The sequence below is a fragment of the Carica papaya genome, chromosome 7 (assembly GCF_054855325.1).
Source record: "Carica papaya isolate Zhongbai chromosome 7, ASM5485532v1, whole genome shotgun sequence".
NCBI lineage: Eukaryota > Viridiplantae > Streptophyta > Magnoliopsida > Brassicales > Caricaceae > Carica > Carica papaya.
Genome location: NC_142315.1, coordinates 16560426 through 16624877, shown reverse-complemented (window position 1 = coordinate 16624877; position 64452 = coordinate 16560426). Strand labels below are relative to the sequence as shown.

General features: G+C 38.5%; 2 protein-coding genes across 4 annotated transcripts; one reads left to right on the top strand and one right to left on the bottom strand.

The window, feature by feature from the left end:
- The first annotated feature begins 11080 nt into the window (after positions 1–11080).
- LOC110815702 (tetraspanin-2) lies at positions 11081–12549 on the top strand. Its single transcript, XM_022043624.2, has 2 exons — positions 11081–11684; positions 12149–12549. Exons 1-2 carry the CDS (start codon positions 11187–11189, stop codon positions 12458–12460), a joined length of 810 nt encoding a protein of 269 aa, XP_021899316.1. The 5' UTR covers positions 11081–11186; the 3' UTR covers positions 12461–12549.
- A 193-nt stretch (positions 12550–12742) lies between these two features.
- Positions 12743–22425, bottom strand: LOC110815695 (S-adenosyl-L-methionine-dependent methyltransferases superfamily protein). Of its 3 annotated transcripts, XM_022043610.2 has the most exons (8): positions 21963–22423; positions 21416–21483; positions 21008–21155; positions 20849–20929; positions 20604–20690; positions 19204–19289; positions 13295–13415; positions 12743–13061 (listed from the first exon to the last, which is right to left on the bottom strand). In XM_022043610.2, exons 1-8 carry the CDS (start codon positions 22236–22238, stop codon positions 12984–12986), a joined length of 945 nt encoding a protein of 314 aa, XP_021899302.2. In that variant the 5' UTR covers positions 22239–22423; the 3' UTR covers positions 12743–12983. The 3 variants fall into 3 exon arrangements, 1 of the variants encoding a protein (XP_021899302.2); XR_015813078.1 differs by lacking the exon at positions 12743–13061 and having other exon boundaries at positions 13352–13415; positions 19204–19482; positions 21963–22425; XR_015813079.1 differs by lacking the exons at positions 12743–13061; positions 13295–13415 and having other exon boundaries at positions 19272–19289; positions 20406–20690; positions 21963–22424.
- Between the last annotated feature and the right edge of the window lie 42027 nt (positions 22426–64452).

The window sequence follows — 64452 nt, the reverse complement described above, 5'->3', positions numbered from 1 at the left end:
ATCGAATACAATGGATGAGGGAACTCTATGAAGTTGAACAATCTCATCCACATATAGGCAGGCTAACTTACTGGTGGAGTCCATGATTCGAATAGGCAGGAAATGGGCAGTCTTGGTAAGCCTATCTATAATGATCCAAATGGCATTTCGATCAGAATAGGTCTTGGGCAATCCGGTGAAAAAATCCATAGTCACATACTCTCATTTTCATTCAAAAATCGAAAGACCTTATAGCAATTCATCGGGTCTATGATGTTATGTTTTTATTCGTTGATAAGTAAGGCATCGGGAGACGTAGTCGACTATATCCTTCTTCATTCCTACCCACCAATATTGTCGCTTCAAGTCCCAGTATATCTTGGTACTCCTTTGATGGATGGATAACTTGGAAGCATGGACGATTTTGAGTAAATTTGTGCGTACATCGGGAACCCAAATTCAGTTCCAGAATCTGAACAATCCATCATTAAAGATCTAAAATTAGGAGATTCATCCGAAGTGAACTTATCCAAGCTCTTGATGAGTTCTGGGTTCGTGGCCTGTACTTCCCAATTTTTCATAAAAAGATCCAATAAGGCTCAAATCTAGGCAAGATAGGTGCCCATTATAACTAAGGTGGAGCAATTGCACAGTTTCCATCATCTTCTTACTGGAGGCCATGGTTTGGGCTAGCACAGCAGGCTCTCGTCGACTTAGGGCATTGACAACTATATTCCCTTTTTCGGGGTGATAAATGATCTGACAATCATAATCCTTCAGAAGATCCATCAACGTCTCTGTCTTATGTTTAACTCCGATTGCAAAAAGATATATTTGAGATTCTTATGGTCAGTGTAGATTTTGAATGTCTAGCCATACAGGTAATGCCGCCATAACTTCAGGGCGAAAATAATGGTTGCCAACTCCAGGTCGTGGGTAGGGTATTTCTACTCGTGGACCTTGAGCTATCGGAATCAAAAGGAGACTACTCTACCATGCTACATCAGGAAAGACCCTAAACCGATATGAGATGCATCATAGTAAACTTAAAATCTCTCCTCATTGTCCAAGAGGATCCACATAGGGACAAAAGTGAGACGACGTTTCAGCTCCATATGCATGCATAATTCCAAATAGAGGGTACACCCTTTCTGATGAGTTGAGTCATGGGGATAGCGATCTTGGTGAATCCGTTAATGAATTGTCAGTAGTAGCCTGCCAAGCCAAAGAAACTACGTACCTCGACCATATTAGTGGGTGGGCTCCAGCTGATCACTGATTCAATCTTAGACGTGTCTACAAAAACGCATTCACTTGAGATTATATGATCGAAAAAAGAAACACTTGCTTAGTTTCACATACAGTTGATTTTGGCGGAGAGTCTCTAGCACTTCAGCCAAATGTATAATATGTTCCCCATGGCTTTTGGAATACACCAGAATTCATCAATAAAGACGATGACGTATTGATCTCGTGCGTGCCAGAAAACTCAGTTCATTAGGTCCATGAAAGCTGCTAGGGCATTGGTCAATCCAAACGACATCACCCTGAACTCATACAATTCGTATCTATACCGAAAGGCAATTTTTAGAATATCTTCTTCCTTCACTCTCAACTGGTGGTACTTGATTCTGAAATTGATCTTAGAGAAGACCGTGGATCCTTATAATTGATCAAAGAGATCATTGATCCTAGGTAAGGGGTACTTACTTTTGACGGTCACTCAGTTGAGTTCCCTATGGTCCGCGCAGAGTCCGAGGATACCATTTTTTTTCTTTATGAATAACACCAGAACACCCCAAGGAGAATGGATAGGGTGAATAAATTTCTAGGTGATAAGATCATAAAGTTGATGTTCCAGTTCAGTTAGTTCAGTGCAACTCATGCGATACGCGAGCTTCGAGAGTGGTTAGGTTTTGGGCAATAATTCATTCAGGAACTCTACCTCACGTGAGGGAGGTAGACTAAGGAGTTCAATGGGAAAGCATCAGGAAAATTCTAAATAATGGGTATGGAACACACAGCAGGATCAGCGTCCATATTACTATTCAATTGTTAGAAAAGTGATAACAACTTTTATTTTGGGGATCGTAATATTACAAATTTATTTTCACAGTCTATTATAGCTCTATACTTTTCCAACCAATCCATTCCTAATATTACATCAAATCCTACAAAATCTAATAATATTAAGTTTACACATACTTCTATCTTTGAAGTCTTTATCTTACAGTCCTTATATACGTAATGAGCCTCTAGTAGTCGCTTAGAAGGAGTTTCCACTGCAAGGGTTTTTTTCCCTAAAGCTTCTAGTTTTAATTCTAGGTTACCAGCAAGTGCACAGGAAATAAAAGAGTGAGTTACGCAATTATTGATTAAAGTCTTGACAAAGTATTATGAATAGAAAGCATACCCTGGATGAGAACAGGAGCAGGAAGGACTTTAGTTACATCTAAATGGTACACTCGACCTTGTGTTATGGGTCTAGCTATAACCTTCGGTCATTGAGGGCAGTCTTTTATAAGGTGTTGGATGTTTCTACACTAATAACAGACATGATTGATACACCAACGAGGCAGGTCACTATGCGAGCGACCACAATGTTGACAAGGTAGGTTAGTTCAGGCAGGAGGGGCTGTAGGTGGGGGCAAGGAAGGATAAAGGGCAATTCTGATTTGTTTATCTACCTACTGGGTTAGGAAATCTTCGATCAATTGGGCATGTTCAAGAACCTCTATATACGAGCTGGGTCTTAGCATCGCGATTCAGTCATAAATGTCGGCACGAAGGCCCTTTAGAAACTTTCTAACCTTCTGACTTTCAGGGGTGACCATTAAAGGGACAAACCTGGACAACAAAACAAATTGGGCTATATATTGGGCTACAGAAAAGCTTCCTTGGTGAAGGTCCTAGAATTCCTCCTCTTTCTTTTTTCGAACATAAGTAGGAAAGAAATTATCAAAGAAAGCATCCATGAAAACTTCTCAGGTAGTAGGGGCAGATAATACTTCTTTCTTAAGTCGCCACTAATGTTCGGCTTCACCGTTTAACATAAGGGCTGCAAGATGGACCTTTTGTTCTTTAGTTAGGTCTAGTACAAAGAAGAGCTTTTCTATTTGTAGGAGCCAGGCTTTGGCTACTAAAGAATCAGGGCAATCTTCAAAGTATGGGGGGTTAAGTTTCCTAAACTTCGCTATATTATGGGAGACAGACTGATCTAGTTTTCAAAATTCAGGGGCAAGGGGTGGACAAGGGTTGGCCTAGTTTTGTCCTACGTCTTTAGTTAATTCTTGAACAGCTCAAAAAGGTTTTGCAAATTCAGCCCCGGTTGGATGATCAAGGGCTTGAGGTCGTCAGTACGCTCTACATATGGTTTTCTTCGCGTCATTCCTATAAAAGAAAAGAAGACATGAGTTGGAGGTTTAATCTTTGAAAGAAGGACATTTAGCATTCCTAGATACTCTAAATGGTTTATCTATCCTAGGCCACAGTGTAAGGGATTTGTTCTACGATATTCTGCTCTAATACCACCTGTGACATCTCATGTACCAATTAAAGCAATTAGGTGTCAAATACAGATTCAAAATAATGAGTGCATGATAAAAATATTTATGCAGGGGAATTAAGACCTTAACAAATTCTTTACAGATACATATATATAGTTGCAAATACATACATCACTAAGGCTAGAAGTGTCTACAAAATACAAAACATAAGGGCCACTTCTTTCATTATGCTACTGGAATTCATCAGAGTACGGGAACAGATATGCATTAAAACTTGTGGATCCGGGGGATTCTCATAGACTTCCAAGGGTAGGTCTGCCTATGGTTCCTCATTTTTTTCCTCATCTGGAGGAGAAATAGAAAGAGTGAGTTTCATATGCTCAGTAAAGAAAATAGTATTAAATTAACATCGTAAGATTTCAAAAGTTTATTATTTTATCTTATCAATTAGCTTTCTCGTTTAGCTAACTCATCATTAGAAGAAAAAAAATATTTATTTAAATATCAAAATAGTACGTTAGCACATAATATTAAATATACATATATCATGCTAAATAATAAAGAAAATCTAATAAATCATAAAATACTCAGATTTTTCATGTCATACTTCACGAAATCGTTACAAACTTCCATCTCCGATGGCAGATACAAATATAGATTTTCAATTACTCAAGTGGAATGACCAGATTAGATACAGATATGGTAATTTGCTCAGGCCCACTTCCGATTGGCTAAACCATAGTACGACCTATGACCACAGTCGTACCAACCATAATGGTCTTATCAGATAGTGTATAGTCACGACATTACTTAACTCCTACAGATAGTGCAAGACCACTCTCGTCAGAAGGCACTTCGTCATCCATTGAGAGCAGTTCTCTTACGTCTTTCCAGACCAGATAGATGAGGGAAAAACAAATACCCCGAAGGACAAGGAGAACATATACCCCTTAGAGATAAAAAGTCTAACGAGACATTTGATGCAATATGCATATCAATATAGATACATTTCGGACTATACAAGCTTTATTCAACTTTTTTTTTATTTTTTTATTTTACTTTTATCATCATGAACTGTATATTACATTTATTACATGCAAATTCACCAAGTGTCAGTAAATCACACAGCATGCTTAAAAATCAAACAATTCTACTCATTTGAATACAGAGTCACACAAAACAGACAAAATAAATATCATATTAAATTTACTTATCTAAAAATACTCCTTAGGACATTGAAAGTAATAGTAGATTTTTTACCCCAATCTCGATGCTTTCTCCTTCATTATTTTCCTTTCTTTTTTCTTCTACTCTCATTATTTTACTATCTATCTCTCTCTAAATCTTTGAAAAATGGAAGAAATGAAAGTGTGGAGAGGAACGAAAAGGAAATGGCAATTTATAGATTTTCAAAACCGTTGGATTCACTCCAAGTGGAACAATTTAGTGAAGAGAAAAGGAGGAAAAGATTTTTGGCACGAAAAATGAGGGAAAAAAATTTCCTCCATCAGCAGTGGTTGAGCTCTGCCCGAGTTGGCAGAGCCGGCCAGTGTGCTGTAAGCTAGCTTGTAGGCACACAGCCCTGCTGCCACACGCAGCAGGGCTGTAGCGTATTGGGCATCATGTGTGCAGGCCTACTGTGTGCAAGCCCCAGGCGCACAAGACCTGTCAGCGCAGGCCTACAGTGCGGACGGCGTGTGCGCAATGTGCAGCACCAGTCGACGCACAGATGGGTCACCTGTGCGCAACAGGACGTGCGCATAGGTCCTGACCCCGTGCCGCGTGTGTGGATGGGACGTGCGCGTTGTGTGCATGTCCCATACGTGCGTGCGTGCAGAGGGGACTTGTGCGTTGTGCGCACATCCCATGCGTGCTGGTGTGCGAATGGGTTGTGCTTGCTGTGCGCACGCCCTGCGGCCATTGTGCGTGCATGCACGAGCGCACAGTGCCCAACACCCGCATGGGCAAACCTGTTTTCCCATGGGATTTTTCCCCGTGAGCCGGTATTCTCCCGCTTTGCCGTTTTTCGATTTTTTTCTAATTTTTCCTTTTGAAATAAAATAAAATAATGTAAAATAAATAAAAATAAAAATAATGGTAAAATTAATAAAATAAATAAAAATAAAAATAAAAATAGATTAAAATCATGGATCTTGAAAATGACATAAATTTATTTAAATTTAGAGTCGCCAAAAGCCCGAATAAATAAAATTTTCAAATCATTTTAGCATAGTAATGGAGGGTGTTACATATATATCCACTAGAAAAATGGTTGTTGATCCTTTAACTAAGCCTATACCTAGAGATTTTTTTGGGGTCATATGAAGAGTCTAGGTTTGTGTAGGTTTTAATTTTCGAGTGGGATTTGATACGTAATGGACATATATTTTTTTCTATTGATCATTCATAAAATAAAACTTGTTATTTTTTTATGAAATGTTCATGAACATAATTGCATGATTGGGCACGTAATTATGTCATCAGGTTTTATGATCAACCTTATCACACAAGTGATCTCTTTAACGCTTGAGTAGCGGATAGGATAAGACTAAATCATATTGCCGTTAAGTATGTTCAATATGAACTATCTTTATACTTGTATTGTATTAATGACAAAATATTAAAATTTTATAGTCGTCTTAGTATGTTTAAGATGAGACTTTAAAGAGTTGAGTATGAAATATACCTGATTTTAACTAAAGCCTTAAAGTTGAATATGGAGTGTTATATCATACATTAAGTATGTTGATCAAGTGGTTAAAGTTAGATACTTGAGTAGTATCTAGACTTATGATTCACATGACATAAAAGAGTGATATGCCCAACTTAGTGGGAGCTATGTTGTGACATACATATCATACTGTATGTGCTATATGACGACCATTATAGGGAGTGTCAAAATAATTCTCTACTTTGTCACTGTGTGAAACCTATGGACTCTTGTGTCCTCGTTGTATGATACTCTTCGACTTGAAGCTATCACATGAAGTCAAGATTTGATGTTGTTACTTCAATATATTTCCAAGGGCCACGACCGATACAGTCCAGCGGAGCATGTTAGAAAAGCAATCAAGCATGTTAGAATCTTTCTGACATCATCACACAAGCCCAGACATATTTTGTGTATAACCAAATAATAGAATTATAGCACAGAGGGACAGTGTATGTTAAAGTTGATGTTCAAATGATCTGGGGTATTATAAATATGCAAATATTATATTAGTTATATGGTAACTTACTATAACACTACTTATTGCCTTTTGATTGCACACCCCATATCCTATATGAAGCATGAAAGACATATTGATGTGGTAGTATATTGTGGTTAGTGTGACTTTTGTGGCTGAGTCGGAGATGTTGTATAAAAAGAAACGTCCACAACACCCATTGTAAAAAGATATGACTCTTGATAAGTATATAAAGGAGAAAAAAATTATTTTTGTTCACTTAAGAAAATAGAGAACATTAAAAAAATATATATTATCATTTTTTCTCTCACATTAAGTTAAACCATAAGCAGACTTAGATTTTAAGGTGCGAAAATTATCCAAAACTCTAGTAGCATCCGAGAGAAAACAAAATGTATTAACAATTGTTCTCTGTGGGCAAAAAAACAAGCATCTTATCCTATTGTTTCTGCATCAAGGTTAGTCATAAAATTTTCTAACAAGAATGATATATGAGAAATGAGATGATAAATATAAAAGTCAAGCTCTCTTAATACATTCATCATTCCTGCAGTTGGATAGTTCATAGGAAGAGACTAGACTATGATCATAGCTTCTAAATTTTCAATAATTTTATCATCAACTTTAATATTATTTAATTCATCACTTTGAAATGTAGATGGTCATATACTATGGTTGTCATAACATAATTGGGTTACAATTCACTATTAAATTTGTGCTTGAAGTTTGGCTTCATGATCTCCATTATTAGTCATGGGTTCTTTGATGTAGATCACTACGTTTAACAATAAAAATATTTGGTATATTTTTAAAAGATTAAAGACTGCTGATCTTATTATGTAAAATATGTTTTTACGTTTCTTTTGACTCTGTTATTTAGTTTTAACGTGATTTAGAGTTGAACGTGAGCAATGCTTTTTCCCTTTTTTTTTTTACTTGAACATTGAAATGGTCATCGAAGTGAAAGCGGCTGAAATCTGAAGGTGAATGGCATAACCTAATTATCACTGCTTTCTAGATAGCAGATAGACCAAAAATACGAATTATAATGGGGTTTAACGTATATGAACTAATACAAATGCTTTTGAAAGTAGATGCAATTAAAAAAAGAAAAAATTAGTATGTGGAGTAATTCAAATATTTTAAAATAAAACAAAATTCAATTTAGTATAAATAATATATTTATGCATATAATCTGAATTGGGTCATATTAATTTTAAATAGAAATTAGATGGGACTTGAAATGATTTTATTGTCAATTGCGCGAAGCTTTTGGGTTTTAACATTCAAAACCATGTTGATCAGGATTTTGCAAAATGGGTTCCAAATATGATATATTGATATCTTTAATTTGTGTTTTTTTTTTTTTCAAGAAATTGGTAATATGAAAATTAATTTTAAGAATATAACCTCCTATGAACATAATCAAAGCTCAAATAAAACCTAATTTGACATGTAATTATAGCCTCCAAGTATAAAAAGAAAACTCTTTAGTACATCAGAAACATGGTGTCTCTAACATATGAGATACAATCTAAAAATTAATTTTATTAGTGTTTGCTTTTGAATGATTATTTCTTAAGTTTTAGACTCAAATTAATAGTTTAATAATTAAGTTTTGAGTACAAGAAATAAGCTTTAGACTCAAATTTGACATGCATGATTTTTCAAAGAACCAAAGGGATTCAGTTTTGTAGTTTTCTTTATTCTAGTTTACAGTAGAGATCAAATTTTTGTGTTGAATGTAACGGCCCCGGAAATTTAAATGGAATATATGTATCCAAAATCTCAAATGCGGAAGCGTAATAAAAATTTTGATTAACATCCCTTACACAATAACCAAAGCGTACTCAAAACATGAAAAAAAAAACAAACTAACTAAAAGAGATACTCGAAATAAGAACTATAAATATAACTATGGAGTCTTTAGGCGTCCCCTTCGCCGTCTTCCTGCGGAACGGGCTCGGGAATTACGTCTTCCTGATTTCAAATGGTTAAATAAGGGATGAGCTACACTAGCCCAGTAAAGACATCACACTATCTCACCGTCACGGAAGGAAAGGTGGGTAGAAAACACAAAAATGACCAATGGAGCATAATTTATAACAAACTTGTTTATTAACATAAAAACCTTTACTGTCCACTTACCTCGGTGAGATCCATGAAAACAACATATGAAAGCGATAACATTATTATCATCATGAAATCATATAGACATTATAACATAACACTTACCACGCCTTTGCATTTCAATCATTAAATAACATATTTTCCTCATTTACCAGCCTACTAGTATCCATGGGGATCCATAGGGGGTCCCCGCTTCCTGTGAACTATTAACATTACAACCTGATTTCAGGGCGGTCCCCATACCCCGTCCGGTATGGGCGCCAAAACCATGAACCTCAATACCCCGTCCGGTATGAGGGAGAAACGGGTCGTCCCCATACTCCGTCCGGTATGGGCGCCAAAACCATGAACCTCAATACCCCGTTCGGTATGAGGGTGAAACGGGCCGTCCCCATACCCCGTCCGGTATGGGCGCCAAAACACATAAGGTCTCCATACCCAGTCCGGTATGAGAGACCACGTTCCCCGTAGGGTTCCCTACGGACCCGGTCCGTCCACCATCTCCCAAGATATCTAGTCAAGCTGTCCACATTATCCATTTATCAATTCACATAAAAACTTTTTCCTTTATCTCAATCATTCAATCGTACACAACATGTAAACCAGTAATTGACACCAAACAAGACAACACAGTATCGGGTTCACCATAATACAAACCATAATAGAAAAAATCATGATTCATGCATACGAGACCATAACATAATTACATCAAACATCATGCTGCATTTAATACTGAAAATTAAATCAAACAATAGCAGACCAACACTGTATCAGACTCGGGCTCCATTGGCAACCTTAATCAATTATACATCTATAAAGTCACACAGTACAGTTTAATTATTTATTTGGCTTTAATACCGTGATAGGAAATAGGGTGAGGGGTCCTTACCTGTTTCGGAGTCTGAATTCGACTCTACAGCGCCTACAGGCTGTCCCTAATTTTCCTGAATTTTTTCTAGAAAACTGAAACGCACTACCGGTACCTGCACGTGTCCCAAAAAATTCCAAATCAGACCTAGGGCCCATTTTGGCCAATATCGCAATTCCAGCACAGCGGCTCCGCCATGCTCCGGCGACGGCACCGCCGCTTGCGGCGGTGATTCGCCTTGAGTTGGCCGTTTTCGGCCACACTTGCATCGGTTCCTACGATAAAACAACCCTAGGGCCCTTGGTGGGCTAAAAAATCACGAAAAATCGAAACTTACCGGCGACGGTGCTCTCGGATCGGCGGCTCCTCCAGCGTGAGTCGCGTTTTGATGTTTGGCTCTGATCAACCTGTAGAGAAAAGAACTGTGATCACAGTGGTATAAAATTTGCATCGAACGGAGGCCGGGAAGAGCCTCATCGGAGGCAAAAACTGAGGAGGGACGCGGCAGCGCCGCTGGGCTTCGGCTGGATTTTTCGACTGTTTGACTGGTGGTTTGGCTCCGGTTTGGCCATAGGCGAACTCAGCATCGAAAAACGAGTAAGGAGGAGAAAATTTACCTCGATCGGCGGTCGAAAACTTCCCCGGTGCAGCGGCGGGTGGCGGCGGCCGGCTCCTTCGGCGTCTGGTTTTTCTTCTTCGACGAGGCACTGGCGGCTAGGGTTTTTGTGGTCAGGTATGAGTAGGGTTATTTATACCCTTTGCCTTTTAATCACAGCCGTCCAGTCCATCAAGATTAAATCTGGACCGTTCGATCGCGATTTAATTGGAATTAAATCTGGGCCGTCCGTGCCTGATTGAATCTGGGCCGTCCGTGTGCGTGAATCTGGGCCGTCCATGCGCGCGGGAACGGATCTGGGCCGTCTGATCACGCGCTCGCGAATCGCTCACGTGGCTCGTTCCCTGGTCAGCGTTGCCTTGCCACGCGGCGGGTTCGGGTTGGCCGGGGCTGCTGACCGGGCCGCTGACGTGACTGCTGAGGTGGGTGCTAATATGGCACAATTTTTCTAAATTACGTTTTGATCCCCAGTTTCTGATTTTCTTTTCAAAAACACCTCATAATCCAAATTTTCACCATTTTTTCCCAAAATCAATTTCAATTAAATTCAAATAATATTTTAACCCAATTTTATCATTATTATTATTTTTATTTTTATTAAATTAAATAAAAAATTAAATAAATAAAAAATAAAAATAATAAAATAAAATTTCATTTTACTTGGGTGTTACATTGAATATATTTCTTTCTCTATTTTTTACGTATTTACTAAAAAAAAAAAAAAAATTAGTCAGCCATGTTCCACAGAGTCTGGTATTCCGTGTTTGCGCCATCTCATACATACAAAACTCCAAAAACCCCAATCTTGAGACACCCAACACCACAGCCATCAACTCTCTCTCTCTCTCTCTCTCTCTCTCTCTCTCTCTCTCTCTCACTTTCCACTCCAACCGCCATCAATGGCCGTCGCCAACAACCTAACAGCAGTTCTCAACTTCATAGCCTTTCTCTGCTCCATACCCGTCATCGCCTCCGGCATCTGGCTAGCCTCCAAGCCCGACAATGAATGCATCAAGCTTATACGCTGGCCCCTCGTCTTGCTCGGTCTCCTCATCCTCCTCGTCTCTCTCGCTGGCTTTGTCGGTGCTTACTGGTACAAAGAGACTCTTCTCGCTTTCTACCTATGCTGCATGGCCATCCTCATCGGCCTCTTCCTTATCCTTCTCGTCTTCGCCTTCATCGTCACTCGACCCGACGGCAGCTACGATGTTCCCGGCAGAGGTTTCAAGGAGTACAGGCTCGATGGGTTCTCCGCCTGGTTGAGAGATCACGTGGTTAACTCAAAGAATTGGGAGAAGATCAGCGCCTGTCTTTCTGATACTCAAGTTTGCCCTAAGCTAACCCAGCAATATATCACTGTTGATCAGTTCTTCATGGCTCACATCTCTCCTCTTCAGGTTCTTCTTTTACTTCTTCAGCTTTACTATTTTTCTTCTCACCCAGAAGTTTTTGATGAACGTTTTCAGCATTCTTTATCCAATTAATTTTATTCTTATCTTGAATCTGCATCATAGATTAAATCAGCAAGAGTGGAGAATGGAAAAAGTTTGCAGAACATAGGCAGATGGATCTATCTAATTCACTGTAGAAGAAACTTTGATTTATTATTTTCCTAATTATAATTGTTGGTATAGACCATAAAAGTCTATGTGGATAGTGAACCAACCAACTCAATTATTATGAGAAATTATGCAACTTTTTGATTAAATTATTTTAAATGAATAACTTTTGTCTTTATTTCACAAGATAAAGAGTGAATTTTCTTATGCTTGACAGCTTTGGCGAGTGCCAAATACTTTAGTGGCATTACCAGTTCTTAATTGAAATCTTTAGATATGTATATATTATATTTGTGATGCAGTCAGGATGTTGCAAGCCTCCAACAGCTTGTGGGTATAATTATGTGAGCCCAACATTGTGGTTGAACCCGGTGAACCCGACGGCCGACCCGGACTGCTACTTGTGGAGCAATGATCAGAACCAGCTCTGCTACAACTGCAATTCTTGCAAGGCTGGTCTGTTGGGGAACCTGAGAAGAGAATGGAGGAAAGCTAATATAATTCTGATAGTGACAGTGGTGGTGCTTATATGGGTGTATATAATTGCATGCAGTGCTTTCAAGAATGCCCAAACAGAGGACCTTTTCCGCCGTTACAAACAGGGTTGGGTTTAATACTATTTTCCTTTCTTATCTGTACATATATATACGTAGTATATATTCCTTTATTCTGGTTTATCTACAGTCTGGTTTATCTTTTCAAATTCGTACTTTACTTTCACTTGCTATCTCTGAAAATGAGAATAGAATCTTCTTCTTTTTTTTTTTTTTTTTCACTTACCAGTTTTTTTCAAAAGCATATGCTTTTATTTCTCTTCCTTCAATGCTTCGAAGTCCATGTAACGCGTTGAAAATAGTATAATAATGAAAGAATAAAAAAAGGAGACAAGGACCCAGTACCATAAAATGATTATACATGTTTCAAGATCCGAAATTGTCTCAAGATCTACAAATATGTATTTTTTTTTTTATTTGGTACAACCAAAAATATTGACCCTGATTTCATTTTTCAAATAAATTGATAGGATCGCAACAAGAAGTCAGGTATATTCATATCATAGGCCAACAAGAACGAAGATTGAGAACTCATTACCGAAATAACAAGAAAAAGAAAGATAACTAAATACATCTTTGTCTCTCAAGCGGCAGATAGCTTTCTAGAGTAGACAATGTACATAGGATCTGAGCGTCCTGGGTTGGGAGATATATCTACAGCCTGCAAACAATGCTATCAGTTGATAAGGCTCCTGTTAAAAATAAATTGCTGCTCTGCATCATTCATCGTTCATTACTCGTCTTAGAAAAATGGACTCTGGGTGCCCATGAAAACAGATTCTTCCAGTCAATGACTCATTGAGCTATCTAAATGAGTCTTTAACTAATCGTGCATTGAGCTAAGTTAATAGAAAAAAGCATATCGAAAAATGACTGATTAAAATTGGTTCATACCTGAGGAGGTTCAAATCCTCCAGCATAATGAAAATATGATCCAACAATTAATGCATGATCAGCATCCCCAGTTGATGTCCATATGGAGATTGCTTTAGTCCAAAAGCAACGGTTGGAAAAGCTGATACAGAAACACACTCCTTGGAGTTACAGAACGTTCAGAAAGTAAAAGATGTGCAGAATTAAGAGGAACATAGGCTATCTTGGCCTCTGCTTTAGTGCAAGCTCGGTCTAAATTCTTTAGGGAAAGATTAATCAAGAATAAAGTGATATATGACCAAGATATTTTGCGATTAATAGGCTGCATATATTGCTAATAGTTCCAGATATTTTGCAATTAATACGCTGTATATATTGCTAAGAGTTCCAGATATTTTGCACTTAATAGGCTGCATATATTGCTAAGAGTTCCACAGAACATTAACTGAAGAAATCCTCGACTTTCTTCCCTTAGAAAATGATAACGTCTTAAGCTAATAAAGGAAAATGATAAAAGTAATAATGCTTGCTTTGTAAAGAATAATGATTTTGGAAAGGATAAATTATTTTCTATATCGGGTATACAGTGATATGGTATCAAATTCCACGAATAACATGGTAAAAATTCTAATCAATAAAATTATATTGGTCAATTCAGATTTCTACTTAGAATTAGAAATAGAATACAATATCAACGTTTAATTATTAAATAGAATAATTTTTTTTTTGGGAGGAAGATGGGAAATTCAAAATGTCCTCACCAGCATCCAACCTTTCCAATTATGAAGTGAGGCCACATGCCAATATTTTTCCTTTTTCCTATTACTACTTTCCATAAATTGGAAGGATGAAAGCTGTAATCAAACCTAGAGGTCAATGGTTGAAATATTTGTGCACTTCACAATTTTTTTATCACGATATATATTTACTTCTATTTCCTTCAAATCAAATCTTTGGATTTTCATGCCGTTAGATCGGATGAGTTACAGCTTCAAAAGAAGCTGAAATGATGAGCAAATTTAGAGAGAGAGTCGAGGAGAGAGAGAGGATAGCAAAAACAGGGTATAAGGCTACAAAAGCCTCTGTTTTTCAGATTGCAGAAAGATGATGATTTTTGGAGAGGAAAAAAAATAATTTTCATTGATTTGCACGATTACATTTATAAGTACAGAGTTGTGCTTGATTACAACCAAAAAATAAATGATAAGATTAAACTCAAAAATCCATGCATACACGCTGCATAGCAGCTACGTAGGCTGCAGTGAAACATTTTCTTCACAGCTTTATTTGAATTTGAATTTGAATAAGTAAATGGATAAAATCATTAAAATCAACACTCTTCCTTAATGATTTTATCACCAATTTCAATTTTTATTCGCAAGTCCTCGAACTTAGCCTTAGACAATGACTTTGTAAAGATGTCTGCAAGCTGCTCATCAGTTGAGCAGTGTAGAAGGCTAATTTCTTGGTTTTTTGCAGCATCTCGAATGGCATGGAACTTGACTTTGATATGCTTGGTTCGTCCATGCATGACTGGGTTTTTGGTGATACCAATTGCAGACTTGTTATCTACCCGTATCACAGTTGGTCTGTGTAATGCATGCCACAAGTCTGCCATTACTGGCCTCAACCAGATGGCCTGATTTGAAGCCACAGCAGATGCAATGTATTCTACTTCAGCTGTTGATTGTGCAACTACCTCTTGCTTCTTTAAAGCTTATGAGAAAGCTCATGAGCCAAAAGAAAATACATAACCAAAAGTAATCTTTGCATCATCCATACAGCCAACCCAATCACTATCTGTATATTCTTGCAGCTCACCCACTTTGGCATCATACCATATTCTAAAATTACAGGTCCCCCGCAGGTATCTCAGCACATGCTTAGCTGCTGCCATGTGCATCTGTTTGGGAGCTGCCATAAATCTTGACAGAAGGCTCACTGCGTATAGCATGTCTGGCCTTGAGACAGTGAGATAGAGAAGACTACCAACCAAACTTCGATAGGTACCCTCATCAACCTCACTTATACCTTCATCCTTTGACAGCTTTAGGTTAGGCTTTAATAGAGTCCCTACAGCTTTACACCTCTCCATTTTAAATTTACTCAAGATTTTCCGAGCGTATTTGGACTGACTTAGGAAGATCCCTCCCTTTATTTGATTGATCTCCAGTCCAAGAAAATAAGCAACTCCCCTAGACTTGACATCTCAAATTGATCTTCTAACTGCTTCTTAAATCCATCTATCTCTGCTTCATTGCTTCCCATAACCAATATGTCATCCACATACACAGCAGTGAAAATCTTTAATTCTCCTTCAATTTTGGCGTACAATGTAGTTTCAGTTTTGCTTCTTATGAAGCCACACTATAGGAGATAATCATTCAATTTCTCATACCAGGCTCGAGGTGCCTGCTTCAATCCATATAAAGCCTTATGCAAGACATACACGTGATCTTCTTTTCCTGCAACTATAAATCTCTTCGGCTGCTCCACAAATATTTCTTCCTTCAGATCACCATTTAAGAAGGCAGCCTTGACATCCAAGTCCATTACTCGCCATTGAAACTGAGCTGCAAGTGCCAAAATGAGACGTATGACTTCATGTCTTGCTATTGGTGCGAACATTTCAGCAAAATCAACACCAGGTACTTGCGCAAAGCCCTTTACAACCAACCGGGCCTTATATTTGTTGATTTTACTTTCAGGATTTTGTTTTAGCCTGAATACCCACTTCACTCTGATTGGTTTCTTGTTTGCAGGTCTTGGAACCAGGGTCCAGGTTCCATTGTTCTCAATTACACGCATTTCCTCTTCCATTGCTTGAACCCACTGAATTTGTTTTGTAGCTGCTTCAAAGGTTACAGGTTCATCCGCAGCAAGGCTACAGCGTTCATAAATATCAGCAAGGCTTTTCATTTTAGTTGGTCTTGTGTTTTCCTCATCAACTGTCACCATCTTCCTCTGTTGCATCAATTGAGGTAGATGTTAGAGTTGGACTAGGTTTGGTTGCAGCTTCAATAGTTAAACAATCTGTTTCTATCTTCTTTTTCTCCCAGTTCCAGTAGCTTGTTTCATCTACCAACACATCTCTTCGGATCATGAGCTTATTGGTTTTCAAGCTCAAAACCCAATATGCCTTTGCTTCTGCACTATAACCCATAAACAAACCCAACTCAGCCTTCTCGTCAAGCTTTGTTCTTCTGTCATCTGAGACATGACAGTAGCAAATCGACACAAACACTTTTAGATGCTGAGTTGACAGTTTGATGCCGCTCCAGGCCTCCACGGGTGTCATTCCTTCCACTGCCTTCGTGGGCAGCATGTTGAGCAGAAACACAGCAGTGTTTACTGCCTTAGCCCAAAGCACTTTTGGTAAATGCTTGTCAGCAAGCATGCTTCTTGCCATTTCCATGATGGTTCTGTTCTTCCTCTTCGAGACACCATTCTGGTGTGGAGAATATGGTGTTGTGAGCTGTCGTTTGATCCCATTTTTGGAGCAAAAATCCTTGAATTCACCGGAATTGAACTCAAGTTCGTTGTCTGTTCTTAGGCACTTCAACACACAGCCACATTCCTTCTCTGCCATGGCTTTAAATCTCTTGAATTCATCAAATATCTGAGCTTTGTTCTGCAAAAAGCACACCCAAGTTATCTTAGTGAAATCATCAATAAATAAACCAAAATACTTGTTTCTATTTATTGAATTTTCACTCATCGGACCACATATGTCCGAGTGAATTAGTGCAAGCTTTTGATCTGCCCTCCAATCTGTCTGAGTAAGGAATGCCTGTCGAGCCATTTTTCCCAACTGACAAACACCACAAGGCTTCTCGGTAGCTCCTATGTTTGGAAGATCCTTGGTTAGGTCTCCCTTCTGCAACTGAAGTAACCTAGCAGCATGATAATGGCCAAAACGTCTATGCCACAGCTTCCCTTTAGGCATTGTGACAACGTTTGCCTTTTCAACTATTTCTTTGAGCTTCAAGGAGTACGCCTGGTTCCTTTTTGGAATGAGAGCAATCAATTTGCCTTCGGGATCATGGATTCTACAGTATTGGTTCTTAAATGAAACTGAGTATCCATGATTAGTCATTTGATATACACTAAGCAGATTTTGAGAGAGTGGGAATGAAATTCACATCGGTGATAAGTTTTCTACCTTCCCTAATTTCTATAGCAACATTACCTTTGCTTTTTATGGATTCCAGCATACCATTTCCAAGTCTCACTTGGCCTGTTGCTGATTTGTCAAGCGTCATGAACATGGCTTCATTCTTGCACATGTGAGAAATGCATCTACTATCAACGACCCAGAAGCTATCATCTTCCACTGTCAATTCACTTGAAGCAACGAGGATTGCATTACGTTGCTCGCTGAATACCTCAGTGACATTCACATGCTGCAGCTCCTGCTTAAATTGTGTTGCTTCCTGCTTTTGTTTTTGCCTACAGAACTTTTTCTTGTGGTCAAGTCTTTTGCAGAAATTGCACCGGACAGCTTTCTTGCCCTTGTACTAGAATTCACTCTTAGGAAGATTTGTGAGGGAGCAGATGTTGCAAGGAGGATACTTCTTCTGCTTACTGGAATTTTGGTTTCCAGTTTGATTTCTTCCATTCCTTTTGCCTTGATTCTGATTTGAGGGGGTAGCTTTGGTTTGAGACGAGAATAAGGCTCCCTCAGTAGGTACACGAGCATGCATGTTCACCCGTTGCTCCTGTGATTGCAGCTTATTGATTAGTTCAGCTGAAGAGATCGTATCAATGTCTGCAAGTTCCTCCAAGACTGAGATTTTAGATTCAAATTTAGGGGGTAAGCTTATAAGAATGTTGCTCTACCACCCTTGATTCAAGAAAGTCCTCCCCCAACAATCTCATTTTATTCACAATATCCAAGAGTTTGGAGGCATAGTTACTAACAGACTCATTTTCTTGCATTATGAGTAATGCAAACTCGCTTTTCAGCCTCAGTAGTTTGATCTTCCTACTTCTGTCTCCTCCATCAAACTCTTCCTTCAGTTTCTCCCACGCTTCCTTGGGTGATTCATAGTTCATAATCCTAGAGAAGACCCTGTCCGAAATAGCCGAGAAGAGGCAGGCAATTGCTTTTGGTTTCTTGGCCTTCTCTTCCTCGTGTTTTTTAATCTGGTTCAAGGTGGCAGTGTCTCGTAGTGGGGTTGGGTCACTTTCATCTATGATAACATCCCACAAACCTAGAGCTTTGATGTGAGCTCGCATCTTTATTGCCCACACATGATAATTTTCTCTGTTGAATTGCGGAGCAGGAGTAGTTCCTGAGGTAGCCATCGAGTTTGAGGAGTTTTTTGATTCACAGGTCACATAGGAGAACCTGGCTCTGATACCAGTTGTTACATCGGATGAGTTACAGCTTTAAAGGAAGCTAAAATGATGAGCAAATTTAGAGAGAGAGTCAAGGAGAGAGAGAGGACAGCAAAAACAGGGTATAAGGCTGCAAAAGCCTCTGTTTTTTCAGATTGCAGAAAGATGATGATTTTTGGCGAGGAAAAAGGATAATTTTCATTGATTTGCACGATTACATTTATAAGCACAGAGTTGTGCTTGATTACAACCAAAAAATAAATGATAAGATTAAACTCAGAAATCCATGCATACATGCTGCATGGCAGCTACGTAGGCTGCGGTGAAACATTTTCTTCACAGCTTTATTTGACTTTGAATTTGAATAAGTAAATGGATAAAATCATTAAAATCAACACATGCAATAGAAAGTCACTGTTGACTTCTACATGCACATATGTATAGTTGTTTTTGAAAAAAAAAAAAAAACCTTTAACAAGTTTAAAATCCCCACAACCTTCTTAGAAATGGGAATCACTTCAAGAAAATGGTGATGATCTTTATAGGTAACCCAAATATAATGCTTATAAATTTGCAAATCAAATTATCACCTCATTAGAGCCAGTCCACCTGGCTTAAGGATTCGGCACATCTCCTTGAAAACATCAATTGGCTTTGTCAGGTAATCAACACTGACCTGCAAGATATATTAAACAATCCAAATATTCTAACATGCGAGAGCTAATAGAATGCTTACTAACAATTATTGATATAATTTTCTCTTCAAAACTCAAAAAGAGTTGCTGCAAACTTCGTGTTTCTTTTACTTCTCCAGTTTGAATGATATTTAAGAGAAGTTCATTCAGATATTTGACTGAAAGTGCCCCCACCTTTTGATTATAAAATGAAGTAATAAAGCATCAGTCCTTAGCCTTCATGACTTTCCCAAACTAATATGGAATGAAAATTAGAAATAAGGTAGGATTAGAATTAAAATTGAATCAAGGATGATCTTAGCATTTTATAGAATATTCTTAAAATAAAACTCATGTCAGACTTTATATTCTTTAATAAAGCTCCTAAATCATAGTAAATCATAGTATAAGGTACTTTTCGGTCCAAATTTTTATTAAGACATTTTGCAGTATTTATCATGGTAAGCAATTCAATAACTAACCATTTAAAGCTTTTATGTTTCAAGAAAGCTTTGAAGAGTCAAGACGCCTTTAAGGTCATCAAATGCATATTTTTAAAAAAATAAAAAGTGTAAAAATATGATATTCATAAGGTACCAATGAGGTACCACCCATTTATAAAAAATTTACAATTGTGTTAAAATATCAATGACTTTCCTAAAATCTTCTATCCTACAAACATCATACCTCAAAATCGAAGACCCAAAAAATGAAACCATCTATCTCTGATCTTAAATATCTCACCCTCAATACCCTCAAATAAAACAAAATCTAAGTGTTTATGTGAAAGTAAACAATAGAAACTGTATCGTGCAGACTAATCTTCATAATGGAAACTTTTTAAGTTGATAGACTGAAAGGTGTTATGAATGTTGGGTATTTTACTATTAATAAATTTTTACTAGCGATGTTCGATTTCTGTTGGTTATTGCTGGATATTACAAAGTAAACAAGATTAAAAGATGAGATGTAATGCATAAGCCAAGTCAGTCAGTCAGCTAGTTTGCTTGTTTGATCATATATCTAGGACCGTACATACCATTTTTAATTCAAGCATTAATAAAACAACGGAAATTGTCAAAAAATGTCTATCTATTTCATATTGCTTCTTTCCCTACCATGTGTGCTAACTTTTCTGCAATTGCTTCTTTCCTTTCCCTTCTAAATCTGCTAATCCTCTTCCTTCAACTTCTACAAAGGAATTCTCTACGTCGAGCTTATGACCATGGATCATGATAATGATGTGTTTGCACAGTTGCACTCGTTATAGCATTAAAAACCAATATATAATAAAGGATGGAAGAAGTTGCACATACCACATTAGTGATAACGTCGAAGGAGTTATCCTCAAATGGGAGTTTGGGGTTCAGGTTTAAATCTTGCACAACATACTCTGTGAGAACCTAACAAAGCAACAGTATAAATTCATATACTTTTGTTTCAGTAACAAAGTTAACAAGCAATAAACTTAGCTGCAAAGACCTCAGCTTCGTAGATTATGCATCCTAATCGATATTATACACATATAACACAATCAAAGAATTATATGGATGAATCTCACTGGATTTCGCTTGAGCTCATCTTCGTTCATTCCTAAGCCCACTACCCTTTCCTGCTTGTATCCAGCTGGAAAATGGCTGACCTACATAGGATAAGAATGGGGTCAAAAAAGTGTACTATATGCACAAGGAAGTTAGAATAAAGATTAGCATTGTCCTACCCAACTGCTGCACATATCAAGGATGCTTACTCCTGGAGTATTAGTTGGAGGAAAAACCTTTGAATAATACTTAGTTAGTGCAACAATAGCAAGATCATCTATATGCGTCACAAATCTTGGAGCCTCATAGAACAATGAATCTGGTGACCTGAGAATGCAAATCATATGATTGTAGATATTCAATGCTATCATTGTTATGCATATTCATTATTTTCTCAGCCAATTTGAAGAAACTAAAACGAGTATAAATATAAGTCAAAACAAGAATCAGATTAATAAAACAATGGACATGGCACAACTAAGCAGAATCACATTAATAAAACAGCAAAAATATGCATAAAAAAGGAAAAAAAAAAATTCATTGAGAATCAAAACACAAGAAAGCAAATTGGGTTTAGAGCCTCATACTCATCAAACCGCTGGAAATCCTCTTCCTTGAAGGGAAACTGCTCCGGCCAGTCAACATTGGTCAATGCCTGTCGTTGATTGGAGATATCCGTCAGGAGTAATTGAAGCCCAAGTTCAAACAAGGAGAATATATAACTGAGGAAATTGTAAATTTGTAAGTTAATAATGGCTTTAGAAAAAGATCAGCAATAGCTGGAATTAAAAAGAAAAATTGCATTTAACAGGAATAAATTATTGGTAACTGTAAATTGGGTTTCCCTGTTCCAATTTCCAGAAAAAATAAAGCAAATCCAAGGCTTTAAGCAAGGATAATGAACAGCAAGATAATGAAATAATTGGTAAATGCCACAGGTCGTTTATCCTCTAAATGATTCTGTATTCCAAACAGAAACTAAGATGTAGCAAGAAAGACCAGTAATCGAGCAAATTCATGCCCTAGCATTCACGGCGTTTTCCAAACTAAAGACAGAGAAAAAATTAATCAAACAACTTGAAAGTTCCAACTCCAACCCCGGCCGAAATGAGTCTAATGTATAGGGCAAATGACCTGCTCAACAGAGGAAGGATTCTTCTGTCTAGCAGAGGCGATGAAAGATGTGCTGTGTAAAGCACCGTCCATGCTAATAAACTGGAACCCTAATGAAACCCCCAGGCCTAGTACCATCCGACGAGGTGCTGTATGGCACTTGTACAACCCTTTCGTCAACGTTCTTGAAAGGTTGAAAGTGGAATTAAGTGCAGAGAAAGTAGAAGATAAAGCAGGATAAAAACAGGAAACAGCTGGTAATTGCTGTTGCAGCTTGATAGCGATAAGATTGGCCATTGTTTGACATTGTATGTATACTTAGGTGATGTTTATAGCATAAGAAGAAATGGCGGATATGGGTGAGTGGCAACCGTAGGATGAAGAAACTTGTTTGTTTCTATAGAAGTTGGACAATCAATCTAAACTCTCGTCTAGAATTTTCACAACATTAATGATCTTCAAATCCAAAGTACCGGTTTTAAATCGTCCATTTTCTGATTTTAAATCCCTATGAAGCGAAGTCGTTGTGACCAATTAGGATTCTTTGCTAAACGGCGTCGTAATTGCTACATTCTGTAATGGTGGCTCTCCTTTAAAACGGCACCGTTCGATCTTCCGAGGAGCTGGGTTTAGGCCCGAGTCAGGCCCGTTTCAGGCTTTTTTGTGAAATGGGCGATTCCAATACTATATTCGGGCTTCCATTGTTAATCAAGGCCATAGCCCAAATCCCTTTCTTTCATTTTCCTTTTTCTTCCTCTTGTTTTTTTAACCCTTTCTTTTCTTTCTGTCTTCCCTTCATATTTTTCTTTTTTCATTTTTTTTTTCACTATCTTTTTCCATGTTTCCTATTTTTCTTCTCTTTTTTTAACTTTCCTTTTCAGATTAAATTTTCCGAACAAATTCGACGTGGTCATCATCATCATCGTCATCAATATCAATATTATTATTATTATTATATCATCATCACATCATTATCATCATCATCATCATCATCATCATTACCATTATTAGCTATTTTTATTATTATCTCATTTTTACCTAACTAATTGTTTTATTTTGACTAAACTAAATTGGGGTACGTTACTTGTATGTTCTTTTGAGTCATTTTTTCTTTTCCCTATTATGTTCTTGAAATACTTAAGCCATATATATGTTACTTTCATATGCAATGACTTAAATGGATTGAGAATAAAATAACAATTAGCCCTTGAATATACGCAACTTACGTAGTTGATTGGTTTGATAAAATTAATATGTTTTAAGATTCTCCACATATATTATGCATATTGTCATTATTGTGAAATGATATAAAAATTTTATAAAAATATAAAATTTATAATATTTTAAAATTGTCATAATTTCTATTGAAAGAGAGATCGAATATTATCGGTTTAATTCTAGAGATTCTAATATAAAAAATATATATTTTTCAAATTGTTATGTCAAGTTTTAATTCTAAAATATCTTAAAAGCTTATTCAAAATTAAATGTAAAAATAATATCTAAAAGCTAGAGAAATTTTTAAATATTATATCAAGAATCTTTTAGTTAAGATTAGATAGTAAGTTGGAGGTAAGAAAATTTAAAATTTTGAGATTAAGAGAAATTTGAGAGCTTTATTTCTTCCAATATTCAAAATTAGCTCTTAAAAGTTATCAAAAAATAAGGTAAGTAAAGTTGCTCTATAATAATAAGGTCAAACTAGTTGTTAGACAAAAAAAAAATAATTTTGGCATTAAATACGTGAAAAACGCATAAAAACACATATTTATATTGTGCAAGTAATAAAAAATGTGATGGTCACATTTTGGGAGCACATCGTCAGATGTCTCCTTATAGTGAATATCAAATGCTTCATTATATAACATAAAGTCTTGTTTTTAAAAAAAAAAATGAAAGCATTTATTATATTTTCCACTTACATATTCACTTTTCTTCTCTTCCAAAATATCCATTTAATCTTAAAGTATCACAATGTAAAAGCCCAAAACTTTAAAGAAATAAATATATATTAAAATAAGAGAAGTAAATAATAATTTAGAGTTTTATGTTTCTTATACAGTAAATTAGAGTGTCCAATAGGGTTGCAGAAATGTTCTTTTTAAAGAAGTTAAAATAACAGAAATAGTAATAAAACTAAAATTCTATAGGATTAACCTCCACTAGCAACTTTGATGGGGTCTGGGAGGTAATATTTACTCACAACTCTCTTTTTGTTCAGAATCTGAATTTTGGTCTTTTTGATTTAAAATAGTTACATAGAGGGATGAGGTACATTAGTATAGTAAGAATATCACACTAATCACTGACACAGAAAATTAAAAATTAATAAAAATTATAAAACAATTAATGGAGTCATTGATTTAGGTAAATTTATTTAATATAAAATCGTTTATTCCGTACTCACTGTTATAGATTCCCAAAAATTGACGTATGAAGATAATAACTCAGATAACAACTTACCTTTTCACCTATTTACAGGTACCTCTAGGGGTCCATAGGGATATCCCCCTACGCTTGAACCTAATATCCAAATTTGTTAATCAATCAGTCGTCCTTATATCCCGTCTGGTAATGGATGCCAAACATATCATCGCCTCGATACCCCATCGGATATGAGGGTGAATCATATCTCTCAAATTCTTCCGATATGGGACTTTTCAGCTCTATTCGACTAAGATAACATTTACAGTAGAGTTTTTCATATGTACCGAGTTCGTCCACCCTTTGCAAGGTACCCCGTAAGCTTCCCATACATAGATTCACATTATCAATCAATTCTCAATTATATATCAATATCTCATATTTACCAATCAACAATAAGTCATGCAAAAAGATGGTACGTAAATCAAGACAACATAATTGATATATTTATTGCAAAACGAACCACAAATGAGGTTATGCAGTTAGGTAAACTAAATAACCGAGAAAATAATTAAAACTAGTAATTTAATGCACACAATTTAATAAACAGTATATGAGAAAATAAACAGTAAACTAGGACAAATATGTACTGACCGGTTCTGGCTCCACTAGTTATCTATAATTAATTTTAGAGTTTTTTAATTTTTACAACACACAGCATTATTGATTATTTAGCTTTAATTTTCCATAACAGGAAAAAAAGTGAGGGATTCTTACCGCGGGTTAGTGTTCGAAATATTGTACTTTCTACTGCGCCTTCTGATGGTCCCTGGGTTTCCTGAATTTTTCTGCATAAACTAAAACACCCATCATGTATCCAAAAATACCTTGAAATGGCAAAATAGGTGTTTTAAAACTTTCTGCCGCCATGCTTCTGCGTCGGCTCCACCGCCCGTGATGGCAGTTTACCTCCAACTGGCTGGTTTCAGCTGGTTTTGCGCATAGAGCTATAAAAAGTTAAGAGGCCTCAATTGGTCGAAAAAGACAAAAAAATTAAAATCCTACCCACGGAAGGTCTTTCGGTACGGCAGCTCTGTTGGTCCTCTTTCACGGCTGAAGTTCCCCTTTGGCTAACCTACACTAGAAAAGGACAGAGAACACGACAGGAAGGGGGTCATCGAAAAGGATTTTAGGTTTTGGTCGCGGTGGCTTGGCCGAGTTTTGCTCGTGATGTTTGGCTCACCCGTCGACCTTTTGGCTCCGTTATAGACATAAGGAAACTCAAGATTAAATTCTAAGTGGAACGGGGAAAATTTTACCTCTCTCGGCGGTCAGCAATGGCTTTGGTGCGACGATGGCTCTGGTGTGGCAGCGGTGGCGTTCTTCCAGCAATTGGTCTTCCCTTCGGCTGCCTCCTTATTCTTTTTCTCCGACTGGGTGTCGGCTACGGTTTCAAGGTCGACTAAAGAGATGTTTAAATACCTCTCTTCTCTCTGATCATGGCCGTCCATCTGCGTCAAAGTAGAGCGAGAAGAGTCGTTTGATCGTTGCCTGTTTAGGCCAATTGCGTGGGCGAATTTAGGTGTCAATCGTGATCAATCTCATCCATCCGATCACATCTAAAGAGAGAATGTATCTGTGTCATTAGTGCGCACGGGATGCGATCTGAATCATTGGATCACTTAGGCATGCGGATCGCCCGCATGGCTTCCTGTGTGGAGCTGATGTCAGCGTGTCTACCAAGTGGTGCATTCTTACTCATCATGGTTGCTAACCAAGTCATCCCACGTGACTAAACTTTCCTTTTTTGCGACTTTACTCTCTATTTTTTAATTTTTTGTACAAAACACCCCTTATTCATATTTTTACCCATTTGTTTCATAATTATTTTCAATTTCGTTCATAATTTATTTTTTCTCAAATTTAAAAAAATTTAAATTAAAATAAAAATTTAATTTTTTATATATATTTTATAAATTTGAAAAATCATCCCATGCTAAATTTTTGGGGCCGATTGTTACGACTCTCCCCCTTTTAAGAGGAAATTTGGTCCCTTAAATTTGTTACCCTCTTGCTAGTCGAACAGTTAGGGGTATTGGGCTCTGAATTTCGATTCTAGCTCTCAAGTGGCCTCTTCTTTTGCATGATTCCTCTATAAGACCTTGATGAAGGGAATTTCTCTATTGTGAAGTAATATGCTCTTTTGGTCCACAATACCTACCGGTACCTCATTATATGATAGATCTTTCTAGAGTAAAAGTGGCTCGTAAGATAAGATATGCAGGGTTTCTGAGTTGTACTTACATAGTATAGACACATGAAACACGTTATAAACTCTAGATAACTCTGGAGGTAGTGTTAGTTTGTAGGCAGATGTATCAATCCTTTCCAAGATTTCAAACGGTCTAATGAACCGAGGATTTAATTTTCTCCTCTTACTAAATCTGCTGATCTCCTTGAAAGGGGTGACCTCAAGAAATACCTTATCACATTTCTCAAATTCCAAATCTCTCCTCCGGATGTTCGCATAACTCTTCTATCTATTCTGAGTTGTCTGGATGTTCTTTCTTATTTTAATTATCTTTGTTGTGGTCTCCTTTATAAAATTTAGGCCAAATAATTTTCTATCACCCATCTGTTCCCAACAGATTAACGACCTACAGGGTTGTCTATACAATGCCTTCTAAGGGGTCATGCCAATACTTGCTCGGTAGCTATTATTATAAGTGAACTCTATCAAGGGTAGGTGATCATCCCAATGGCTTATGAAGTCTAGAACACAAGCTCGAGCATATCTTCTAGTGTGCGAATTGTCTATTCTGATTATCCATCGCTTTGAGGGTGGAATGCGATGATAAGAGATAGTGTCGTTTCCATTGCTTGTTGAAAATTAGACCAAAATCGAGAGGTGAATCTGGGGTCTCTGCCAGATACCACTATCGCTAGAACTCAATGTAACCTGACTATCTCCCAGATGTAAATTCTTGCTAGCTTGTCTAAAAAGTCAGTCATTTTGATAGCCAAGAAGTTAGAGGACTTGGTTAGCCGGTCAATAATCAACTAGATACCATCATGTCCCGAGCGTGCCTTAGGTAACCCTGTTACAAAATTCATGGTGATATGTTTTCATTTCCACTCCAGTATCGGTAATAACTGAAGTAGCTCGCCTAGGCGTTAATCCTCTGCCTTAACTTTTTGACATACAAGGCACTTAGAGACAAAATTGGCGATTTCTCTTTTTATCCCGCTCCACCAAAAACAAGGTCGCATACTTTGATACATCTTAGTACTTCCAGGATGCATAATGAACTTTAAGCTATGGGCCTCTGTCATGATATCCCTTTTTAGTTCACTGTCATCTGGAATACACACCCTGTCATAGAACCTGAGTAACCCATCGGTAGAGACTTGGAATTCTAGATTTACTCATTGTTCTGTATCCTTTCTGAGAGCTATTAGGGTGGAATCGGTTAATTCAGTTTCTTTTATTCTCTTAATCAGTTTGGATTAGGCAGTTAAATGGGCCAGACATGTGACATTTTTCAAGTCCTGATGTCATATCTGTTATGTAGCCCCTATTACCCTGCGTTCAGAAACTATTAGATGAGCCAACATACTTGCACTTTTCTGCTGAGCACGTCGGCTACCACATTGCCCTTGCCTAAGTGATACAAAATCTTATAATCGTAATTTTTGAGGAGCTCTGCCCAACGTCTCTAAAACATGTTGAGATCCTTCTGAGTGAATAAATGCTTCAAGCTTTTATGGTCTGTATAAATCTCAAAAGTCTCCCCATACAAGTAGTGGCACTAGGTCTTTAAAGCATGAATAATAGCGACAAGTTCTAAGTCGTGGGTGGGGTAATTCTTTTTATGGCTATTCAACTGCCTAGATCCATAGGCTATAACTTTTCCATGCTGCATCTAAACACACTCTAATCCCATATATGAGACATCACTATACACTGTGTATCCACCCTCCCACTCAGTAGAGCCAAAATGGGTGTGGTGGTTAACCGCTTCTTGAGTTTTATAAAGCTCCTTTCACACTCTTCGTTCCACTCAAACTTGATGTTCTTCTTTATAAGTCGAATCAAAGGAGCGACTAAGCTAGAAAATTCTTCCACAAACCTGTGATAATAACCTATCATTTCTAGAAAGATACGAATCTCATTAACCGTAGTCAATTTATTTCAATCGAGTATTGCCTCAACTTTCTCAAAATTTACTGACACTCTATCTTTTGATATTATGTACCCTAGAAAGGTAGTCTGCTTGAGTCAGAACCCACATTTGCTCAATTTTGCATACAACTTTTTTTCCTGAGAACCTATAAAACCTGAGTCAGGTGATGAGTGTGTTCCTCTCTGCTCCTTGAATAGATTAGGATATCATCAATAAATATAATGATGAACTGATTCAGGAATTGCCTAAAAATCTTGTTCATTAAATCCATAAAAATGGTCGTCGCATTAGTTAGCCAAAAAGGCATGACCAAGAACTCATAATGTTCATACCTGGTTTCTAAAGGCTGTCTTGGAAGTATCCTCTGCTTTAATCTTTACTTGATGGTAACCCAAACACAAGTCTATCTTGGAGAAAACCTGAGTACCATGTAACTGATCGAAAAGATCATGAATCCTAGAGCGAGGGTACTTGTTCTTGATTGTGACTTTGTTCAATCCCTTGTAGTCAATACATAACCTCAGGGACCCATCCATTTTTCTTGCAAACATGACTCTAGCACCCCAAATAGATGCACTGTGTCGGATGAACCCATTATCCTATAATTTGTTGATATATTTTCTCAACTCTTCTATCTCTACACGACTCATGCGGTAATGGGCAACTGAGATGGGCTGGATGTCAGGCTGAAAATCTATGATAAATTCAACTTCCCTATCCACTAGCAGTCCGGGTACTTATCAGAAAATACATTTACGAATTCTCAGACCATAGTGATCTCTTGAATGCAAATTTCTTTCTTAGCGTTTCCTAATGTAGAAAAAACAACTAAGTTAAAGCATCATATAACAATACAATTTCCATGAGGGAAAAAATATCTAACACTTTTATTAATTTATGAATGACTCTTCATTAGGAATGTTGAATACAAGCTTTTTATGAAAACAGTCTATGGTAGCGTAATACATCACTAACTAGTTCATCCCTAAAATTACATCAAAATCTATCATGTCTATTTCTATCAAGTCTACACTCAATTTTTTATCTGCTATTTCTACGATGCAAGCTATGTATATGACCTCCTTTAGTAGTGTCTCACTCCCAAAGGTAGACATAAACAATATAGAATCGAGACTTTTAGGTAATGCATTCAATTTTTTTATAAAAGCATGTGAGACAAAAGAATGAGAAGTACCAGTTAATCAAAATATGTACAAGGTAATTACAGATAGTGTACATATCTTATATCATGTCTGGGTTGGCTTCAACATCTTACTAGGTGAAGGTATAAGCTCTGTTCTAAATGGGAGGTCTGGTCTGATTTTGATTTCGTGGGCACTCTCTCGCATAGTGCTGGGCATTTCCACATATGTGGCATGTATTATTGGGATGATAGCAGGGTCGGTCCTCATGATCCTTACCACAGTATTGACAAGGCTTGCCGCATCCTATTGCCTAAGCCTGAGTAAGAGCTTGAGTTACAAGCCTAGGTCTTTTGTTCTGCTGAGTCGGTGCACTAGGTGCTGGCATATAGTGTGGAATTGGGGGTTTGGAATTTCTTACTACTGGAGGAAATATACGGAGGTTCCTCTCTATTAGTTGTGCCTTGGCCATGATTGTTAAGTAAGTGTTGAGCTCGAATACATATAGTTGTTACTTGATCTCAGGATGGAGGCCCCACTTAAACTTCCTTGTCTTCCTATCTTCATCCATCATACTCTCAGGAAAATATCGGCTCAACTCTAGGAACTTTTGAGCGTACTCGAATATTATCATCTCCCCCTAAACCAGGTGTGTAAACTCTATTTCTTTCAAATGCCGAAGATACTCTGGGAGGTACTCTACATTGAAGGCTACTAGGAACTATTCCCAAGTGATTAGAATAGGCATGATGGTCTGCTTCAACTTCCACCATTGACCTGCTTTACCCATAAGCATATAGGTGACAAGTACAACCTTCTGTTCGGGAACTATCACAATAGTTGCAAAGGCCTTCTCTGTCTCTACCAACCAATACTCAGCTTCTTTGAAGGAAGATGTCCCTGCAAAAATAAATGAATTTAGTCTCTTGTACCTCTCAATGTAGCTTGAATCCATCATAGGTAGAACTGAGTCCAGTGGAAAAGAGACTGGATTATGCTAGGGAGGGGCCGAGTGGCCTTATGACGGCACCTGGTTGTATGATAGGGGTATCGGATTGTACTATGTCGTGTCAGATGATATGGTGGAGGAGTAGGGCTATATCGGGGTGGCAATGGATCTTTTCGTTGCAGGGGTGGCTCAAACTGTGGCAACTGTAGAGGGTCAGGCAGCTCCCTCATTTTTTCTCGGGCCTGCTGGGTAGAGATAAGTCTCTTCAACATCTCAAAGAGTTGATCGACATCCTCTCCAAGCGACCCATCCCAAGCTACTCGGTTTAGTAGAGGTCTTCTTCTCTTAATATCCTTATACCTGCATTTCACATGAGAGAATTGAGTGTCGGATTGTATTTCAGTATTTTTAAATCTCTGTGTAAAGAATAGTTCTAAGAAATGCGACTTTGATACCAACTATAAATGCCCGAAACCTTAAGGAAAGGAATATATATTAAAATAGCATAAGAAAATAGTAATTTAGGGTTCTATATTCTTTACACAGTAAATTAGAGTGCATAATAAGGTTACAAAAATGTCCTTGTTAAAGAAGTTAAAATAATATAAACAAAAATGAAACTAAAATCCTCTGGAGTTAACCTCCACTGACAACTTTAATAGGGTCCGGGAGGTAAACTTTACTCGCAACCATGCTGTTGTTCAGGATATAGATCTTGGTCTTCTTAATCTAAAATGGTTAAATTGGGGGATAAACTATACTAACCCAATAAGAATATCATACTAATCATTGATATGAAAAACTGAAGGTTAGTAAAAATTATAAAATAACTAATTGAGCCATTGATTTAGGTAAATTCGTTTAACATAAAACTATTTATTATGTACTTACCGTTATGGCTTCCCAAAAATCGATCTATAAAGACAAAAACTCAAATAACATTATAATTTTATCTCCAAGTAAGTAAGAATAATAACTTACATTTTCACCTGCTTACTGTACCTCTAGGGGCCTACAGGGATGTCCCCCTATACGTGAATTCAATATCCAAATTTATTAATCAACCGGTTATCCCCACACCTTATCCGGTAATTGGCGCAAAATATACCATCATCTCGATACCCCTTCTGCTATGAGGGTGAACCATATTTCTCAAATCCTTCCAGTATGGGACTTCCTAACCCCATCTAACTGAGATAATACTCACGCTATAGTTTTTTTCTATGTACCGGATCTGTTCACCCTTTCCTAAGGTACCCCGTAAGCTTCCCATACATAGATTCACATTATCAATCAATTCTCAATTACATATCAATATTCCATATTTACCAATCAATAATAAGTCATGCAAAGAGATAGTACGTAAATCAGGATAACATAATTAAAACACTTATTACAAAACGAACCACAAATGAGGCTATGCAGTTAGGTAAACTAAACAACCGAGAAAGTAATTAAAATAATGGTTTAACATACACAATATAATAGTAAGTAGTTCAGGCAGTATAGAAAAAAATAAGCAGTAAATTAGGGCAAATATGCACTGATCGGTTTTAGCTCCACTAGTGACTTTTAATTAATTTTACAGTTTTTTAATTTTCACAAAATACATATTATTGATTATTAAGTTTCAACTTATCAAAACAGATAAAAGAGTGAGAGATTCTTATCCCAAGTCAATGTACAAAATACTATACTTTCTACTATGCCTTCTAGCGGTCTCCGGATTTCGTGAATTTTTTCTGTAGAAATTAAAACGCCTGTCACATATCAAAAATATCTCAAAAAGTCAAAATAGGCATTTTAAAACCTTTTGAGCTGATTTTAGGGTTTTGGCATAGTGGTGGCGCCACGCTCTAACACTGACTCCGCCGTCCGCGATGGTGGTTCACCTCAGGCTGCCAGTTTTGACCGGTTTAGGTCAGTTTCAGCCGATTTTGGCCAGTTTCGCCTAGTTTTGCACATAAACATTCGAAAAACCTAGTCAGGAGACCTCGGTGAACGAAAAAAGACAAAAAACTGAAACCCTACCGACGGAAGGTCTCTGGGTGTTGTGGTTTCATTGATCCTCCTTCACGACTGAAGTTTTCATTCAGCTAACCTACACCAAAAAATGACGGAGAACATGGTAGTTAAAAAATCACGCGAAACGAAAAATGGGAAGGGGTCATCGGAGAGGATTTTAGGTTTTGACCGTGGCAGCTCGACTGAACTTTGTCCGCGATTTCTAGCTAACCCGTCGATCATTTGGCTCTGATATGGGCATAGGGAGACTCGAGATTGAATTTCGAGCGAAAAAGAAAAAAATTTCTCTCTTTCAGTGGTCGGCTGTGGCTCCGGTGCGACACAGCGGCATCCCTCCGACAGTAAGTCTTCCCTCCGGCCGCCTCGTCCTTTTTTTTTTCTTCGACTGGGTGTCGGCTAGGGTTTCAGGGCCGACTGAAGAGAGGTTTAAACCTCTCTTCTCTCTGATCCTGACCGTCCATCTGCGTCGATGTGGAGTGAAGAGAGTCGTCTAATCATTGCTTATTTAAGCCGATTGCGTGGGAGAATCTGAGCCATCTATCGTGATCAATCTCATCTATTCGATTGCGTTTAAAGAGGGAATGCATCTGGGTCGTTCATGCATGCAGGATGCGTTCTGGGCCATCGGATCGCCCAGGCACGCAGATCACCCGTATGGCCACCTGCGTAGAGCCGATGTCAGCGTGTCTGCCACATGGCGCGTTCTAACTCGTTGTGGCTGCTGACCGAGTCATCCTACGTGGCCAAACTTTTTTTGTGATTTTACTCCCTATTTAAATTTTTTTTTTCAAAAATTCCCCACCTTATTCAAACTTTCACCCATTTTTAATAGAATTATTTTCAATTTCGTCCATAATTTATTTTTTCTTAAAAAATTTAACAAAATTTAAATTAAAATAAAAATTTAATTATTTATATATATTTTTTTAATAAATTGAAAAAATCATCATATGCCAAATTTTCGGCGCCAGGTGTTACATACAACCTCTATTCTTATTTTTTCACCTATATTCCAGAAACATTCTAGCTCTACAATAATTGCTTTAGCTTTGTTATAAATATTCTTTTTAAAGGTTATTTAAAGTAACACTAATATAAATTAAATTTCATCAAGACAAATGCATATATTCAAAAAAATATATATCAATAAATTTTCTTTTTATTTTATGGCACGTTCTCACTCGTCGTGGCTGCTGACCGAGTTATCCCACGTGGCCAAACTTTTTTTGTGATTTTACTCCCTATTAAAAACTTTTTTTTCAAAAATTCCCCACCTTATTCAAACTTTCACCCATTTTTAATAGAATTATTTTCAATTTCGTCCATAATTTATTTTTTCTTAAAAATTTAACAAAGTTTAAATTAAAATAAAAATTTAATTATTTATATATATATTTTTTATAAATTGAAAAAATCATCATATGCCAAATTTTCGGCGCCAGGTGTTACATACAACCTCTATTTCTTATTTTTTCACCTATATTCAAGAAACATTCTAGCCTACAATTGCTTTAGCTTTGTTATAAATATTCTTTTTAAGGTTGTAACCGCTCCGGAAAAATTTAATATTGGAAAGGCATATATATAGATAAATAATCTGAATTTGCGGAAGCGTATTAAACATTGCAATTAACATCCCTTACGCAATACCAAAACGTGTTCAACAAATGAGGGAATAAACTAATTAAAATAAATGTTCGAAAGTAAAAACTACAATTATAACTATGGGATCTTTAGGCGTCCACTTCGCTGTCTTCCTGCGGAACGGGCTCGGGAACCACGTCTTCCTGATCTGAAATGGTTAAGTAAGGAGTGAGCTACACTACCCCAGTAAAGACATCACTCTACCTCACTGCCACAGGAGTAAGGGTGGGTAGAAAACAAAAACGACCAATGGAGCATAATTTGTAATAAACCAATTTGTTCATAAAAACGTTTACTTTCCATTTACTTGGGTGAGATCCATAAAACAATACACAAGCAACACATTATCATCATCACGTTATCACATAGACTTTATAATACAACATTTATCACGCGTTTGCATTTCAATCTTTAAACAGCATAATTCCTCTTTACCAGCCTACTAGTATCCATGGGGATCCATAGAGGTCCCGCTACCCGTGAACCCTTAACATTTATAACCTGATTCTAGGGCCGTCCCCATACCCCGTCCGGTATGGGCGCCAAAACCATGAACCTCAATACCCTGTCCGGTATGAGGGTGAAACAGGCTGTCCCCATACCCCGTCCGGTATGGGTGCCAAAACACATAAGGTCTCCATACCCCGTCCGGTATGAGAGACCACGTTTCCGGTAGGGTTTCCTACGGACCCGGTCCGTCCACCATCTCCCAGGATACCTAGTCAGACTGTCCACATTATCCGTTTGCCAATTCACATAACCTTTTATCCCTTTTTGTTTAGTCACCATCATCAAGTCACACACAAACATGCAAACCAGTAGTTCATGCCAACAAGACAACACACAACATCGGGTTCTCAGTCATTCAGTCCATAATCAATGAAACAGTGATACATGCACACGAAACTATGAAATAAAAACATCAGACATCATACTGCATTTAAAATTGTAAAATAGAACAAACAACAACTGACCGACAAATTTCACTAGACTCGGGCTCCATTAGCAACCTTAAACAATTTCACACAGCTATTGATTCATGAAATACCATTTTATCATTTATTGCACTTTAATACCATGATAGAAAATAGGGTGAGGAATCCTTACTTGTTTTCGGGACCCGAAATAGGCTTTTTCGAGCGCCTGCGGGTTATCCTTAAATTTCCTGAATTTTTTTTCGAAAAGCTGAAACACGCTACCGGTACCTGCACATGTCTCAAAAATCTCAGAATCAGACCTAGGGCCCCTTTTGGCAAATATCGCAATTCCGGCACGGCAGCTCCGCCGTGCTCCGACGACGGTTGCAGCGGCGATTCGCCTCGGGTTGGCCGTTTTCGGCCGTTTTCTGCCGAATTCGGCCACACTTACATCGGTCCCTACGATAAAACAACCCTAGGGCCCTCGGGGGGCCAAAAAATTACGAAAAATCGAAGCTTACCGACGAAGGTGCTCTTGGGTGCGGCGGCTCTCCAGCGTGGTTCGTGTTTTGGTGATTTGGCTCCGATCAACCTGTAGAGAAAAGAATGGTGATCACGGTGATATAAAAATTGTATCAAACGGAGGCCAGGAAGGGCCTCATCGGAGGCAAAAACTGAGGAGGGGCGCGGCGGCGCCGCTGGGTTTCAGCCGTGTTTTCCGGCCGTTTGGCCGGGAGTTTGGCTCCGATTTTGCCACAGGGGAACTCAACATTGAAAAACGAGCCGGGGGTATGAAATTTACCTCAATCGGCGGTCGGAAAACTCCCCGGTGCGGCGGTGGGTGGCGGCGGCCTGCTCCTCCGGCGTCTGGTTCGTCTTCTCCGGCGAGGGCTGGCAGCTAGGGTTTTTGTGGTAAGGTGTGGTGGGGTTTATTTATACCCTTTGCCTTTTAATCACAGCCGTCCATCTTGATTTAATCTGGGTCGTTCGATCGCGATTTAATTTGGATTAAATCTGGGCCGTCCATCGCGATTAAATCTGGGCCGTCCGTACTTGATTGAATCTGGACCGTCCGTGCGCACGCTTGATCTGGGCCGTCTGTGCGCGCGGGAACGCATCTGGGCCGTCTGATCGCGCGCACGCGGATCGCCCACATGGCCCGTTCCCGGGTCGGCATGGCCTTGCCACGCGGCAGGTCCTGGTTGGCCAGAGCTGCTAACTGGGCCGTTGACGTGGCTGCTGACGGGGCACAATTTTTCTAAATTACATTTTGACCCCTGATTTCTGAATTTCTTTTCAAAAATGCCCCCAGAATCCAAATTTTCACCCATTTTTTCCAAATTCAATTTCAATAAAATCCAAATAATATTTTTACCAAATTTTATTATTATTAATATTTTTATATTCACAAAAATTAATTTAAATTAAATTATATCAAAAAAAAATAAAATAGAAAAAATTATTTTGGGTGTTACAAAGGTTATTTAAAGTAACACTAATATAAATTAAATTTCATCAAGACAAATGCATATATTCAAAAAAATATATATCAATAAATTCCCTTTTTATTTTATGGCACGTTCTGACTCGTCGTGGTTGCTGACCGAGTTATCCCACGTGGCCAAACTTTTTTTGTGATTTTACTCCCTATTTAAATTTTTTTTTTTTCAAAAATTCCCCACCTTATTTAAACTTTCACCCATTTTTAATAGAATTATTTTTAATTTCGTTCATAATTTATTTTTTTTTAAATTTAAAAAAATTTAAATTAAAATAAAAATTTAATTATTTATATATATATATACATTTTATAAATTGAAAAAATCATCACATGCCAAATTTTCGACGCCAGGTGTTACATACAACCTCTATTTCTTATTTTTTCACCTATATTCAAGAAACCTTCCAGCTCTACTACAATTGCTTTAGCTTTGTTATAAATATTCTTTTTAAAGGTCATTTAAAGTAACACTAATATAAATTAAATTTCATCAAAACAAATGCATATATTCAAATATATATATATCAATAAATTTCCTTTTTATTTTAGAAAAGAAATCTACTTTACTTATCATCATCAAATACAATATTTTAGTTTAATTATAGAATAATATTTTTAAAAAATAATAAAATAAGATAAGAATATTTCATATGCTTATGTTAATTATATATTTCAACAAATGAAACAAAATATGTGTGTAATATTTGTAAGGAAAGTAGCTAGAATTATACACATATACATATATGCACGAACATTTCAAATTCCAAAACATTTTGCATATCATGAATTATAACCCTTAGAATCCAAAATATAAATTAATAACAAAACGTAAATATTCAACATTTATGGTCTTTGTTTAAAATAAAAAATATTAAAAAAAACACATTCACGGTGTTTGACTAATTATATTAAACTTTTTTTTAATTGAATAATTAATCACCCTGCTCTCATAAAATTCTCACCACAAATCTTTTTTTTTTTTATACTTAAAGTTGTCGAAATTAAGTTATTTTTTTTAGTCAAATAAAACTTATAATGTTATTTATTATAATTAATTTTGTCCGTTGCATAATTGCCAGGGATAAATTAAGATAATAATTAATAATTGATGGGAAAAAATTACTTTTAAATAGCCTATAAATCTTATGATAATCCAAATTAAACATGATTCATTATTATTAACTTTTTTTGTTGTGAAAACATTAATATTAATTTTTTTATTAAATGAAAATATATAAACATATCTTATAACTAAATTATCAATATATTTGAATTAAAACCAAAACCCTCCTAATAGAAATAAAGCCCTTGAATATATATTTGAAGGCAATATTCGCCTCAATAATAAACATGATTATAAACCAATATATATTTAAAGATGTATAAGTTTTCATTATTTTTTTATTAAAAAATAAAAAAGAAAGAAACAAAACGTAGCATCTACCAATTAAACAATATCAAGCATGCAAAATTGATGATTAATTAAGTTGATTTGTTAATTAGCGGTCAATTAAATATTGAAAATCAATTAGGGTGTCGGCAATTTTGTATTGAATGTAGAGTTCTCGTGTTTATAGTATATATATACATATATTTGTAAAACAATAATATAGAGGCGTAGGTTTTTTAATATTTAATTATGTAGAGAGGTCGATTATATAATTTGGTAGCAGCAGATGCAGTCAAAGGAAAGAAATTTACAGCTTTCAGCTACAAAGAAATGGTTTCGAACAAATATATATATATATATATATAATACATATACATATCAATAAATGAGATATATTAATATATTACATATAATGGTAATTCCCAAAGTCAACGATGGGTATGAATCCAATGCGAGTGTCAATTGGGCAAGCAGCATATGTTCTCCGCATGTGCTTTGCTTCCATTCCGTCAAACCCACATGTCAAAACCTGCAAGCATAAAATCAGAATAAGATAAAATAAGGTTGAATAATTGAAAAAAAAAAAAAGATAATTAATTTTAATTAAAAATCACGATATACACACACATATATATATTATATATAATTGCAAACAATTAGAGATGATGTATAGCAAGAGGACCCATAATCGTCTCCACGAAAGGAAATCTTTAGATATACAATTATTTTAGGCATTATTAAAGAATACCATTAGCGGAATTATCAACGAAAACGACATATATATGTAGCTATCACACATACATTCAATTATAGTACAGCCAAGCAGGGCCAAAATTATATATGATGCCATCTGTAACGGCCCCGGAAAATATTAAAATGAAATGAGTATTTAAATCATATCGAATGCGGAAGCGAGATCAAAATTTCAATTAACATCCCTTACACGAAAAACCAAACAAACGTACTTAAAATATAAAAGGTTAAACTAACTAAGAAAGAAAACTCGAAAATAAACTATGCGTGTGACTACAGAGTCTCTAGGCATCCCCTTCGTCGTCCTCCTGCGGAACGGGCTCGGGAACCATGTCTTCCTGATCTGAAATGGTTAATTAAGGAGTGAGCTACACTAGCCCAGTAAGAACATCACGATATCTCACCGTCACGGAGATAAAGGTGGGTAGAAAACCACAAAAAGACCAATGGAGCATAATTTACAACAAAACCTTTTATCAATAATAAAACTTTTACCATCCACTTACCTTGGTGGAATTTATGAAAACAATATGAGAAAACAATAACATTATCATAATCATTGAATAATCTAAGCTGTAAAGCATAACACTTATCACACCCCTTGTAATACAATCATTGTACAACATATCTTTTTTCTCATTTACCAGCCTACTAGTATCCATGGGGGTCCATAGGGGTTCCGCTACCCGTTAACCTTTAACATTCATAATCAGTTTCCAGGGCCGTCCCCATACCCCGTCCGGTATGGGCGCCAAAACCATGAACCTCAATACCCCGTCCGGTATGAGGGTGAAACGGGCCGTCCCCATACCCCGTCCGGTATGGGCGCCAAAACCATAAACCTCAATACCCCGTCCGGTATGAGGGTGAAACGGGCCGTCCCCATACCCCGTCCGGTATGGGCGCCAAAACCATAAGATCTCCATACCCCGTCCGGCATGTGAGACCACGATCCCGGTAGGGTTCCCTACGGACCCGGTCCGTCCACCATCTCCCAGGATATCTAGTCAGGCTGACCCCCATAATACAATTATCAGTCTATACAATCTTTCATTTTCCTTTTCCTCAATCAACATCATCAATTCACATTTAAACAAGCAAATCGTAATTCATATCAACAGACAACATACAATATCAGTTTTTTTCAGTCATTCAACCCATAATTAATAAAAACGTAGTATATGCACACAAATCTGTAAAATGAACACATCAAACCCCATAATGCATTTAAAGCTGTAAAACAGTGTAAAACAGACCAAATAACAGTAAATCATCAATCACACTAGACTCGGGCTCCATTAGCAACCTTAAGCAATTTCACACATGCGTTAATTCAAGAAATACCGTTTTATCATTTTGAACTTTAATACCGTGATAGGAAATAGGGTGAGGGGTCCTTACTTGTTTTCGAGATCCGAATACGATTCACAGTGCGCCTGCAGGCTGTCCCTAATTTTCCCTGAATTTTTCTCGGGGAACTGAAACACACTAACAGTACCTGCACGTGTTCCAAAAAAATTCCAAATTAAGCCCAGGGCCTCTTTCGGCCCAAATCGCAACTCCGGCACGGCGGCTCCGCCGTGCTCCGGCGACGGCGCCGCCGCTGGCGGCGGCGAGTCACCTCGGGTTGACTGTTTTCGGCCGTTTCCGGCCGAATTCGGCCACACTCGCATTGGTCCTTGTCAGAAAACAACCCTAGGGCCCTCGGGGGGCCAAAAAATCACGGAAAAACGGAGCTTACCGGTGGCGGCGCTCTCGGGTGCAGCGGCTCTCCGGCGAGGTTCGTGTTTTGGTGATTCGGCTCCGGTCAACCTGTAGAGAAAAGAAAGGTGATCACGGTGATATAAAAATTGCATCGAACGGAGGCCGGGAAGGGCCTCGTCGGAGGCAAAAACCGAGAGGGGGCGCGGCGGCGCCGCTGGGCTTCGGCCGCGTATTCCGGCCGTTTGGCCGGGATTTCGGCTTCGATTTGGCCATAGGAGGAATCAGTGGGGAAAAACGAGTCGGGGGTATGAAATTTACCTCGATCGGCGGTCGGAAATTTCCCCGGTGCGGCGGCGAGCGGCGGCGGGTGGCGGCGGTCGGCCTCTGGTTCGTCTTCTCCGGCGAGCGGCTGGCGGCTAGGGTTTGTGGTCTGGTGTGGGGGTTCTATTTATAACCCCTTGCCTTTTGATCACAGCCGTTCATTTTGTTTTAATCTGGGCCGTTCGTTTTTGATTGAATCTGGGCCGTCCGTGCGATTGAATCTGGGCCGTCCGATCGCGTGATTGATCTGGGCCGTCGGATCGCACCCACGCGGATCGCCAACGTGGCTCCTTTCGGAGTGACGCGATCTTGCCACGTGGCAGGCCCTGGTTGGCCGGGACTGCTGACGTGGCTGCTGACGCGGCTGCTGACGTGGCCCCCCCTTTTTTTTTTTTTTTTTTTTTTTTTTTTTTTTTTTTCCTCCTCCTTTCCGGGTGCTACAACTCTCCCCCCCATAAAGAAATTTGGTCCCCAAATTTGCCTCATTACTCTTGATCAAACAGATGAGGATATTGGGCCCTAAATTCTGATTCCAGCTCCCAAGTCGCCTCCCTAGGTGTGTGGTTCTGCCACAAGACTTTTACAAATGATATTTCCCGGTTACGGAGTATTCTGCTTTCTCGGTCTGTGATACTGACCGGTACTTCTTCATAAGACAAGTCCTCTCGGAGTGAAAGCGGTTCATGAGCCACGACATGAGAAGGGTCCGGATTGTACTTGCGCAGCATGGATACATGAAACACATTGTGGACCCGGGAGAGCTCAGGGGGCAGTGCAAGTCTGTAGGCAGTGGTACCAATCTTATCTAAGATTTCAAAGGGTCCAATGTATCTGGGGTTTAATTTTCCCCTTCTGCCGAACCTACTAATTCCCTTGAAGGGGGTGACTTTAAGAAACACACGGTCACCTTTCTCAAAGGCCAGGTCTCTCCTCCGGGTATCAGCATAGCTCTTTTGCCTACTCTGAGCTGTCTGGATGTTCTTCTTGATCTTAACTATCTTGGACGTGGTTTCTTCTACCAAATCCGGGCCAAACAATCTTCTATCACCCACTTCCTCCCAACAAATCGGTGACCTGCACGGACGCCCGTATAGCGCCTCGTATGGGGCCATGCCGATGCTTGCTTGGTAACTGTTGTTGTAGGCAAACTCTATCAGGGGTAGGTGGTCGTCCCAATGGCCTCCGGAGTCAAGGACACAAGCTCGGAGCATATCCTCCAGCGTACGGATTGTCCTCTCTGATTGTCCATCGGTTTGGGGGTGGAAGGCAGTACTAAGGGACAGCTTTGTTCCCATAGCTTGCTGGAAACTATTCCAGAACCGAGAAGTGAATCTGGGATCCCTGTCGGACACCACTGTTACCGGGACCCCATGCAGTCTGACTATTTCCCGGACATACATTCTTGCCAACTTGTCCAACGAATCAGTCATTCTGATGGCCAGGAAGTGGGAAGACTTAGTGAGTCGATCAACAATTACCCATATGGCATCGTGTCCCGATCGTGCCTTGGGTAGTCCCGATACGAAGTCCATGGTGATGTGTTCCCACTTCCATTCTGGAATCGGTAAAGGCTGAAGCAACCCCCCTGGGCGTTGATGTTCTGCTTTGACCTGCTGACATACCAAGCACTTAGATACAAAGTCGGCTATATCTCTCTTCATCCCATTCCACCAGAATCGGGGTCGCATAGTTTGGTACATTTTTGTACTTCCTGGATGCATGGCGAACCTTGAACTATGGGACTCTGTCATGATGTCTCTTTTTAATTCATTGTCGTCTGGGACACACATTCTGTCCTTGAAACGAATCAATCCGTCGGCGGAGATCTGAAAGTCTGAGTTCACTCCTTGTTCTGCATCCTTCTTGCGGTTTACTAGGGCGGGGTCGACTGACTGGGCTTCCTTTATTCTTTGGATTAACTCGGGTTGGACTGCTAGGTGGCTCAAACATGTGGCCCTCTTCAGATCTTGCAGTCGAACCTGCTGCGTAGCCCCAATGGACCTGCATTCCGAAACCATCAGATGGGCTAGGGTGCCTGCACTCTTCCTACTGAGGGCATCGGCTACTACGTTGCCCTTACCTGGATGGTATAGGATGTCACAATCATAGTCCTTGAGGAGTTCCATCCACCTTCTCTGACGCATGTTGAGATCCTTCTGAGTGAAGATGTGCTTCAAGCTCTTATGATCGGTGTAGATCTGAAAGGTCTCTCCATACAAATAATCGCCAGATTTTCAAGGCGTGTATGATTGCGGCAAGCTCCAAGTCATGGGTAGGATAGTTCTTCTCATGATTCTTTAGCTGTCTAGACCCATATGCTATAACCTTTCCATGCTGCATCAGGACACAACCCAGGCCCAGATAGGAGGCATCACTATAGACTGTATACCCTCCTGATCCGCTCGGTAGAGCCAGCACGGGTGCAGTAGTCAGTCGCTTCTTCAATTCTGAAAAACTCCTTTCGCAGTTCTCATTCCAATCAAACTTTGCATTCTTCTTTGTGAGTCGGGTTAGAGGGGCCGCTAGACTGGAGAACCCTTCGACAAACCGGCGGTAATAACCCGCCATCCCTAGGAAACTGCGAATTTCCTTAACTGTTGTCAGCCTTTTCCAACCAAGTACCGCTTCAACCTTTTCGGGGTTCACCGACACCCCTTCCTTCGATATAACATGTCCTAGGAAGGCGGTTTGCTCGAGCCAAAATCCACATTTGCTCAACTTTGCATACAACTTCTTTTCCCTGAGTACCTGGAGGACTTGGGCAAGATGATGAGCATGTTCTTCTCTACTTTTTGAGTAGACTAAGATATCATCGATGAACACGATGACAAATTTATCCAGAAACTCTCTGAAGATTCTGTTCATTAGATCCATAAAGATGGCCGGGGCGTTGGTTAGCCCAAACGGCATAACTAGGAACTCATAGTGTCCGTACCTGGTTCGGAATGCCGTCTTGGGGATGTCTTCTGCTCTCACTTTTACCTGATGGTAACCTGACCGTAGATCTATTTTAGAAAAGACCTGTGCACCCTGCAACTGATCGAAAAGGTCATCAATCCGGGGGAGAGGATACTTGTTTTTAATTGTTACCTTGTTTATCCTTCTATAATCAATACACAGCCTCAACGTCCCATCTCCTTTCCTTGCAAAAGTAACCCCGGCACCCCATGGGGAAATGCTGTGTCTAATGAAGCCACTGTTTTGTAGCTCAGTGATTTGTTTCCTTAGCTCTTCCATCTCGATGCGGCTCATTCGGTAAGGAGCTACCGAGATGGGTTGGGTTCCTGGCTGTAAGTCTATGGTGAACTCGACCTCTCTGTCCCCTGGTAGACCGGGCAGTTCATCCGGAAATACGTCTGGAAAGTCTCGGACTACTGGAATCTCTTGGATACAAACTTCCTTCTTGGGTTTACCTAGTTAGGGAAAATACAATATCAACGCACTGGGAATTAAGAAGAAAAGAATTTGTCATTAGGGAGAATCAGTACCGAATAATTTTATTAACTTGTAAATGGCTCCTCGTTGGGAGGATTAAATACAATCTTTTTATTAAAGCAGTCTATGGTGGCGTGATACGCCGCCAGCCAATCCATTCCTAGGATTACATCAAAATCTCCTGTGTCTAACCCTATCAGGTCTACCCTCAATTTCCTATCTGCTATCTCCACGGCACATGCCCTGTAGACAACCTCTCCTAGTAATGTCTCCCCCCCAGCGGTAGATACAAACAATAATGAATCAAGTCTATCAGGTGATACACAAATTTTGGAAGCAAGAACATGTGAAATAAAAGAATGTGATGCACCAGTATCAAACAAAATATGAGCAATGTGGCCAGAGATAGTATACATACCATGTACCACGTCCGGGTCTGCATCGGCATCCTTCTGGGTAAGGTTGTAAACTCTGCCCTGGATTGGAGGCCTCCCTTGATTCTGGTTCCTAGGACACTCCCTCGCATAGTGCTGGGCACTGCCGCATATGCGACAGGTGTTGTTGAGGCGGTAGCAGGGTCGGTCCCCATGATCCCTGCCGCAGTACTGGCAGATCTTCCCACGAGCTGCCCCCATAGCCTGAGGAGGGCCCTGAGCGGCAGGCCTGGGTCTCTTGCTGGGTTGGACAGGCATGGTAGGCGCTGGCCTGCGGAGCGGGGCTGAAGGTCGGGAACTTCCCGCTAGCTGAGGGCGGGTGTCGAAGCTCCTTTCTATGATCTGCGCCTTTGCTAGGACTGCCGAATATGTCTCGAGCTCCATCACCAACAAGTGCTGTCTGATCGCCGGGCGGAGACCCCACTGGAATTTCCTGGCCTTTCGGCCCTCATCCAACAATGTCTCCGGGGCATGTCGGCCCAGCTCCAGGAACTTGCGGGCATATTCCGACACTGTCATATTACCCTGGACCAACTGAGCAAATTCCATTTCCTTTAAATGTTGGATGTGTTTAGGGAGATACTCCGCATGGAAAGCCGCTAGGAACTGCTCCCAAGTAACTGGTACAGGCAGGGTGGCCCGCTTGAGCTCCCACCAGCGTACTGCTTCCCCTACCAGCATGTAGGAGGCAATGGCAGCCCTCTGCTCAGGAATTACTCCCAAGGTCTCAAAGGCTCTCTCAGTCTCCGCCAGCCAGTATTGGGCCTCTTCGAAAGAGGATCCCCCTGAAAAAGTAGAAGGGTTCAGTCTCCTGTACCTCTCTATGAAGCCGGGGTCGATCAAGGAGGGAGCGGGGTCCCGAGGTAAAGGAACTGGGGCCGGCTGAGGGTGAACTGGGGGACCCTGTGGTGGCGCCTGCTGATGGGGTGGGGGCACTGGAATATGCTGTGGCGGTACCTGTTGGTACTGTGGCTGTGGTACCGGGTCGTACCGCGGCTGTGGTGCCGGGTGGTACTGTGGAGGAACAGGCTCCTGCCGGGGTGGCTCGGGATCAGCCTGCTGTAACGGGGGCTCAACCTGCGCTAGCGGAGGAGGTCCGGGTAACTCCCTTCTCTCCTCTTGTCTTCGCTGGGCAGCTACGAGAGCTTCCACCATCTCATATAATCTGTCCAAATCCTCCCGAAGTGAATTATCTTGTGCCGCTCGGTTTAGTGGGGGCCTTCCTCTCCTCATTTCTGTGTACCTGCATTTACAAGGAATGGTTGAGTAACGACCCATCGGTGAGTATTTTTTTTTTTTTTTGAAGGACTATAGTGTAAGGGATGGGTCCGAGGAAACGCGGCTCTGATACCAACTGTAACGGCCCCGGAAAATATTAAAATGAAATGAGTATTTAAATCATATCGAATGCGGAAGCGAGATCAAAATTTCAATTAACATCCCTTACACGAAAAACCAAACAAACGTACTTAAAATATAAAAGGTTAAACTAACTAAGAAAGAAAACTCGAAAATAAACTATGCGTGTGACTACAGAGTCTCTAGGCATCCCCTTCGTCGTCCTCCTGCGGAACGGGCTCGGGAACCATGTCTTCCTGATCTGAAATGGTTAATTAAGGAGTGAGCTACACTAGCCCAGTAAGAACATCACGATATCTCACCGTCACGGAGATAAAGGTGGGTAGAAAACCACAAAAAGACCAATGGAGCATAATTTACAACAAAACCTTTTATCAATAATAAAACTTTTACCATCCACTTACCTTGGTGGAATTTATGAAAACAATATGAGAAAACAATAACATTATCATAATCATTGAATAATCTAAGCTGTAAAGCATAACACTTATCACACCCCTTGTAATACAATCATTGTACAACATATCTTTTTTCTCATTTACCAGCCTACTAGTATCCATGGGGGTCCATAGGGGTTCCGCTACCCGTTAACCTTTAACATTCATAATCAGTTTCCAGGGCCGTCCCCATACCCCGTCCGGTATGGGCGCCAAAACCATGAACCTCAATACCCCGTCCGGTATGAGGGTGAAACGGGCCGTCCCCATACCCCGTCCGGTATGGGCGCCAAAACCATAAACCTCAATACCCCGTCCGGTATGAGGGTGAAACGGGCCGTCCCCATACCCCGTCCGGTATGGGCGCCAAAACCATAAGATCTCCATACCCCGTCCGGCATGTGAGACCACGATCCCGGTAGGGTTCCCTACGGACCCGGTCCGTCCACCATCTCCCAGGATATCTAGTCAGGCTGACCCCCATAATACAATTATCAGTCTATACAATCTTTCATTTTCCTTTTCCTCAATCAACATCATCAATTCACATTTAAACAAGCAAATCGTAATTCATATCAACAGACAACATACAATATCAGTTTTTTTCAGTCATTCAACCCATAATTAATAAAAACGTAGTATATGCACACAAATCTGTAAAATGAACACATCAAACCCCATAATGCATTTAAAGCTGTAAAACAGTGTAAAACAGACCAAATAACAGTAAATCATCAATCACACTAGACTCGGGCTCCATTAGCAACCTTAAGCAATTTCACACATGCGTTAATTCAAGAAATACCGTTTTATCATTTTGAACTTTAATACCGTGATAGGAAATAGGGTGAGGGGTCCTTACTTGTTTTCGAGATCCGAATACGATTCACAGTGCGCCTGCAGGCTGTCCCTAATTTTCCCTGAATTTTTCTCGGGGAACTGAAACACACTAACAGTACCTGCACGTGTTCCAAAAAAATTCCAAATTAAGCCCAGGGCCTCTTTCGGCCCAAATCGCAACTCCGGCACGGCGGCTCCGCCGTGCTCCGGCGACGGCGCCGCCGCTGGCGGCGGCGAGTCACCTCGGGTTGACTGTTTTCGGCCGTTTCCGGCCGAATTCGGCCACACTCGCATTGGTCCTTGTCAGAAAACAACCCTAGGGCCCTCGGGGGGCCAAAAAATCACGGAAAAACGGAGCTTACCGGTGGCGGCGCTCTCGGGTGCAGCGGCTCTCCGGCGAGGTTCGTGTTTTGGTGATTCGGCTCCGGTCAACCTGTAGAGAAAAGAAAGGTGATCACGGTGATATAAAAATTGCATCGAACGGAGGCCGGGAAGGGCCTCGTCGGAGGCAAAAACCGAGAGGGGGCGCGGCGGCGCCGCTGGGCTTCGGCCGCGTATTCCGGCCGTTTGGCCGGGATTTCGGCTTCGATTTGGCCATAGGAGGAATCAGTGGGGAAAAACGAGTCGGGGGTATGAAATTTACCTCGATCGGCGGTCGGAAATTTCCCCGGTGCGGCGGCGAGCGGCGGCGGGTGGCGGCGGTCGGCCTCTGGTTCGTCTTCTCCGGCGAGCGGCTGGCGGCTAGGGTTTGTGGTCTGGTGTGGGGGTTCTATTTATAACCCCTTGCCTTTTGATCACAGCCGTTCATTTTGTTTTAATCTGGGCCGTTCGTTTTTGATTGAATCTGGGCCGTCCGTGCGATTGAATCTGGGCCGTCCGATCGCGTGATTGATCTGGGCCGTCGGATCGCACCCACGCGGATCGCCAACGTGGCTCCTTTCGGAGTGACGCGATCTTGCCACGTGGCAGGCCCTGGTTGGCCGGGACTGCTGACGTGGCTGCTGACGCGGCTGCTGACGTGGCCCCCCCTTTTTTTTTTTTTTTTTTTTTTTTTTTTTTTTTTTTTCCTCCTCCTTTCCGGGTGCTACACCATCACAAATTTTAAGTTGTTGGGAAAATTAATCCTTGCACACAATCACGAGATTAAATTGTAGAATAAGAAAAAATAAAAAGATTCAGTAAGTACGCGTACATTCACATATAAGAACAAAAATAAATTTTTTTACTATAAAAATTAAAAACGTTACTAATAAAATTATAAGTTCTTACATAGAGAAAGTTCTAGAATTTTTTTCTAAAATACTATGCAAGATATACACAGAATATCCTTCAGGATATACATAAAATTCTCTCAAGATATACACAAAATATCATTTAGGATACACATAAAACATCCCCATAATCAAACTACATCAATAAATCTTCATTTTGGCTTGAATTCTCTCAATTAACAAAGAAAAGTAACCATCTTATTATATTATCTTTTTAAAATGCCCTCATATAGGCATTATTAAATATTACATATTCCAACCAAGTCTGGGTAATGCTTAAACTTGCTAATGAAGATTGCTTCGGTTATCATATATACAGGATTCTCATGTGTAGACACCTTTTGCACAACTTAAGTACCATGTGACATAATGTCTTGAATGAAGTGATATCTGATATCAATATATTTGGTTCGCTCATGGTATACCTGGTTCTTGGTGAGATATATGATACTTTGACTGTCACAAAATATTGAAGGCTTCTTCTATGCCAACCCAAGATCACTAACCAAACTCTATAGCCAAATAACCTCTTTTGCTACTTCTGTTAGAGCCATATGCTCAACCTCTATGGTAGGCAAGACAACTGTAACTTGTAAAGTCGTCTTATAATTGATAACGCTTCTAGGAAGAGTAAACAAGTAACATGTTAGAGATCTCCCATCCAAATTCCCTGCATAGTCTAAATCCACATAACCTACCACTAAGTCACCTATCTTGGTTTTCTCAAATATTAGACCCACATCTATAAGATCCATCAAGTACCTCATAATCTATTTCACTGTCTGCTAGTGTTGTTTCATAGGATACACCATGTACGCCATGTATCTAGTCATTAGATTAACTACATGTGAAATATCAAGACGAGTACAAATAATGGCATACATGATGTTACCTACATCACTCGAATATGGAACACTAGACATATGCTTCAAGTCCTCATCTATCTTCGGAGATATATTTGCAGACAACTTGAAATGGGTAGCGAATAAAGTAGTCACGAGCTTTGTGTTACTCAAGTTGAAACACTACCGTACCTTCTTAATATAGGATTGTTGAGACAATAAAAGTTTTCTAACACTTTTATCCCGAGTGATCTCATTCCCAATATATTCTTTACAACACTAAAATCTTTAATCTCGAACTCATCCCTAACTACTTTTCAAGAATATCAATCTGTGACATGTATTTAGCAACAATAAGCATATCATCCACATGTAACAAGAAATAAACAATAAAATCATCTAATTGCCTCTTATGATATACACAACTATCATAAGCACTACGAGTAAAACCATTATGTATCATGAATGTCAAAGCTCTTATACCACTGTCTAGATGACTGTTTCAAATCATATAAAGATTTTTTAAGTAGGCAAACATGATTTTTCATACCTGAAATGACAAATCTCTTGGGCTGACTCATATAGCTATATTCCTCTAACTCATCATATAAAAAATATAGTTTTTACATCTAACTACTCAAACTCTAAGCCATAAAGAACTACCATAGCAAGTAAAACTCAAATAGAACCATACTTCACAACTATAGAGGACACTTCATTGAAGTCTATAATACCTCGAAAATGTTTATGTTTAATTATATTATAAAACCCCATATTATTTGGGCCCTAAGGGCATTTGAACTCTTTAAATTTCATGTTTTGTTTTCCAAAATAAAATGACTTAAAGTTTATTTACGAATTTTACGAAACTAACGTATTTATTGGTTATTTAATTAAGTAATTATTTTAAATTATTTTGTAATTTGTTAAAATTGCCTAAATTGATTTAAAAAGACTTCAAGAAAATGGAGAAGAAAAACAGTAGAAAAATCCTGCAATAAAAAAAAACTCGCAAGAAGGCTTCTTCATTTACGCGAGCCTTGCATGCTGCTCGCCTGTGCGCGTGCGGCCAGCTCGGGATGTGCATAACTCGGGATGTGCACTTGTATGCACATCCCATTTGCGTGAGGCGCGAGGTGTGGGGTTTACACACAGCTCCGCGTGCCCTGTGTGCGCGCTTACGCATGTAATAGGCTAGGGAAAGCGTGTTGTCTCGGGCAACGAGCATTACCAGTTCAGCGGTGCACCGTTGTCATTTGGGTGGCGTGCCTCTAATTTTCGTACTGCCCTCACATCATCATCGTCACATCGGTCATCCATCAATCGTGTCCATCAGTTGTCGAGTCACACTAACTCACATTTTTCCTTTCCTCTCTCGTCGCAAGATTTTGCTATTTGGTGTAAATCTAACAGTCCTTATTTTTAATAAATAAGGACCCTTCTTCACCATTTTCTCACAACTCTAAATTCATTCATCTATCCACCAAAGAGTTCTAGAGAGAGAGAGCTAGAGAGAAGAGGAAGAATTATAAGAGGGATAGATGTAGGAAAAACTCCAAGGTTTCAATAAGGAATTTAATATTTATTTTTACATACTAAGGATTATTTTCATATTAATTTAATGGAATCTTAATTGGTTGGTTGCATGCTTAAATTTATATGATTATTGTGTTAATCCATGTTCATATGAATGAATACAAGCTAGTTATTTGTATGTCTAAGTATAATGATTAATTTGCATATGATAAATGATCATGCATGTTATATGGGAAGATGAAGTAACAAATCATGATGTTGTATCGTAAACATGAGAAGTATTTATCGATATTGGCATGTATGGTTATAGATGACATGATTCGGTAGGTTTTTTTAATCTTTAAGAAGTTTCTGTTTCTCTCGCACTCGGTATGAAAAGACGTGAGAAGACTGGTTCCTATGGATGACATTGTACCCTCTGACGAGAGTGGTGACGTAATATGATTATAGGGGTCACCTTTGGTGAAGTACGACTGTGACCATAGTTTACATGTAGGATCACCGTGGTTAGTATGGCCATGTTCATAGATTATGTCATAGTTTGACAAGCTGTAAATGTGTTGCTAGTTTAGTGAACCGCAAATTGCTGAAATAATATGAAATGAATCGGTCATTCCACATGGGTAGTTGGAAATTCGTATTGCCCTCAGTAGATGGAAGTCAAAACGACTTCATGCGAAGAATAAAATGAAATCAAAGCATGACATAATTTGTTTGATTTTATCTATGATAGATTTAATTGATGTGATATGATTATGACATGATTTATTTGATATTTCGTTTAATGAAGTAAATTATTTTCATAATTATTAAAATGAACCCTTGACACAATTTCCAACTGTAAGTAATTATGGTATCTTATTCAAGTTTAAATTACTTTTAAAATGTTGATAATGTTATTTAAATACTACTTTTTTTACTGAGTATGTGGAATTCACCCATTTCCATGGTCCCCTCAAATGAATATGATAGTGAGGAATTAATCGTTGATCTACCCCTCAAAGCTTTTGAGGATCCATTGGATCCATGAACCATTATGAGTACATGTTTTGTTCTGCACTTTAATGAGCCCATCTTTTGTAGAGACTTGTACTTAATTTTATTTTCACCTCAGTATTGTAGTATGGGAACTCTATTATTATTTTGTAAGAGATTGTAATATTTTATTCCACTACATATATTAATCTTATATGCACTCATATCTATTTCTGTATATGACACCCTTATGCTTTAATTAATATTCGGGATGTTACAAATGGTATTAGAGCAGTTATGCAAAATAATCCCTTACAATTGAGGTTGTAGTTAGAAAACCACTCTAGAATACTTAGGATATTTCTTATTTTTGAAAACTAGACTACCAACTCGTATCTTCCTTTTCTTTTGTAGGAATGACGAGAGGAAGACCTTTTGTAGAATGAACCGAGAGTTCCGAGGCCTAAGATCATCTTACAGGGCCGAATTTACTGAGCTTTTTCGAGCCATCTAGGATTTAACCATAGTTGTAGGGCAAAACCAAGCAAATCACTGCCAACACCCTTTTTCCCTTGACTATCGCCAGCCGAGAGATCTATCTCCCATAATATAGTTGAGTTTAGGAAACTTAACCCACTCTACTTTGAAGGAGGCCTTGACCCACTTAGTAGCTAAAACGTTGATCTTACAGATAGAGAAACTTTTTTTTGTCTTAGACTTGACTAAGGAATAAAAGATTTTCTTAGCAGCCTTTATGTTAGCTAGAGAAATCGAACACTGGTGGTGGCTTAAGAAAGAAGTCTTATTTACCCCTACCACTTGGGAGGTTTTTATGGATGCTTTATTTGAAAACTTCTTCCCTGTCTATGTTCAAAAAAAAAGAAAGAGGAGGAATTTTAGGACCTTTGCTAGAAAAATATGACGGTTGCCTAGTATGTAGCTCGATTTATCTACCTGCTAAAGTTTGCCCCATTAATGGTCACCTTTGAGAGTTGTAAGGCTAGAAAATTCCTAAAGGGCCTTTAAGCCGATATTACGACCAAGTCACAATGCTGAGACCAAACTCTTATGCCGAGGTGCTGAAACATGCCCACTTGGCTAAAGATCTTATCTCGGTCCAGCACCAATGCATTGCCCATGTTCTTACCCAGCAATAACAACACCAACTCCAGCAACCAAGAAGAAGACTACCTAACCCAGTTAGTAGCCACCCTAATAAATGACCCTGAGTTACCCCTCCTACTTTGCCTCTACCTACTGGACACCTTGCCCGATCTACCTGACCGTGTCAACATTGTAGACACTTGCATGGTGACCAGCCTTATTGGCGTTTGAACAACACCTACTATAACTGTGGAAGCACTCAGTACTTCGTGAAAGACTGTCCCTAATGATCGAAGGACATGGTCAGACTAGTAGCCCAGGGTCGTGTGTACCACCTTGATGAGCTCGGTGCCTTCACCACTCTTGCTGTTATTCAGGATATGTTTTCTATCCATGACATTACTGCTCGAGCTCTAATTGATACAAGTGCTACCCACTTTATTATTTCTTGTTCTTTTGCTTGTAAATTAGATATTAAGTTTGAACCTTTAAATGATGTATTAGTAGTAGAGACTCCCTCTAGAGGTCTTTTAGAAACTCATTGTGTGTATAAAAATTATAAGATAAAAGCTTCAGGAGTAGAATTGTTAATAGATCTTATACTCTTAGATTTTTTAAGATTTGATGTTATCTTAGGTATGAATTGGTTAAAAAAATATAGAGCAATCATTAACTATGAAAGCAAGATTCTAACTCTTCGTTCACCAAAAATAAATTTTTGTTATTTTACTAACTTTTGAATAAACAGGAATATGGATGTTGAACTTGCCGTATATATAATCCCTACTATTTATAACTTTTCGGATGTCTTTCTAGAGGAACTACCTAGTCTACCTCCCCCCTAAGGAGATAGAATTTTCTATCGATTTGTTTCCCACAACTCAACCAATCATAAAGCCTGCTTACCGCATGAGTTGCATTAAACTCGATGAACTTGAGCATCAGCTCTCTGAGCTTCTTATGCAAAGATTAATTTACCCCAGCCCTTTCCCTTGGGGTGCCCTGGTGTTATTTGTAAAGAAAAAAAACAGTTCCCTCCGCTTTTATATTGATTACAGAGAGCTCAATCGAGTGATAGTGAAAAATAAGTATCCTTTATCTCGTATTGATGATCTCTTCAATCAGTTGCAAGGTGTTACAATTTTCTCAAAGATTAATATCATATCTAGGTACCACCGGTTAAAAATGAAAGAAGAAGACATCCTCAAGATAGCTTTTCGATGCTGATACGGTAAGTACGAGTTCAAAGTTATGCCTTTTGGGCTGATTAATGCCTCTGTTGCTTTCATGGATCTTATGAATAGGGTTTTTTGGCATGCATTAGATTAATTCATCATCGTGTTCATTAATGACATTTTAGTGTACTATAAGAGCCACAAAGAACACGCAGATCACTTGTCTCGAGTACTAGAAATCCTCCATCGAAACTATTTGCATCCAAAGTGCAACAAATGCTTTTTTCGGTTGGATTGAGTATTCTTCCTTGGTTATGTAATTTTTGGTGAAAGAGTTTCTGTGAATCCATCCAAGGTTAAAACTATGATTAATTGGAGCCTGCCAATGAATATCCCTGAGGTACGTAATTTTCTTAGTCTGGCTGATTATTATCAGCAATTCATTGATGAATTTTCCAAGATTGCAATTATGTTGACCCGTCTCATCAGGAAAGGTGTACCTTTTGCTTGGGATTATAAATATAATGAAAGTTTTGCTGTGTTGAAGTATCACCTCACCTCTGCTTTAGTGTTGATCCTTCTTGACAATACTAGATGATTTCAGGTTTACTGTAACATATCTCACGTGGGTTTAGGATGTGTTTTGATGCAGCACAGTTGGGTAATTGCTTATGACTCCTGACAACTGAAATCCTATGAGCATAGCTACTCCACTCATGACCTAGAGTTAGCAACCACAGTCTTTGCTATGAAGATATGACATCATTATCTGTATGATCAGACATTTAAAATTTATATTGACCATAAAAGTTTGAAGTATATATTTTCGTAGAAAGAATTGAATATAAGATAAAAATGTTGGATGGACCTCCTGAAGGATAATGACTGCAAGATCATTTACCACCCCGGTAGAGGTAATGTGGTTGCTGATGCCTTGAGCCAAAAAGAGTTCACCTTGTTAGCCTAGACAATGGCCTCTAGTTGAAAGTTAGTTGATGCAATGCAAGCACTCTACCTTACCTATTATGACAATAGTGCCTACTTCGCCTAAATTTGGACCTTGCCTGATCTTTTCATGAAGATTTGGGGAGGTCAATCCATTGACGCAGAGATAACAAAAAATATGAGTAAGTTTACTTTTGATGAATTTCCTGATTTTAGGTTCACATATGATATATTGTGTCAATTTCGAGATCGTATTTGGGTCTCTGCTGCTGTCATGATGGATGTTCTCAAGGCTATTCATGCCTTTAAGTTATCCATCCACCTTAGAAGTACCAAGTTGTATCGGAACTTGAGGCATCAATATTAGTGGCCTGGAATGAAGAAAAACATTGTTGACTATGGCTTCCAATGCCTTACTTGCCAGTGAAATAAGGTTGAATACTAGAGACTCGGCGATTTATTACAAGACCTCCCTTTTTTTAAAATAAAAGTAGGAGCAAGTGACCATGGACTTTGTTACTAATTTACCCAGAACCTGTTCTAGTCGCAACGCAATATGGGTCATTGTTGACGAGTTGACTAAGACCGCCCATTTTATACCAATTAAAATAATGGACTCCACCAGCAAGTTAGTCCGCCCGTAAGTCAAGGAGATTGTTCGACTTCACAACATTAACTCATCTATTGTTTTAGACAGAGATCCCCGATTTACCTCCCATTTCTAGGATAATTTTCAAGAAGCACTTGGTTTGGGATTATACTTCAGTACTGCCTATCATCCTTAGACTGATAGTCAATCTTAAGTACCATCTAGACACTCGAAGATATGTTATGCATTTGTGTCTTCGACTTTAGTGACAGCTGGTATGATTACATTCCTTATGTGATTTTGTTTATAATAACAGTTATAATTCCAACATTGGTATGACTCTATATGAAGTCCTATATGGTAGGCCCTGCCATTTCCCCACTTGCTGGAACAAAGTCAGGAACCAGCATCACTTGGGACTATATTACATTCAAGAAACCATTGAGAAAGTCGCTATTATTCGAAAGAACCTAGCCACCGCTTAGAGTCACCAGAAAAGCTACCCAACAACTGTAGAAGACGCTTGGAGTTTGCTGTTGGCGATCATGTTTTCCTTAAGATTTTCCCTTACAAGAAAAAAATACAGTTTGGTAAGAAGGGTAAGTTGAGCCCCTGTTATGTGGGACCTTTCAGATCGTGGAACGTATCGGACCTATAGAGTATCACTTTGCTCTACCCCTAGAGTTTACGTGTCTGTATGATATTTTTCATGTCTCTATGCTCATTAGCTACCACCCTGACCCTTCTCACATCATTCATCACCAAGAAATGGAGGTCTAAGCATACATGACTTACGAGGAGCTCCCTGTGGAAATTATTGGTTAGACCGATAAAGTTCTGCATAACAAAAGTATCTCGATGGTGAAGGTGCAGTGGCAACATCACACTCCAGAAGAGGGCACTTGGGAACTGGAGAGTAAACCATGAGAGAAGTTTTCTCATTTATTCATGACAAATTTGGGGGACTAAATTTTCTAAAGGTGGGCGGAATGTAACACCTCGAAAACCTTTGTACTTAATTATATTATAAAACCACTAATTATTCGAGCCCTAAGTGCATTTGAACTCTTTAAATTTCATGCTTTAATTTCCAAAATAAAATAATTTAAAATTTATTTAAAAATTTTATGAAACTAATGTATTTATTCGTTATTTAATTAAATAATTGCTTTAAATTATTTTTAAAATTTTTAAAATTGTCTAAATTGTTTTAAAATAATTTTACAAAAAATAGAGAAGAAAAACAACAGAAAACTCCTGCATAAAAAAGCTTACAGGAAGGCCTCCCCATCTGTGTAGACCCTATATGTCGCTTGCACATGTATGTGGCCAGCTCGGACGTGCGCATGTGCGCACGTCCCATCTGCGCGGGGCACGAGGCACGCGGTCTACACGCAAACGGGTGTGTGGCTCTACACGCCTTGTGCGAGAGCTTGCGCTCGCATTAGGCCTCGGCCTATGTATAGGGTAGGCTGGGGCAGCACGCACTGCCTCAAGCAGCATGCACCGCTCCTTGGGGGGAGTGCATAGCTGGTTGGGCACCGTGGCGTCGTTGTTTAGGTGGCATGCCTTCAATTTTTGCACCATTGTCACATCGTTGTCGTCACTCGGTTATCCATCAGTCGCGTTGGTTAGTCATCATATCGCATCAAGTCACCTTTTTCTTTTCCTTTCTTGTCACAAGATTTTGCCACTTGAGACAAATCTAACGGTCCCCATTTTTTATAAATAGAGACCCCTCTTCACCATTTTCTCACTACTCCAGCTTCATTCTTCCATCTACCAAAGATTCTAGAGAAAGAGAGAGCTAAAGAGAGAAGAGGAAAGACGTAGAAAAAATTTCAAGGTTTCGGTAAGGAATTTAATATTTATTTTTACATATTAAAGGGTATTTCTAAATTAATTTTATGGAATCTTAATTGGTTGGTTGCATCCTTAAATTTATATGATTTTTATATGTTAATGCATGTTATATGAATGAATATAAGTCGGCTTAACTATAATAATTAATTTGCATATGATAAATGACAATGCATGTTATATTGCATGATGGTAAGATAAAGTAACAAAGTGTGATGTTGTATCGTAAACATGAGAAATATTTATCAATATTGGTTTGTATGGTTATAAATAACATGATTCATTAGGCTTTTTATCTGTGAGGAGTTTCTGTTTCTCCCCATCTGATCTTAAAAGCCATGAGAGGACCACTTCTTATGGATAACGGTGTACTCTCTGATGAGAGTAGTGATGCGATATGATTATAGGGGTCACCTTTGGCGAAGTATGACTGTGACCATAGTTTACATATAGGACCATTGTGGTTGGCATAGTTGTGGTCATAGATCGTGTCATTGTTTGACATGCCATAAATGTGTTGTTAGTTTACTAAGCCGTAAATTGCTAAAATAATATATAATGAATTGGTCATTCTACATGGGTAGTTGGGAATCCGTATTAAGCTTACTAAATGGAAATCGGAACGACTTTGCGTGAAGAATAAAATGAAATAAAAGTATGACATGATTTATTTGATTTTTTCTATGATAGATTTAATTCATATGATATGATTATGGTATGATTTGACATGATTGATTTGATATTTTCTTTAATAAAGTAAATATTTTCATAATTATTGAAATGAATCCCTGACATGATTGCTGATGGTAAGTAATTATGGTGTCCTATTCAAGTTTAAATTACTTTTAAAATATTGGTAAGCTTATTTAAATACTGCTTTCTTTACTGAGCATGTGGAACTCACCCTTTTCATGCCCCCTCATATGAAGACGATAGTGAGGAATTGATCATTAATCTACTCCTTGAAACTTTTGAGGATCCTGTGGATTCGTGAACCGTTACGAGTGCATGTTTTGTTCCGTACTCTTATGAGCCCATCTTTTATAGTGGCTTGTACTTAATTTTAGTTTTGCCTCAGTATTGTAGAATGGGAACTCTATTATTATCTTTTATAAGGGATTGTAATATTTTATTCCGCTGCATGCATTAATCTTATATTCACTTGTATCTGTTTGTGTATCTAGCACCCTTATGCTTTAATTAGTATTCGGGATGTCACAAAGTCGATCACTTTTGTTTGAGTAAAGTCTTTAGCTACTAACCAAGCCTTCTATCGAGGTGCTTCTACCCCTTGAGTACTTATTTGTAATATTTTATCTTTAATCCCTCTAATAATGACAAAAGCTCCCAAGTATGATTTTTGTGAAGTGACTCAATGTCTTCACCCATAACATCAACCCACTAATCTGTACTTGAACGAAAAATAGCTTCTTTATAACTACCATATTCTTGCAAATCAAATGTCTTTGTAACTATTAAGGTATATGCAACAAGATTTTCATGCTTTTAGTTTAGTTTGTCTTCTCTCCCTGCCTATTCCAATGTTATGATTGATGTGGATTAGGTGTATTACCTTCTTGATTAAGACCTTGCACCTTATTGAACTAATTATTAGAGTATCGACCTCTAGCTCTACTCATAATCTGACACCGTGATCTAATTTTGCCACTGTTTTCTCTTTTTGACTTTTTAATGAAGTAGACTCATTAAATGTCACATCTCTGCTGATAATAAATCTTGGATACTTTGAATCACTATTTCGCAAACTGTAACCTTTGACTCCATATGTATACCTTTGAAATATGAATTTTTTTGCCCTCTACTCAAGCTTACCGTCCCTCACATGAGTATAAGTAAGATAATCAAACACTTTCAACTAAAAATAATTAGTAGGTGAACCAGACCATACCTCAAAAGGAGTTTCGTACTTAATAGTTATAGATGGAGATCTATTAATTAAGTAACAAGTAGTATTAACATCTTTAGCCCAAAATTCATGTTCCAAACTTGAATGGGACAACATGTTTCATGCTCTATCATAATGTGTTATGTTCATGTGTTTTGTAATACCATTTTGTTGTGTATTTCTACACAAGTACAATGTCTCACTATGCCTTTTATCTTGCAGAAATCATTAAACATGTGATCATAAAATTCCAACCCATTGTTAGTTCTAAGACACTTGATTTTCCTCTCTATCTACTTTTCAATCATGGTCTTCTATTAGAAAAATGTTAGAAATATCTCTCTTTTAGACTTTAGAAAGTACACTTGATTAATTAAAGTCATGAAATACCTAATACCACTCTTAGAGGAAATTCTGCATGGACCCAATAAGTTAGAATGGATATAATCCAACTTATCTTTGGTATTATGCACTGCCTATTTGTTGAACTTCACTCTGATCTATTTGCCAAACACAATGTTCATAAAAATGAATGGCTTCCTCTTTATACCCATTCAAGAAATTCTGTATGCTTAAAACAGATAATCACTTATCACTCATATAACCTAGACATAAACGCCATAACTTAGCCTGATTTTGAAGAGAGAATGTTATTGTATTTAGTCTTATTATAAATGGGGATAGTTGCACCAACGTTGCTAGTACTACCCTAGTTGATAAACTTGGATTAACATACACCCACCATCCTCACCCTTACAACTTACAGTGGTTGACTAATTATGGAGAGATGAAGGTGACTAAGCAGGTATTAATTTCCTTCTCTATTGGGCGATACACTGCTAAAGTACATTGTGATGTTATGCCCATGCATGCTAGTCACATCCCATTGAGAAGACCCTGACAGTATGATAAACATGCAACTTATAATGACTAAAGGAATCGTTGTTCCTTTAACATGAACAGTCAAAATTTGACACTTGCACTGCTATCATCTGAGGAGGTATTCAAAGATCAGCAGTAACATAAAAACTCCATAAAGTCTGGAGAAAATGAAGGATTGAATAACATGAAGAGAGAATGTTACTCTATGGAAAAGAAAGAGCTAAGGAGGCCGTCTTTCAAGAAAAAAATATTAACTCACCATAAATCTTCTTTGTTTAATAGTATTGTTTTGCAGGATATTTTTTCAAAGAAAACAAGATTAGTGAAATCTCTACATAAGAGGTGTCCAATTCGAGGACAAATTATTTTTGAAAGGGGAGGGGATGATGTGAGCATGGACATGAACCATAAAGAGAAAACCCCATCCAAAGAAAGAGGAAAACAAGCCCAATCAATTAACCTAAGGGCATAATGGTCTCATCAACTTTTTTCAAGCACATCATGGAAAGGGGGAAGACCATATCTATCATAGTTAGGAATTTAGGCTTTAATTTTAATTAATGTCCTATATAATTGCACCTAGTTAAGAATTTAACTTTTTTTTAATTAGTTTCCTATGTAATTGCACCTAGTTAGGCATTTAGACTTTAATTAATTTCCTATATAATTGTAATTTTAAATTAGAAGATTTTTATTACCTTTTTTATTTATATGACCTACCTTATAAATAGACCATCGAGTCTTCATTGTAAGCATTAAGAAATTACCTTAATAATATTAAAAATATTTCTTTTAAAGAGAGGTGGTTCTACTATCTTATTGAGTAATGAGTGGATCTACTTATTAAGGTACGATCTTGTGGTGTTTTCTATTCTATTTCTTTTATTTCTAATTACTTTATTTCCTGTCATTCTTAAAAGTGGGTTAAATAGGGAAGGTTTCTATAGGATTAATTCCTTTGATGTCTTTAGATGAAATTACGTGAGTTCCTGATCACATTGGTTGATCTTACGTTCTGTATCAGTTAGTTTTGTAAAGATATAAGAAGACAAACTTGATACTGAATTGGGAGAAATGCCACTTCATGGTGACAAAAGGAATAGTTCTTGGACATAAAATTTTTGAAAGAGGAATTAAGGTAGATAAAACAAAAGTGGAGGTTATAGTAAAGTTGCCACCATCAACAGATGTCCGAGTTGTTCAAAGTTTCTTAGGCCATGCGGGTTTTTATAGAAGATTTATAAAGAATTTTTCAAAAATAGCCAAACCTTTAAGTAATTTACTTATGAAGGATACTAAATTTAACTTTGATGATTATTTGCAAGCCTTTAACATGTTGAAGGAAAGCTAGTGACAGCCCTTGTGATTGTAGCACTAGATTGGAGTGAGCCTTTCGAGTTATGTGTGATGCTAGTGACTATTTAGTAGGAGCTGTCCTTGGGCAAAGGAGAGAGAAAGTTTTTAGAACCATTTATTATGCTAGTCATACTCTCACAAGCACACAACTCAATTATAGTATAATTGAAAAGGAGCTCCTAGCAATTATTTTTGCATTTGAGAAATTTAGATCATCTTTAATAGGTTCAAAAATAATTATTTTCACTAACCATAAAGCTTTGAGGCATCTTTTTGCTAAAAAGGACTCCAAATTGAGATTAATTCGTTGGGTGTTGCTACTATAAACAAAATATATATAGTAAAAATTTGTCAATACAAAATCCTTTACAAAATATATGAGTTCCCAATTACACATATAACTGAGACCATAAGTGGTAACAAAATACAAAATACAAAAGAAGACCGCTTTTATCATTATGTAAATGAACTCATTAGAGTGTGGAACAAGACATGCACCCGTCAATGATCATGGATCCACGGGTTCCAAACAAACTTCAAGGGGTAACTTGGCGAATAACTCATCACAAACATCATCTTCAACATCATTTGTGAGGGGGACCAACATAGAAAGGGGTGAGTTTTATGAAACTCAGTAAGGCATACAGTATTTGTAACACCCAACATTTATTTTTTTATAAATATAATTATTTATTAATTGAATTTATTTTATTTTATTTTGATTTAATAAAAATAAAAATAATAATAAAATGAGTGAAAAATTAGTTAAGGATTTAATTGAAAATAGTTTTAGAAAAAAGGAGTAAAAATTTAGGTTCTGGGAGTATTTTTTAAAGAAAAATCAGAAACCGGAGGTCAAAACGCAATTTAAAAAACTTACGCCACGTTAGATGCCCGGTCAGCAACCCCAACCAACCAGGACGCGCCAGTGGCAGAGGCGCTGACGTGGGAGGCCACGCGGGGCGCACAGACAGCCCAGATTAGATCGCGTACGGACGACCCAGATTGAATCGCGATGAGCGGTCCAGATTCACTCCCTATTTAATCGCGATCGGACGGTTCAAATTAAAAGTGATGAACGGCCCAGATCAAAAGCAGATGGGTATAAATAACCCCATCCGTACCAAAACCCTAACCCTAGCCGTTAGAGCTCCTCGCCGGAGAAGACAACCCAACCGCTAGGGAGTCGACTGCCACCATCCGCCGCCGCACCGGAGTAATTTTCGACTGCCAAACGAGGTAAAAAAATTTTCTGTAGTATGAAATTTAATTTTAAACCCACCCATGGCCAAATCGAAGTGAAAGAACTGGCTAATTGGTCGAAAAACGCTGCCGAAGCTCGGCAGCGCTATCGCGGGGTGTTTCAGAAAATGCTTTTGATGAGCCCATTCCCGATTCCCATTTGATGTAATTTTTCAACCGTTGTGATCACCGTTTCCTTCTCTACAGGTTGATGAGGCAAAACACCCAACTGCAACGTGAGACGGAGGAGCCGCCGCACCGGAGAGCCCCACCGCCGGTGAGTTTTAGGTTTTTTACGTTTTTTCGACCAACCAAGGGCCCTAAGTGTGTTTTCTCACAGGAACTGATGCAAATTTGGCTGAATTTGGCTGAAAATGGTCGAAAACAGCCAATCCGAGGTGGGTCGCCGAAGCACGGCAGAGCTACCGTGCCAGATTTTCGAAATTGGCCGAATGGGCCCTAGGACTGATTTTTAGATTTTTTTTAGACATTTGTAGGTACTGTAAACGCGTTCCAGTTCCTGAAGAAAAATTCAGAAAACCCAGGGACCGCCCGTAGGCGTAGTAACCATTTAGTTTTCGGCGTCAAATCAGGTAAGGACCCCTCACCATATTTCCTATCATAGATGTGAAGTTTTTAATAAATAATAATACAGTCTTTTGTACAAATTAGATAGATATGCATAATTAATTACGGATTTCTAATGGAGCCCGAAATCGGACATTGTTCTCTGTTAATTTCTGTTGATTTATTTTATAGTTTAAAGGCATAATAGTATCTAGTTTTAGAGTTTTAAATGCATGTATTACTGTATTACTTGACTACTGTGTGATTTTGGGATTTAAGATATGATTGTATTACTGGGTGCATGTTCATTGTTTATGTGATTATGTTTAATTTGGTAACAGAGATTATGGATAAACAGGAAAGGGATGTGATCTAATAAACAGATAAGGTGACAGCCTCACTAGATATCCTGAGAGATGGTGGATGGACCGGGTTCATAGGGAACTATATCGTAAACGTTGCCTCATACCGGACGGGGTATGCAGACTTGGTCATTTGGCACTCATATCGGACGGGGTATGGAGACGGCCCGCTTCACCCTCATACCGAACGAGGTATTGAAGTTTAATGTCTTGGTGCTCATACCGGACAGGGTATGGGGACGGCCCTGGAATTAAGATTGTTAAGGAAAATGGTTCACGTGTAGCGGGGACACCCCTATGGATCCCCATGGATACTAGTAGGCTGGTGAAATGAGAAATGGTGATGATAGTTATTGTTAATGAATATAAATTTATGATATGTTCTATATTACTGATTGTGTATGAAGTTATGATCTGTATGATGTTATTATCTTTATAAGTTATTTTCATAAATTCCACAATGGTAAGTGAATTGTAAATGGTTTTATTTATGATAAACA

What these genes read in the sequence shown, in the direction of transcription:
- LOC110815702 (XM_022043624.2), top strand. Translation starts at nt 11,187, where the DNA reads ATGGCCGTCGCCAACAACCTAACAGCAGTTCTCAACTTCATAGCCTTT. An exon ending in CTCACATCTCTCCTCTTCAG is followed by an intron (nt 11,685 to 12,148) that starts GTTCTTCTTTTA and finishes TTTGTGATGCAG; the next exon opens with TCAGGATGTTGCAAGCCTCC.
- LOC110815695 (XM_022043610.2), bottom strand. Translation starts at nt 22,238, where the DNA reads ATGGCCAATCTTATCGCTATCAAGCTGCAACAGCAATTACCAGCTGTT. An exon ending in GATTTCCAGCGGTTTGATGA is followed by an intron (nt 21,156 to 21,415) that starts GTATGAGGCTCT and finishes TTGCATTCTCAG; the next exon opens with GTCACCAGATTCATTGTTCT. An exon ending in GGTGGACTGGCTCTAATGAG is followed by an intron (nt 13,416 to 19,203) that starts GTGATAATTTGA and finishes TTTCTGTATCAG; the next exon opens with CTTTTCCAACCGTTGCTTTT.